Raw genomic sequence first — 59,112 nt, 5'->3', positions numbered from 1 at the left:
CGGATCTCTGGTATGAAATGTCCAACCTCGGGGAGCTTTCTGTTCATTTTTCCTTCTTTAAAATGTGCAAATTCAGCTCCTGGGTAAAACTCAAACTGCTAATTACAAATCATCACTCAACCAATTGAGTTTTATTAAATTCTGTTTTTAAAATATCTGTACAGAAGGTTGTAGTTAGATTAAAATGCAGCAGAAGCTCCAGGACCTGATTCTTGTTGTTTTTCTTAATAAACTGTTGCCCAGAGAAGCAACACAGGTGACAAAAATGAACTTTTTTTGCTTTGCTAAACCGGTGTATCAGTGGAAACATTGGCAGCTGATTTAGGAGTACAAAAAGAGGGACTTAACTCGTATGCCGTTCAGGCAGGACCCAGCGTTGAACACAGTATAAATGTTACAACATTATAGTCTATAAACTTCAGTCCAAACTATATTTCTTGAAAAAAATTTTTTTTTACTTAAGTGGCAGTTTTCTTTCGGCACATTTGAACCATTAATTCCCCTCACTTTTCCATCCAAATCTTTTTAAATCAAGCTTAAAGGAGTTTATTTGGAGCCATAATGACATGTGGTAGTTTTGGAAGGATAAACGACCCCCCCTTCACCCTCACCAACATCCCGCTTCTTATTCTCCACTATATTGAAACTATGTAGTTATGAATTGAGAACCTTGATTTAAGACATGGACACACTCTTAGCTCTTAGCACACACACAGCCACACGTGTCTGTGTGTGTGTCTGTGTGTGTGTGTGTATGGAGGCTAGGCTATAATGTGTTTGGACAAAGTAAGATGCCAGGCAGTGCCTGTTAAAGGCTCTAATGTGGCGGTGGTTTCATGGTGGTTGGCACAGATCAGCAGGAAGAGGGCAAGGAGAGGGATATTAAAAAACTGGGGAGAGAGGAGGGAGGAAGGGAGAGGAGGAGGGGTGTGGGAGTCGGAGAAAAAGAGGCCTGTAGTTACCCACGCACACTACAGGCATAATGCGGTGATGAATATATGTATTCTCTGTCTTTTTCTGGCTACACACTCTGTCTCTTTGTCTCCCCTTTCCTCCCCTTCACCCTCGCTCCATTTCTTTTCTCAGTTGGCTCCATTCACAGTTCAGTCCTGGGGTGATCAGAGCGGACCCTGCCCTCTATAACTCGGTTTTCGTCCTCTTTCATCCCGTCTTTTCTTCTCTTTTTTTTTTTTGGTCGACAAGAAAGAGAAAAAAAACAGGGGGTGCAATCCAAACATTCATACTACTTCCCCTCAACTCATCTTTTATTAATCAAACCTCAGCAGTGTGACAGGGGAAAGCGGTGACGCACACTGGTTTTTTTTTGAAAAGGCAGAAAAAGTTGTGTGAACACGCACGCGCGCACGCACGCACACACACACACAAGAGCAGAGAGACGCAACTGACCACTTACAAATGTCTTGGGGTGTTTCATATTTCCTCCTCTTCAAAAAAAGGCCGTCTCAAAAAATAAAATAAAACACCAAAGCTCGGTTTGTTTCTGAGTATGTGTCCGAGGGAGAGAGAGACTGGGACAGAAGAAGAAGAAGAAAAAGAAAATTTGTAAGACAGATGACATGAAAGCACCACACGACCACCTCCTCCGTGTCATTCATAAAGCCGCACTCGCTCCACTTTTTTCACCCCCTTTCTCTCTCTCTCTCTCACACACACGCACGGACACACACACTCGTGCACGCGCACACATGCGAGCTCGCAGGCGGAGCAGAGCGGATATTCTGGGTGGTGTTATTCCAGGTGTGGAGTCGTTGAGGTCTCCGTGCTGTGACCCTGTTATCCTGGGAAGAGGGAGAGTATTAGACGCATGCAGGGAGAGGAAGAGACTCTATATCAAAAACACATTTCTCCCCAAGGCTGTGTCATTTCAGCAAGATGGCTGCGCGAGGGCCCTGCGCACGCGCGCACATTCACGTACAAGCATGCAGTGTAATGACATTTGCATGAACTATCTGCACAAAGTGCAAAAAGAATATATAAAAAATTAGCGGTGGCCGATGCCAAGAGATCAAGCACTCATTCTTTCTTTCAATTTCTTTTTTCTTTTCTTTCTGATCTTTTGTTGTTGTTGTTGTTGAATGTGGTCGATAGAGAACACCTCTTTTGTTAGAAAATCTGAATTCATTTGAAACCACATCTACCCAAATTGGACTGATGTGAAATTAAAGCACAAACACAATCCTGATGAATCAGATGCTGACAAGATGTGTGATGTGGCAAAATGCGTCATGAAAAACATTCATGCAAATGCAAAAACTAGATTCTTTATGCCTCCAAGACATGAAGGAAAAAAAAACATACATAGTTGTCAAATACTATAAGCGATATGTACGTTGTTTCTCAATATGTCTTCAGTTTGAGTTCTATTTTGAGTTTGATCAGTCTCTCACTGAGTGGTGAAGTGTGTTACGGTATTTTGTGATAATGTCAGGTTTTACAAAAGCTTACAGTAAATTTACAGTAAAAGATGTCACATTTCTCCCAGGAAGTCCCTTCATTGACTTCCTGTCCAATCCAGAGCATAATTTAAGATTCTCCTTCTTACATATAAAGCCCCTAATGATCAAGCTCTGTCAAACACCACAGATCTGATTGTTCCAGATGTTCTTAACAGATCCAGACACACTGTCTACCTTTAATACCTGGCCTCTTTGATAAAGCATTATTTGTGTATTCTGTTTGGTTTTTGCTCTTCGTAGAAGCTACACCTTGTCTGGCGTTCTGTCTGTTCAGTTGCGACACCATCCATGGACTGAGCCGCCGCTGCCGACAGCTTAACATCGCCGATGTACAGATGAAGCTCTTGTACTGTTTAACCGTGTCTCTCTCCCAGACGATGTTACTGGCTGAGCTTTTGAGGCACAACTATATGTGCTCCCTTTCATCCTACAAACTTTTAAAACCGGTTTCTAAAATGTGTTTCTCTCCTACTTTAGACACTGAGCCACGGTCTGGTTCTGCTGGACGTTTCTTCCTGTTAAAGGGAAGTTTTTCCTCTCCGCCGTTGCTGCACACATGCTCTGTTCGCTCTCGTCTGTGCATTTCCTTAGGTAGAAATCTTCTAATTTGAAGAATAAACTACGTATGATTGGACTGGAGCGACTTTTTTTCTTTTTTTTTTTAAATGCCCTGTGTGGCGAATTGACGCCATGTAAACAAACCGAATTGAATCGAAAAGAAACGTTTCTGCTAATTTTTGTCCCTGTTGCTGTCGACGCTTCCCTCCCTCTCGTCAGTCGTCAGCTGCTCGACTTCTTTTACATTTTAAGTTTAATTGAAACAGTCAGGACAAAGTGCAACAGATGCGAGAGAGAGAAAAAAAAACCCTGAACAAAAAACACAAAAACAACCAAACAAGCACTATTTTAATTTCCAGCAAAGAAAGAAAGTGAGTATGTGTGAAACGGTCAACATGGGAAAAACTACAGCTAGTTTTTTGTTGTCGTTTTTAATCAATCTCCACTTTGGAAAGCTTTTTAGAGCTTCATCAAAAACTACAACCTCTGTTTTGCAGAACAACCATGCAAGTGTGTACCGCCTGTAAAGTGAAAAAAGCAAAATATTCTTAGAATGAAAACTTTACGTCCTTCTCTCCATTTGGCCCCTTTTTGATTTGCTTTAGACTTGGTTCAAATGCTGTAACTTTACCCCAAAAGGGTTTACAGTGTACATTTATACAGTTAACAGGTTATTACTTAGTTTGTGTTTCTGTAAAACCATTTTATGTGCTGTTGCAATACGAGTTTCTCCACTGGAGATGTTTGCAGCATGTTCTGCAGTCAGTTGGTCAAGAATGTCATACTTCACTGCCGTTAAATTTTTTTTCATGTTTAATTGTAAAATCAGCAGCATTCAGCCACTTCTTATCTGTTTTTTATCGCCAGGAAGCTGAACGTTTTCCATTATTAGAGCGTGTATACAGATACGTAGATTTGAGGTAAAGTTATTGAATTGTATGATGTCATAAGACAGTACATAATTTACTTATTTTTTTCAAAAAATCTTTAGGGTCAGCAAATTGTTGCCAGTTCGGATCTAATAATCTACGCATGCATGCAGAACTCTGCACATCATAACAAACTTACAGGAAAGAACATTAATGATTTTTATTTATGATACATAACACACACATTTTGAGTGATCACTCTGTGTCATGACAGCCAAATGATTCTTTTTTATTTTTACTCATTTATTTCTAAATTTAAAGGTATAAAAATGTAACCTCTGCACGATAATTTTGTTGGTTTATCAGGGACGCACCGATCCGGATTTCATGGCCGATACCGATTTCGGAGTTTGTCACAAATCTGACCTAATGATTCAAACAAGCAAAAGAAGAAAAAAAAAAGTAGAAACTAATAACGAAGCATTAAAAGAAAGAATCAGGTAGAAAGTGAACAGATCTCGACTTAATGCTAGGGACACGTGTGCTGAAGATGCTCTGATACTTATTAGCAACCGCTGACACTTTAATGCACTTTAAACTCATTTGCAGCATGAGCTGTTTTTGCATTTCCACGTTTTGTGCCGTTTCAGTCTGTTCGCACCAGCAGCTTTGAAGTTTTAATTTAATTCTGAGTTGACAGTTTAAACTGTCATTATGCTCAATTAGAACCTCAAAAAACTTAACTGCCCCTGCCTAAAAAGAAGTGGGGAGAAAAAAAAAAGCAGAAAACTAAAATAAAAGCACTTTATAACGCAGTAATAAAATCTGGTCTATACATGTATCTGTTTTGAGCATGTTTTAACGCAGGCTTTGCTTAAATACAGTAATAAAACTGCATTCCTTACATTTGCACTAAACGCTGGTGAGCGCCGGCCAGGACGCCGAGTGCAGGCAGGACTCACTGGACGCCTTCACCGCCAATTCTCAGTTTTAATGACTTCGTTCTTTGATTAAAAAAAAATGCCTAAACGGTTCCAGTTGAGCCGGGGAGAGAGAGAGAAAAGAAGAAAAAAAAAAGAGAGAAAAACTTGAACATCTAAGAGATGAAAATAACCCGTTGTTCTCCACTTTAAGAGGCACGTGTGCGCGGGGTTGGCCCGAGACGTCAGTTACGAGCTGCAGATGTTTGCATGAATTTTTTTTATTTTTATTTTTTTATGATTGTTGTTACTTTAAAATTGTGGCATTTCTATGATGAGCCTTGGCCCTGTTAAGAGGAGGCCCGTGCTCTTTTCTCTGCGTTTCTGTGGAGCAAAAATAGTCTCGGCGCTTCATTTAGGTCAGTACAATCTTGTATCATTCTTTTTTAAGCTGCTGCTGATCACAAGAAACTATAATGGAGATAGACCGCATACGTACGTATGCACGCTGAAACACACGCACGCGCACACATCTCTGTATTCCTGAACAACAGGGGGCAATAAAAGCATCCGCATACACAATCCTTCCTTCTAATGAGCTCAAACACAAACACACATTGACTCCTCACATGGTTTCCTGGGTTATGAGAGGAGAAAATGTTTTCACCTCTTCTTCGCTGGATGGAGAAAACCATAAAAACAGCACCTGCTGGCTTGTTCTTTCCTCACGCTGACCGCCCCTCCCCTCCCTATTTCTTTGATGGACCGGGGGTGCAGTGGGGGGGAAGTCAGGCTGTGAGGTAATGAGTTGTTTCCTTGCCGCATAAAAGGAGAAAACATTTGCACTTGATCCCATTTACACTGAAAAGTTCTTAAAATGATTTAGAGGGTACAGCTTTGCACCTTGCTCAAGGGTATAGGTTAGAATCTACTCTGCAAGCTATTATCGCACTAGACAGAGGGAGTTTTGAGTACAAGTCATAATTAGTCAGCTTTTAATCAAGCACATTAGTTGGTAAATGCAATGTTCGACAACGGGGAAATTCTAGAAGTGTTAGCTTAGCTATGTTTTCTGGGTGACCAGGGTTAGCTTTTAAATAGATGCTGGTTATAAGGGCTGTACTAAAAATTAATATATATGTGTTAAAGTTAAGAGTTGTTATGAATCCTGTGGTTTAGAACCTATATGTGCTTGTGGAAGAGTTTAACTTCATATCTAGCGACAGAGCTAATGCTAACGTCAAATTTGCTTGCTAGCAGAGCAGCTAGGCTCCGGCGCAGACGCTGCCAACAAACAGCACATCTTAGTCCAGGTTGTCAGGGAAACAGCTTACACTGTAGATTATCTGAATGGGTTTAAAGTATTTATTACTATTTCATCAATCGATTTTTATGTCTTGTTCATTTTTAACGCGCTAGATAAAAACAGATTACTTCATGAAGGAAGTGAAGATGCTTGTTCTTAATTCTGCTGCCATGGAAGCATTTAGAAAATATGTTTGTGATACTTTGGTGATTTTTGCATCAAACTTTAATAATAAAGTTTGTTTTTTCTGTAGATATTGGTCTCTGTTCCTTTTTTTTGTTTGTTTAAGTACTGAATCATGAAGTTATAGTCAACTTGTTTGCATCAAACCTCTTTAAAGTTTCCTTTCCTTTAAAAAAATTCCTGACATGACAGAATAAAAAGCTTTGACAGTTCAACTGCACATTATGAAATAAAATAAATGAGCTTATCTTGAGTTAAGCAAGTAAAGTAGAGAAAAGACCAAATGAAATTCCAGGCTTCACAAATCAAGACTTGTGTATGTCTTTTGTGCAGCCATGGAAACCTGTTGCTCGCAGTGAAATGAATAAATAGCTCATTAAAAGAACACAAACAAGCTAGCACAGATCAGCCGGCGTGGGGCTGGTTTAACGGTGGAGCAGGTGCCCCACATAGGGAGGCTATTAGTCTTTGTTGCAGCTGTCTGGGGTTTGATTCGGACTTTAGGACCTTTGCTTCATGTTCTCCCCCAGCCTCCTTCTGCCCATTTCCTGCCTGAATACTGAGAGTAAAGGTCACTAGTGCCACAAAATCTTAAGATGAAGGTCTAATGTTAATAAATATTTCACCACAATCTCCCATAGAATGTTTTTTTTTTTCATCCAGTCTTTTCTATCCTTTCATAACCTGGGCAAAATCTGAAATACGAGACAACATATCAGTCAAGTAAGCTAGGTATGTTAATCATCATAACTCAAAGCTATCTGTTTGAAGATAACACAAGTGATACGTCTGTAGACATGACGATTAAAACTGGGCTCTGGAAATTGAAAAAAAAGTAAAATAAATAAACGATCATCTCTCTGATATGGACAGAAAGAAAATCATGTTTTATGTGTTATGTGCTCCAGAAGGAATGAAATGTCCATTGGACTGCACGCATGATCTCCGGTCATAATAAGAGCCCTGGTAACTCTTCAAGGTGGAAAATAACAAAAGTATTGCAAAACGCAAAAATAAAAAACAGATTTCCATCCAGCCAGTGTCAACAACTGTGTGTGATCTCTGCTTGGGCAACGACGTGAGGAAGGAGGACCTGGCCACGTTCGCACACTTCTTTCTGTTTGTCTTGCTCCGGCCCCATATCTGCTGGGTCTGTCTGCTGTTCAGAAAATATAACTCCCTCTCTAATAAATATATCACAATACAATAAAACATGTATTTCCTAATTTAAATCCTTGTGCATTTGCCCCCCACCAACCCTCTGCTAGCATCTATTTCCTTTCCCATTCCACCTTTGCTCCAGTTTCAACAGGCCCTTTCCACGTAATCCCGTCTAGACGTGCAGGCTTTGGCCTGCGTTTCAGGAGCTTTATTTACGGTCAGAGACAGAATCATGCTAACTGAACTCTGGTCGGATACTGTAAAACTAATGATGTGACAGCAGCACTGGCTCAGGTCATCAATGAGCTGTAAATAAGAGACCAGCCGTTTCACGCTGGAGCTCACTTGCACCAAGCTCCAGCGAATCGTCCTGCTGTGCGCTGCATCGGCCAGAGCGGAAGTTCAACTCAAACAACGTCTGAGACGCACCGAGGACTGAGCATATGAAGAGCAGAGCTGGCTCATAAAAAAAAAGAAGCCAATAAATGTCGCGTATGCATCGCTTTTTATCAAGCATGTCCGTAAATACAGCAGTTTTAATGTACAGTTCAGTTTAAAAGGGGGGAAAAAAGGCAGGAGTTGCTGCACTTGGAGGATGAGAGACTGTGTGCTAACAGAGAATCTGAAAAGTACCAACAACCTGGAGCTACTTTCACACTTTGCCACATGTCGACCTTTGTTTTGAATGAGATAAATTAAAACAAAGTAGTATGCAAGTATAGAAATAGTATAAAAATAATACTTTTTTCCAAGTAAATATCTACAAAATATAATGTGCAATTGTATTCATCCCCTTTTACAATGACACCAAAATAGATATAGTGCAAACATTTGTTTTTAGTTGTCCCTTAATTAGTTTTGCTGAGCTTGATGAATTGTTATAAACTTAAGTTAAAAAGCAGGGCTGAGTAGTGCCCAGATAATTCAAAGAGGATTTCTGGAGGAAACTAATAACGGACAAACATGTTTTAACCAAAAAAAAAATGTGCAGAAGCATTGTGAGACTTGCACACAAGCTGTTGTTCGAATTCATATTTACTGAGTGTTTTGTGACACTTGGAGGTCAAGTGAACATGTTATTGCTTTTCACTGCGCAAAACTGAGATTTGGAGATGCTTGTTTCTTCTGCCTGAATTTGTTCTTTTCTAATGATGCGATTTATGTTTGTTTTTTTATTTTATTACTTGGAGTACCACAACCTGCAGATAATTTTGTGTTTAGTCTGATTAAATCAGTACTGAGTACTTCAGTAGCCCTTTTTTTGTTGTTGTTTTTTTTTTTTACCAAATATTTTTTTGCTCTTACTTCAGTGAGTTTTTGAATGGCTATTTTTTTTACTTCTGCCTGAGTAAAAATATGTTAAGTAAGTGCTATTTGAGTCCTGGCGATTTTCATTTTTGCATGTCTTAGTAATTAAGAGTCCAAGTTGAACTTAGTGGTGTGAATGTGGCCAAAAAACAATTAGCTCCCCATAACACACAATCCTCACATTCAAAACACGGTGGTGGCTGTATCATGCTGTACCAGTACATTTCTTCAAGAAAGTTGGATGGAGATAAATACAAGGCAGTTTTATACAGCAAAGTCACTAAACGTATAGAGTTACAAAGGACTGGTTTACATCAAAACGTATTCATATGTCAGAATTAGCCAGTCAAAATCCAACTTGAAAATTGATGAGGATTCACTTTGCATCCTGTCTGGCTGAGTTTGAACTTTTCTGGGGGAAAAAAAAGAGCAAGCAGTCAGGTTGTATATTCAAGGCTGTTGGAGACAAACCCTACAGGATTTTTAGCTTAACTTTTGTCTTTAATGATGCAGTCCTCTAGGGAACTTCAGGCCTCTCTGACATGTGCTGTGGGAGACAAAGTGAGCTGGAGATTAATAAAATGTACAGATAACCCTGAATCTGATGTTTCACTCCTTGGCTGCAGCGTTAAACCACCTTGTCCTCCACACATTAAAGCACGATTAGGACAGTTTCACTTAAAAAAAAAAAAAAAAAAAGATTTAAAAACTGTTAAACAGTCGCTATTATAGTGTCCCTCGTTCACACAAACCTACTCCTAATGCCACTTCCGCCATTAAAAGCTCTGGCAGTGCTGCACGTGCCCATTAGCAAGCGCTAAATAACTGTTAATGTATTACTCAGACTCCCCTGTGCAGTCACTTGTAGACTGCGCCGATATTCCCTTCAAAGCTCCCAGCTAATTATGTTAAAGGTTTTAATAACTGGCCTATTGGGTTACGCCTTCCTCCACGGTGACGTTACGTGTGCTGCTCTTTGATTGGCTTAATGGCCCTCGTGGTAAATGTCACGAGGCCACGGCGCACCTGCTTAATGCTACCGCGTTGAAGTAATCAGTATAGGGGCCGTCAAAAATGGATCATTTGGAGGGAAAGCGAGTAAGAATAAATTATTAACCAAGACGTCTACGTCGGAACAATCTGTAGCAGCAGAACTGCTATGAGCGAAGAGGGATTCACAAATATGCGTCACAAATGGCCACTTATTGGAGTTATATGGAATGTAGGAATGGTTGCTTCGATCTTACTCTCTTGGTCTTGGTAGGTTGTCAGTGCAGTCAGTGTTTATAATCTGTGAAAAAGAAACAGGGATCCTTTTACCAAATCTTTACGCCAAATCACTGGAGAGACGCTACGCGGAGAGTTAAATAGCGACAGGACAATATCACCAGTTACTTCGTATTCTTTTAAATGTATATTTTTTGATGAATATATAAACACTGTTAATTATATAAATTAAGGTTTGGTATAATTAACTACACTTTAATTATACTCAAGTGTAACTATTAGTTGCTTATAATAATTTTTTTATTAGCCAAAATGAAAACAGAATTGTGGACTAATTTAGTATACCATTTTATTTTTATTTCAATTTATTTATTTATTTATTTATTTTATTTATTGCTTTAAGTTTCTCCAAATATTCAAGTTTCTCCACAAAAATATTACAAAGTCCTTCGCTTAATATTTGCCAATGAATACACAGGTTTTGCATTTGTTTAATTTGATCAAAAGGTTATAGAGCAGTAAAAATAATAAACCAAATAAACAGTCTAGTTCACCATGTGCGATATATAAAAATATTGGAGAATGTAAAATATAAGTAATTAAAATGAATTGTATTTCGGTTAAGCAGCACATTTAGTAACAAGTCAGTTTGGTTAGGATTTAGCTATGTGGCTTAGCTATTGTTATTCTTGTGTGCTGTGATGTTGTGGTGTATGTGTGTGTGTGTGTGTGTCTGTGTGTGGTTTTTATGACTTGGCATATAAAATTCGTGAAAGTTGAAGCTTTTAATAAGACTCAAAACGTCGCTGTGTTGTAATAATTTCTTTCTGAATTCAGCTTTAGCATAGCAACATGCTAATGCTAATGTCAAACGTCCTGGCTAGCTTACTTTCTACAATGTTACCTTCGGGTGGATCAACCTACTGATACATTAATATGAAATAGAATCATTTGAATACTCAAATATTATTTTGAGTAAAATTCTTAAATTAATTTAGCTCCAAAATGGATTTTAATCGTTTTTTTTATTTAAATGTAATTTGCATCTATTTTTACCCAATCTAACCGTCTATAAACTATTGAAAAATAGATTATTTCTATTAAGAAATATTTATTAGTTTGACCCAAATTAATGGTCATCGCTGCACCAATTGTATCCTTTAAATACTAACAATTTGTTTTCTGAGTGCATTAGAGTTTAATAGAAAACACCGTTCGTTTAAAATCAGTAAAAAAAAACATAAATAAAAAAATAAATCTAATTTTTTTTTCTTCCTGCACAGACCCCAGATATTTCACTTCACTTTTTATTCAAATGAAACAAATTTTTTTTATAGTGTCAGCAATTTGATTTTTGAATCGAAATGTAACTTAATAGGAAACGACTCTCGAAGCACTAATCCTAGGTAATTATAAAGAGCCGGGAGATTTATTTTCAAACGCCCATGGGATGAAAAGCACGATAATCCCCGCGGATTATGAACACGGGTCTTCTCCTTGACGTCCCACTCATTTAGTCTTAATTTATGCCAACAAACGTGGCCGGACGTGCTGTTTATTTAAGCAGGACGTGAGCGGGGCAACGACGGGGGTGGACTTTTGGCTGACCGAACCCAACTGAGCGGAAAGGAAAATAATCTGATCCTGATGTAAATGGTGATATTTCAGATTGTTGAACTCCACCATCTTTGTAGGCTGTGACAAGTTAACAGGTTGGCCAGCGGCCTCGAGAGCTCTGCGGTGTGTTAGGGGTGAGTCTCACCGGGAAGTCCACGCATGTGCACTGACTGCATCCACACCGCGGGCGGTCCTCGCGACGTCTCTGTTTTCTTCACACAGCGCAGCACGCGCACAAACAGGGGGCCTTCATAAAAACAAACAAAAAAACTAAATAAACTAAACCAGGTTCTCTAGAAAAAACGCACTGGGTTTTTTTTTATCAGTTTGACCTTACTTGATGAATTATTCTATCTTATTTTATATTATTATTTATTATTTATTATTATTTTGCTTTCACGCAACGGCCGCAATTAGTTCAACTGATTGCTTAGCTATACCGGAATGAAACATTTAGAGCTAAGCAAGTCACATTTTTAAAAAAAAAATTCATACTGATGAAATGAGTGCTTAAAATTTACCTTGATAAAAATGTTTGTAACAATATTTTATTTCCGTAGACATTTCTAAATCCAACAGCTTACATTACTATTCAATAACCCTTTTTTTTTGTGGCGACTTTAAAATTAAGACGATTCGCTCATCTGATTTGGACTGCTAAAAAATGTTTTACAGTTGAGGTGTAAAATCTTTCCCAATAGTATCAAAGGTTTCCGAGTGTTCGTACGCATTAACTACGTCAGGGTAAGAAACTGAGCTTTCCATCCAGTCTGACTTTATTAACCCTAAAAATCTGGATTCAAACACATTTTTTCCCCGTTTTTTTCCTTTTGCTTCAAAAGATACACTGTCGCCAGTAAAAGTCTTGTGACTCAAATCCATCCATCCATCCATCCATCCATCCATCCATCCATCCATCCATCCATCCATCCATCCATCCATCCATCCATCCATCCATCCATCCATCCATCTGCTGTACACCCTTGTCCCTTAGTGGGGTCGGGAGGTTCACTCAAATCCACTGAAACATATTATATTATCAGCGTGTAAACATTATTTAACATGACATTTATAATTTTAAGATGCTATTTTATATCGCAATAGTGTAACTTTTTGGTTTTATTTTGCTCACACTCATGTTTTTCTTGACGCAGGTATTTCCTTTAGTCAATTTGTTCATTATTATTATTATTATTATTATTATTATTATTATTATTATTATTATTATTATTATTATTATTATTACCCGTCTTTCCGACATCTATACAACATTTTACCTGCAGGTTGCCTGGGGGGCTTGTGCCTTTCTCCAGCTGTAATTGGGGATGGGCGGGATACAAACTAATAATAATAATAATAATAATAATAATAATAATAATAATAATAATAATAATAATAATAATAATAATAATAAATAAAAACTCTTGACATAATTAAAGTAAAAAGCAGCAGTAATCTTTATCCGGATTGATTTCTTTGCACTTGAACGAAACACATTCTGTCATTTTGTTCTTATCGTTGTTCACATCGAGTATATTTGCTTAGTTACACCGCGGTTTGTAAGGCACGGACAATGCACACATTTATCATCTAACTGTTATGTTCTGTTAACAAGGGTCTACTGCGCTTGCGTGCTGATATAACATGGTAAAATGTCATTTTTCCAACATGGAGGAAATGCTGCAGTCAACTGGGAATAACATCCCTAAATATCTTATCTGCATATTATAACAATGTGTCGTTTATTGCAATTGTTTTACTTTCTATTAGCAGGCCTGGTGCATGTACAAAACGAGTTTGGGTTGCGAGAAGCGCTTTTATTCCTGAGGTGAGGTCGGTGCCAATCACAAATAGAGAGCACCGTTCTGGAGGTACTAATGGCCAGATATGCAAAGCATGTCGGGTCGCAGTGTGAAAATGCGCGCAATGCCCCCGGAGGGACGCTCCTGGAGCTCTCTCCTCCGCCTGAGGACATGATTCATTCGCCGGCTCCGCTTTGACCACAAAAGGCGGCACGAGCGGCCCCCACAGCGGGCGGGACGGGAGAAAAGTTCCGGGGGCCCGAAATCGCTCGTGATTGGTTGCCTTGCTCTGGGATTGACAGCTCCCTCTCTCCGGAGCGCCTCTAAGCTCGGCTGTTGACACTTCCCCCCGAAAAAAAAAAAAAAAAAAAAGTCAGCACTTAACCTATACGGATAACAGAGACGCTGTCACAGCTCTGGTCCCTCTCCTGTTTCTCGGTACAAGACCGAGACAAACTGTCCTCCACCGACGGCCGCGGGGTGGAGAGCCTCTGTAGATGTCTGTGCCTGAGTTTGAACTTTTCTCACTTTCCCCCGCAAGTTCGCCACGCCGTTTGTGCCTCGCCCTGCTGCCCACGAGACGGAGAGGAGCATGGCAGAGAAGCGGAGGTCCCCGTGCGCGCTGAGCGTCAAGGCGCACGCCTTCTCGGTGGAGGCGTTGATCGGGGCGGAAAAGCGACGCAGGACGAGCGGGGAGGATGTTGCGGCGTCCCCGGGCGGCTACGAGGGTGGAAACGATGTTTCGGATTTAACCGGGAGTCCAGCGCTGAGAGGCGGCAGAGCGTGCAGCGACCGGGGCAGTGAGGCTGAATGTACAAGCGACGGATCCCGTAAGCTAATAATAATAATAATAATAATAATAATAATAATAATGTGTAAAATAATTATTTAACAGTAGGTTGCAGATTGTATTTTCAGTCCTGGTTTCAACAGAAAACAGGAGCAGAAACGCAAACATATACCACTTGTCACACTTCTAAATATGAGAATGCGATCACTCCACTGGCCTAGTAAACAGAAGTTCAGTGTGTGACTAATGCGAGAGGGTTTATGGGATATGCAGCTATCATAAACACGCCAATTAGCAGCGTATAAAGACGGGACAATGCGATGGAAAGAATAGTGCAGGACTGCAGGAAGCAGAAACCGGCTGACAAATGGGGGATCTGGAGTGTGCAGAGGTTAACGGGGGCTTGGCTGCTTATCGAGCCAATGTCTAAACTGCGTAAATCCGCAGCACTCAGACAGACCTGGGTTAGTTACGTGCAAATAATGCCAGGAGTAAACACAGCAAACACATGCTGCCATATAAAATATAGCAGCATGAAACATATGGAAAGCCATTGGCCCACAATTTGGATACAGTTATCTCCCTTACTGCGACAGCTTGAATTCATATAGCTAATATAATATAATATAATATAATATAATATAATATAATATAATATAATATCAACATTCTTTTGTTATCCTGTGTTTTCAGTCACTTCTGCAACTTTTTGTAATCTACAAGAAAAAAAAGAGCTAGCTTATGGGGTGGCACATAATAACCCTTTCCGGTTGTAAAGTTGTTTTCTTTTTACTGTAATCTTGTAAGTGCGTAATGCCTGACTTTGGGTGAGTGATGCTAACCAACCAAATCGTGTAAAAAAAAAAAAAAATGAAAAGAAAAAGAAAAAAACTCTTGCCCTCGTTCTGGTTGCAGCAGAGAGCGAGGACGCCCTGCTGGAGAGCCCGCAGCCCGCATCCACGCTGTGCGCCGCGGCGCCCGGAGCCGGCAGCGGAGAGGAGACCCGCGTGGAGCTGCAGGGGTCGGACCTGTGGAAGAGGTTCCACGAGATCGGAACGGAAATGATCATCACCAAGGCCGGACGGTGAGGACGGGAGATGTGGTGGGAAAGAACTGAGGCAGGTCAATTAACTCTGAACATTAACAGCTGCATCTGGTGCGCTAATTGACAGAAGACGAAAAATGTAAAAAAAAAAAAAAAAAAAGAACAAAAAGATAATGGTGCGTATTTTACAACAAAACTGTAAGATACGTTACAATCAAATAATTATTTATCCAAATAGTATTGTTTTAAACATAAAAACCTTAATATTTTTTTGTTTTATCATTAAAGAAATGTAATAGTAAATTTCAGCTTTTATTTAGAAAGTCAGAAAAAGTGGCCCAAACAATAGTTACAACGATAAAAAAACATTATTATTATTATTATTATTATTATTATTATTATTATTATTATTATTATTATTATTATAAGAAAGAGAAGAAGAGTTTAACAAAAATAAAAATAAAATGTTTTGCTTTTCCACGCAGGCGGATGTTCCCCGCCATGCGTGTGAAGATTACGGGCCTGGACCCCCATCAGCAGTATTACATTGCCATGGATATAATCCCCGTGGACAACAAGCGATACAGGTAACGAACCGACCCAACACGGGGCCCTCGCGCGCACCAGGGACCCGTGTGATCCCATAATGGCAATTGAGGCTGCAGTACATAGTTTTAATTTAGACTCCTTGTAAAAACGAATCATGGGGACAAATCAAAGATTTTTCAGCTGTGCAGAACAGGTCCATCTCTCTCTCTCTCTCTCTCTCTCTCTCTCTCTCTCTCTCTCTCTCTCTCTCTCTCTCTCTCTCTCTCTCTCTCCCTCTGTCTCTCTCTTCCTGTTCGTGTGTCGCTACAAATGGCGCTTGGCAGCAGGGTTTTGTCACGGCGGTTTTGCCGTCCCGTTTGGAAAGAGGTCCTTTTGGACGCCTCACCTCTCTAACCCGGAGGGTCAAACCAACAAAAGTCCTTATGAAGCGCAGCCGGCGCTGCCAAGGCTTTGCGTGTTACTGGCTCTGCCATTCCAGACTTTCACAAGCCGTTTATGTGTGAATACACTTTTAGCTGCGTGCTGGAGTGATGAGTGAAATCTTGGAAGACGAGTTCCTAACCGAGTCTGAAAAAGAGCGCTGGAGCGCCGGAGAAACGCAGACCTCTCTCTGCTCGGTCACATTTTGTTCTTAATGTAATTGTTCTTAATATTATGAAGAGAGCAGGATGCAGTCTGCAAGTTAGGTTATATATATATTTATAATTTAATTTTAATTTCCATCATGCACGTTTTTTCTTTTATTGATAAAATACTTGTTTAATCTCAATTTCACCAATTTATTCCAGTCATTTATTACAGTTAGTAATATCCACCAGAACACTTTATTGATGCCAGAAGGAAATTATGTCAGATGTACATTTGAAATATTAAAACAGATGGGTAGAATAATAACAGAAGAGGAAAAACCTGGTAATAATAAGTTGATATGAATAAAAAATAAGGTTCTTTGACTGGATCCAATGGCCGTGTTGAGTAAATGTCATATTTTAAGTTAGCAATATTGTACAAAACATGGCAAGTTTTCAAGCAACATTATTAAGTCTAACGTTATACAATTTGAGGCAGAAATAAAGAATCATGTGGCATTCTTTAATGTGACTTGATGGAATGGTTCTTGTCAGCCATATTGCATCAAGCTGTTAACTTTACAGCATTTTATTGTTTGTTTTAGTTTCTCGCAACATTAAAAGTAAAATAAATATTAAATAAGCTGCACAGGCAGTTACATGCCCCAAAATAAATTCTTTCAAAAAATGTGATGTGATTAAATCTGTGCAGCAATTAGTAATGAATGCCAAAGTCTTTGAATTTGGTAACATGTGGTGGGGAGGGGGGAAGAAAATACTGGAAATGGACAGTGTGATTAAAATGTGTGTTTCATGTGTTTGAATTGTGAAGGTACGTGTATCACAGCTCCAAGTGGATGGTAGCGGGAAACGCCGACTCCCCTGTTCCCCCCAGGGTGTACATCCACCCGGACTCTCCGGCCTCAGGAGAAACTTGGATGCGTCAAGTTGTCAGCTTTGACAAGCTCAAGCTGACCAACAATGAGCTGGACGACCAGGGACATGTACGTGTCCACGCCTTATTTTTCAGAGGATCGCAAATTTATGCTACGGTTTGCAATGTCCCTAAACGCAGTTGGAGAGTTTTTTATTTTAAAAAAATATATATATCACCAAACTCTGGATAATTTCATTCTCACCTCATTTTTTATTGTTGTCAGAAAGACAAAGTCTTCCTTTTCTCTGTTTTTACCCAGATTATTCTGCACTCCATGCACAAATACCAACCCCGGGTCCACGTCATCCACAAGGAGTTCGGAGAAGAGTTATCTCCGGTGAGAGCCATCCCCATGGGGGAGGGAACGCGCACCTTCTCCTTCCCTGAGACCGTCTTCACCACCGTCACAGCATATCAGAACCAGCAGGTACGAACCACATCCACACTATCATCAGATCCTACACAGGTTGGCACTCAAGTGACTGATGAAATCTGAAAATGCACTTTGGAGTTTCACACGACAGTGTTCGATGAAAAGCAACAATTTCAGCATCTCATATTGGCTATAATGTAACTTCGGTAACCAGTCTTGTGTTACCCAAGATTCTCATTGAATGGCAACCATCCCTATTTTTGCATATTTCAAGCAAAGAGATAGAAGAAAAACCTGCTAATGTTAGCCATGCTTTTCAGCTAAACATGTCTTGTACAGATTCTTAGGCCATTTGGCTTTCTGCTTTTTATAGAGTAGAAACAAGTTGATATTAATATGAGCTAATGATGATTAGCAAGGTTGCCTGTTCAGGTCGCTATCCGCAGTTGGCTGCTTTAGGAGAGAGTTCAGATTCTTTGAAGTGATGTTTTGTGGTGGTGCTATAGATAACAGTTTCCTTAGCTGACCTGTAGCAGACAGATGCTATATTGCTGTGAGCATATAGAAAAATAAATAAATCCTGAGAACTGTGGAAGGTTAACATCTATTCAGACAGATTTCCTGTCATACTTAATAACTAATGTTTATCAATCTGGCTTATCGGCTGATTGTGAGTCCAGGAGACCTGGGAGAAGCACTGAAGCTCACCATCTCTAATGCTGTTGCACAAATGACAGGCTGGAACAAAACCCCAGGAGTTTACAAGCCAATTGGTGAACTTACAGCAGACTGAAGTGATTCACACAACAGGCAGCCTCAACCACCCTAAATTTAGCATAGCAACAAGAATGTTGTTGGGCTGAGAAACAGCGACAGTGAAAGTGTGGACGGTTAATAGCCGCTAACGGGTATAAACGTTTGCAGTCCGAGATGCTTTATTTATTACACTAAAACCAACTAAAATCTGGATCTGTCTAAATAGCCATTAGAGTACCACCACTCAGAGGACATAGATTTCTGCAAATCCACTGCAACCTGGCTAATAGCGAGGAAACCTTTACTCACAATACAGAACATCACTCTAAAACACCCAAACTCTTACTTTAAAATAGCTGGCTAGATGTGTGTACTGTTAGCTTAAAAAGAGCAGTAGTCTGCACCCTTTCACCCCTTTTTCTTCCTTCACAACTGAAAATATTTCCAAAGAGCCAAACTTGCTTTTATTGCAAAACATAGAAAGATGTAGTAGTAGCCGTCTTCCAGCCAGCTGACTGGCAATGTGCAGCATCAGGTGTAGGAGGGGCATTGCTACAGCTTACTCTGTTGTCCGTAAAGCTTGCAAAAACTAAACTCTGTATTAAAGCAGTAGGAATAAGTGTGATGTAAAAGTTTAGCACTTGTAACAATAAATTCCCTTTTAGGTTGTTGCTTAAAATAAATAAAAATGAGGGAGAGAGATTGCTGTCGTCTAGTCGTTTTATTTTAATTTTTTTTGAGAGTGTGTAACCAGTTGTTGAGAATGGTGTTTTTGCTCTCTACATGCTGTCCAGCACAGAGAAAGTTTTTTAAGCGTGAGGGTTAGCTGAAGTGGGCCAGCTCTGAAGTCAGAACATGTTGGCGACGCCTATAAAAGTCCCTCCTGATCCGGGTCACGGAGTTGGACCTTAAACACCACCCACAGTCTGATCAGGCCCCTTCGTTGCTCCACGCAGATGCATAACTTTAAAAAAAGTATATGTCTTCTCTGCCAGAAAAATTCCCTTAGAAGAATAAATGTATTTATTTTCAGAGCTGACTGAATGATTACAGAGAGAGAAATGATTTTGGTTGTTTAAAAAGAGAGAAAAAAAATAATTCATTACACAGTTTATATTATCGCAGACAGATTTTCAAGGAAATAATTAGAGTCGTGTTTTGTTTTTCAGATTACAAGGCTGAAAATTGACAGAAACCCATTTGCCAAAGGCTTCAGAGACTCTGGCAGAAACCGGTGAGTTTATTTTAACCTCAGAGATTTGCACACTATTTAGTCCATTAGGAGGTGGTTGAGGGTGGGTGGAGGGGTATGACATGCATGACTGCGTTCTGTTCTGGCTTTGTCGGATTCTTCTTGTTCCTTTTTCATTCTGATTCCACAGAAAGAAAAGTTATGCATATCTTTATTTTATTATTATTATTTTGTAACTTTTTTTGTTTCAAACAAAAACCATCCAGGCTCGCACCAGATTTGTCCTAAGCAGCAGCAAAAGCGATGCACCGCCCGACCTTAAGAGCGCGCGCCACATTTTTTCGGGGCTAGCCGTCGCGTTATCCGAAATGAGATGTAATTTTGACAAAGATGGGTGCTTGTTTTCCGACGGGAAAAAGCAAACTTTAGCTGCAAAGTTTAATGGAGCGTCGGATTCCAGCTGACCTCAACGCGGAATAATAAAACTGCAGAGTGTCCCGAGGAAAATCTGTATAAACACATTTTCTAAACATATATAAACACTGCATTAAAACAACACGGCAGTAAAACTCCAGCAGTCTCTCCAAACAGCCACTCCCCGGAGGCCTCGCAGAAATCATTAGAGAGGAGGAGAAGGGAAAAGGAGAGGCAATGTGTGAGACCAAAAATTGGAGCGGGTGGAAAGGTAGAGAACAGCGAGCTGGATAACCCAGAGACCTTGGTGGCTGACCCTATAAAAGTTGAACTCAGGGAGGTTGTGGGAGGGGGGGGGGGGACCCTCCCCTTAAATATTACAGGAAGACTTAAGCAGTTTGCTAAATAAACTTCGGCTCTGATAGGCTGCTTTGGAGCTCACAGAACTGCCTCCGGGCAGCTTGTCTAAATTATCACCGAGGCTACAACCCTGTGTGGGATGGAGTGGGGTTGAGGGGTGGTGGTGGTGGGGGGAGTACTTTTATCCTCTTGCTAACGAGCGGTAACAGAGCACTCGCATTACACCACCACAGCAACCCTCTGCCCCACCTAGAGGGAGGGAGCCTCAGATTGAGGAGTAGAGGAGGGGGTGAAGGGGAGTCCCACCTCATAAATCGCTGCTGCGGCTTCCTGCTCCTTCGTCTTGATTCGCCCATAAAAGCCCGTGTGAAAGCAATTACCTCCAAGCACCCGACAGGCAACAGCCAATCGCAGTGTGGCGTTTATGTTCCTCATTACCTAGCGTCTCCATGGAGATGCCAAGGGAGGCCCCACGGGCGACTAAAGATGGCCGCCAGGTGGTTGGCATGTAGCATGACCTACAGCTAAGACGGTTGCCACAGGGGGCTGGCGGAGGTGTTTCTGTTAAAAGGGGGCGTTTTGTTTGTGTTGCAGGATGGGCTTGGAGGCGTTGGTGGAGTCCTATGCATTCTGGCGTCCTTCTCTGAGAACACTCACGTTTGAGGACATCCCCGGGATGGCCAAGCAAGGTAACGGCAACGAACAGTGTGCTCCACAGCAACGAGAAAAGTTCAGTCTGAATCACCCAGAACAACTCATAAGTATTTGTACAGACAGTTGGGGTTAAACAGCTGTTCACAGCACTTCAGTGTTTGTCACAAACTTCAAGATGTGTAGTAGGGTTATATGCAACCTGCACAAAGTAGCTCACAATTGGGAATTAGAAGGAAAAACAAGGTTTCCCTCAGAATACTTGCTAAGCCCAGTGGTTGGGTGCCAGGGCAGTCATTCATCCAGCGGCGTGTTGTGTTTGTGAGTTAAAAATGTTTAAAGTTCACAGAAAATTGGAAAATATCACTTGATAGTTATGTGTCATTGAGATATTAATACCTGAACACCAACTATAAAGTCTTAAAAAATACAAACATTTTAAAAAGACTTGAATGAGCAATGCTTAGCCTGGTGGGGGCTCAAGTAAAGCCTGGTGGCCCGCCAGGCTTATAATACACTGGAGGAAACCCTGTGGGTCATCATGAATGTATTTGTATGCAGGAACCAGCAGTAAAAACCTTGAGACTGGAAGTCTCTCCTTTAAATTGACTGTTTACCGAAACACCTGAGCTGTAATCGGACTTTGGTTCCTCCTTAGGAATCCCAGGAACTCACGGAGGAGTTGGAACATCATCTCATCTGCTCTCCACATCCCCGTGTTCGTCGCCTTTCCAGGTTTGCCCTCTCAGCCCTCCGGACTACAGCTGTAGTCGGCCCATGCACCCCCTCCACTGCTATGGCAACGCCCCCGAGCCGTTCCCCCCTCCCAGAGGTCCGTCCGGCTACGAAGGTGAAGGATTCCGCTCCCTCGCCCTCCCCGCGGCTCAGCTGGGCTACCTATCTAACCCCGCCCCGCAGGGCTACGCCGGTCTGCGCCTCCACACACCACCCTACAGCCTGTACGGCTACACATTCCCCCCCTCGCCACGTCTCGCTGCCAGCCCTGACAAGATGGCCACTGCCAGCCACCAGAGTCCGTTTCACGGCTCGTCTCCCAGTGGGACTTTAACGGACAGCCTCGGCGTGCTCAGCGGAGGACAGCAGGGCTTCCTGTTCGACTCCCGGACTTTAGGAGTGGCAGGTAGCCAGCCGGGAGGCGGTGCATCGCAGGTCACAGCCCATATGGGATGAATTTAACCAGGAAAAGCTGGTTACACCCTGCTGCGGGTGCAAGTGTCTTTTGGTCCAGAGCATTCTATGAAATGAGTTCCCGTGTACCTGACCTGAGAAGAAGGACAGATCAAATAAACACATGAACGTCTCAAAGTTTTATTTGAGGAATGCTTCCTATCTTGGGAGCGCGGTTCTTGTAAGTTACATGTACGGCGCAAGGAGGAGTGTGTGAGGAAATGACACACGGACGTGGCTAAATCTGGGCAGGTCCAGAGAATCAAAGCGAGCACTTCAATTTCCTGACAGGAAGCCCCCCAACACATTAACCGTAGACCTTTTCACCAGTTACTTTCAAGACGGAGCTTGAAGGGTGCAGGCAGACTGAGATGGGGGGGGTTAACGTTTCATCTGCCACTTGCACATCTATGAACCAGACATGAAATCACTGTGACCAACAGAGGGGGAGGAATCGCTCTGTGTTTATTGGTTGACGGGAATCTGAGAGGGGCTACAGTAGCGTCTTATTTGGTTGACTTCGGTTGAGTTTGTGTGTAAACTTCCTTGACGAGGCGCGGAGCCCCTTCTGGTTTGTGCCACTTGCAAAACAAGAACAATCACTTCATTTGTTAAAATATTTGTTTCTTTCTTTTTTATGTCTTTGTTTTGTTTGCACCAACCACTGTGTAGAAGACCTAATGATGCCCACACAGCTCTCTCTGTTTTTAGACCGAACTGCTAAAACGCCACACGCCTGAGTTTGTACTGAACACACACTACAGGCAGGGCTCTTTCACCACTTGGACTAAAAAACACACCAAAGCCTTTTTTCTTCTTTTTCTTCTTCTTCTTATCCAACATCTGGGGCTTGACAAATGTTAACAAGATGACATCATGCTGATGAGAAACCATCTGAGATCTCGCTGTCTTGAACTAAACTGTTGTAAAAAGACACATAACAAACTAATTTGCTTACTCTACATCTGGTCAGGACAGACGCCCGTTCAGTTCAGCTCTTTGAAAACACAGCTTTCCTGGAGAGAGAGCCACCTCCACGTGGAGGAGGGCGGATGGACGAGCAGAAATGTTTACAAAGAGCCTTCGCACTTAAAAAAAAAAAAACTGAAGAAAAAAATCAACAATGCACCTGTTTTTGCTCTTCAGACTGGGTCAGGTGCACGGACGTCCACCTTTAAACTTGACCCACACACTTTTCTTTGAAGTCAAACCACAGACAGCCTGCGGAGGGCGACACGATTTGTGATCTTTTTCAAGGCAAAATAAAATTATATCTGTTAATATGACGATGTTTGCGGCCTTTCTCGTTCACATAACCGCATGTGGTTTTATTGACACGAATCGGTTAAATCCGTCACAGGCCATATAAGATGAAAACATGTACCTTGGCCCGAAAAGCCGAAAACGGAGCACCAGCATCGACTAAAGCAGATAAGAAACCACGAATGAGCACAAAAAGAGAGAGAGAGAAAAAAATATATCCATATTATTTTTTTACTGTGCTACGGTCATGTAAGCTAATACCTTAAAGTATGCAGAAGTTACTACTCACTCGAGAGAGGGTGTGCGGTAAATGTTGATGTGGGTGGGGAAGTGTGGATACGAGTGTATTTATGTGTGTAGCAACAGGTGGCGGAGTTGTCAGTGAGTGTGTGACCTTATCGTCTCAGAGTTCACGTGGATCCCTGAGAACTGACACCCCGCTTCTGCACATACACGAGCCGACAAAGTCAGACTCGACCATAGAAACCTGCATGGACTGAGGTTACTTCCATTATCTGTGGACATCCGTTTTCAAGCCTGATTTTTCAGTCTATTCATCTGTAGCTCCGGTTGTGTGTTTGGAGTCGCTGTCTCTAACTCAGGGGTGTCAAACTCATTTTCATTCTGGGCCGCATCAAGATCATGAACGTCCTTAAAGAGCCGGCTGTGGCGGAACATATGGATAAAACCCACCAACAAACTGTTAAAACAGTAATAAACAGATGTTTCTGCTTTTGATGAGTAAAATTAAGTAATATTGAACATCTATTTACATTGATGTAATAAAAACTGATTGGATTTGACTGATTTAAAAAAAACATTCTGCAGCCCCATCAACTCTGACCAAATTTCCTGTCACTGAGGAAGAAAAAAAAAACTAGTTTATAACATCATACTGCTACCGCCATGTTTCTGACAAACTGCTGCCCCACTCCCCCCCCTCCTTTTTTTTCTTTAATTTTTAAAAATAATTCTCAACCCAGGTTTGTGGATTACACAAATTTATTCTCCCACTTGAATTACACAGCATGAATGAAGAAAAAGGCAGAAATATAATAGATGCAACGACAGCACGGACATAGATCTTCTGGTTTCATTTCACAGTTTTTACTTTAATTGACATCCGTCAGGGGCAGATCTACAGGTGAGCAACTGGGGGGGCTAAGTCCACAACCCAACCCCCACAGCAGCCCCTTCAAATTTTACGTCCTTAAAATCAAACAAACACTTAACTTTGTTGAAGTCTCTTGTGGCCTTCAAATTAAATATTAATTCACCAAACATTCTTCTCAAGTGAAAAGCAGCACTACCTCGACATATTTTTACTCAAGTAAAAGTAAAAAGAAAGAAATTGTAGATCCAAGAAATTACCCAAATGTGAAAAAGTCAATTTTAGAAAGAAGCCACTCAGGTAACGAGTAACTGTTTGATCACAATACCTGATTTAATATTTAGGAACAATATCAAACGAAGTTAAGTGCAACTTCTGGTACTTTAGTGACTACAATTTGAGGAAAAAATACAAACAAATAACATAATTACAAATTAACTAAATGATTTATACCTAAAACTTGTCTTTGATTTTTCCCAAAGAGACAGAGATACAATAAAAAAAAATTTTTTTGGACTTTTTTATCCAAAACGTGTTTGGATCTAGCAATGCACCCTGCTAAAACCTCTTATAAACATTTCTAAATCATCCGCAATTTCCAGGGGTGCAAATTGTCTCCATTATTCAAGCTTTCTCGACTTCTATCATCCATTTCTTCCCAACTCAGTTGCCTCCTGTCACTCTTCAGAGGGAGAGGTGCTGACGAGAGTGGCACATGTGAGGCGGCGAGACACGGCGGCCGGGACGGAGGGAGGGAGGACGGCTTATTTTAGCATCCAGGAATGATTGGCTTGTTGTTCCTGAGTGACAGAGGACGGAAACCCTGCCTGGTGCATCTGTACAGCACGCTCAGAAAACACACACGTGGCAAACGCACATAGACATATGCGCATGAGAGGTCAAAAGCGTCCTTCTGCTCCCTGCCTTTTAAAAACATCTCCAGGCTCGAGATATGAGAAGTGAAGGTAAAGTTAGTTTAAATCTACTGGAACATCTCATATGCGCACACCAGTATGTTCTAACACACACGCACGCACACACACATGCAGAGACACACTTGTGCATGGTGTCAGTGGTGGAGAGGTTCTCAGCTGAGGCGAGGACATAAACACTTGGGGATGACCAGGTGCCGACGTGACAGATCTGTCACGCTATCTGCCTGGAGGAGGGGGACAGGAGGACGGAGGAGGAGCCCTCTGTGCATGTGTGTTTTTCCAAGGTCTGATGAATCTTTGCTCTCTTTATCAGTAGCTCAGGCCATTTGTAGGAAATATTTTTAGGAAGTAAAATTCTAATCAGAGAGAGAAAAAAAAAAAGAATCAAAAATCTTGTTTGGTTTCTTCCACTTTACGTTTTTATCTGAGCTGGTGAATTTTAACATACGCAAGTGACATGTATGGCAATAGGACCGGGGGGGTCGATAGGTTATCGCAGTAGGTAGGAATCAACCTTTGGTGACGGAGAAGAATGCAAGCAGCAGCGTAGGAGTTTCTACTGAGGAGTCGGGCTGGTGCCTGAGCCGACAGGACGGCTACAGCGTAAAAAAGAAAAAAAATAAAAAATACTGATTTGGAACCCGATCAGAGATTTGATCCCGCAGAGACAATTGATGCAGATGGACGGAGTTTTAAGGTGATATTGTAATTTATATATTTTTAAAATAAAATAAAAATGGAAATTGTGAGGTACAATGAGAAGGATTTGTTTTTCTACTTAATCCTGTTTTCCACTTTCCTTTTTTCCCCAGAATTTTCTCAAAGAAAAAGTGTAAAATCCCCAGATTCTTTTTGGAGACTCTAATACAAGAAAACAAAAAACAATCAACCTAAAAAATTCTAGGAACTATGTGCCTTTCTTTTAGATTTATGTCATTATTCCGACCAAATCAATATAAAACAACAAATGACAAAACAAGCATTTGATTTAAAATAAAAAATAAGAAATTTGTGACCCAAGAGTATTTTCAAGTTAACCCCGGAGCAAAAAATGAATAGCCAATTATTCTTGGTGCTACACTTAAAAACCACAAAATCTCACCAAGTTTAGTTTCCAGTGCAAATATCTGAATACACTTGGACAAAACTAACTGGTAAGTAACTTTTCTGCAAGATATGGGAGTTTGTTTTAAGTTAATTTCTTAATATTGATGAATATTAAGAAAAGTACTTGTTCCACTGGCCGGTTACTTCACCTATAACAATTTTTTTTTTCTATAAGTGAAATAACCTGTCAATGAAACAAGTACTTTTTCATCAATATTAAGGAATTATTTACTCCAAACAAGCTCCTATATCTTGCAGAAATGTTATTTGCAAGTTATTATTGTCTTAATTCAAGTGTACTAAGATATTTGGACCATAAACTAAACCAAAATTCCTTAGTTAGATTTTGTGTTTTTGCAGCGTACGTAGTACACCAAGGCATTTGGACTGAGCCAACGAGAGCTACCTATCAGCTGGTGATGCTAACATTGGTAACACAGTAGATTTAGAGTCAGTAGTTGTTCTAACAGATCAGAGTAAATTTTAAAAGGTCACAAATGAATCGTGAAGCTGTCTGCTGCATGACTGTTCTCAGATATTGCCCTCATGCTGAATATTGAGTGTGCTTGAACCAAGCAGAGTCAAAAAAAAGTAAATAACCTTCTTTGCATGTCTTAAAGTTGAGGTGTGTGAATGATCAATCAATTCAAATCACGGTGTTAAGCAGGCTTGTTCAGAGGATCTGCTTTGACATGCCATAAAAGTCAGATTTCTCCGTCTTCGGCTGCACACTGTTTGACTAAAATTCTAACGATGAGGTGCTGCTTCACCCATAAGTCATTAGAACGTCTGAGAGGAAATCCTGTTCCAGCACAAAATTCAACGTGCACACAGAGGCTAGCTGTAGCTCGCAGCGCTAACAGACGCAGCAACACTTCCAGTTCATTTCCCGTCTACTTAACGCCAACAGCATGTTCAGTACATCACCTTTATGTAGCTGCATAAAACTATTTTTCATGTAATTTCATCAGGACGCTCACACTGTGTGACCAAACGAAGTTCAAACCATCTAATCCGCCTAATTATCAAAGTGTATGCAAATGGAAAACTGAGCTCTGAAGCAAACTGCGTTCCTTCTTTTTAAACACAATCAAATGATTCACATGGATGGAATTCTGGGGGGGGGAATGTAAATCTTTATTCCTACATTTGTAAATTAGAACCAGAAGCTAAATGGCTCCTATTCTCCAGGAGCAGCACTGTTTGCAACACGCACATTGGGTCTCCATGGTCACATGCACATTTTTGACAGAATAAAATGAAAATGTATTTGAAGAAAAAAAAAAAAAGAAGAAAAACACAATGACTGTCTTCCCCGGCTTTTAAGCCAGCTATTGTCTCGACCATTGTGCCAGTTATTAGTCACCCGTTTTCAATGTTTTGTCTATTTTTGAGGTAAGAATAAGATTTTGACTGTGGTTTAAATGTATTTGCACTGGTTTGAAAAAATGAACGAAAAAAACAACACATATATGCAGATTGGTTGCAGAAGTATGGCTGAAGTGAAGCCAAGTCAGTCCAGCGGTACACACAGCAGCACACTATCTTTCTGGGATAAAGATAATGAAAAGTACCAACAGAAAACTGCAAGCAGCAATAAAGAGCGTGTTAGTAATGTTGTAAACGCCCAACCTCATCCTTAAATGTATCCGACGTTTCGTATACAACAATAATGGCGGCTTACGTGTTCGTTTTGCGTTTTATAAGCCTTACAATCCAACGTGACATGGAGAAGAAGATCGACTCCATTGATGCTCCACACTAGAGACTCCAGTCTTGCTTTGTTGTCTTTTTTGCGTTTGTTGCGTTTACCAGTTGATTTCCAGCTTCTGTACAGACAGAACACTGAAATAAGTGCTACAACATCCTCACTACTCTCCTGTCAATTAACTGGCCTCAAAAATGAGCTTCAGAGCTCCCCACTTATTAATTAAAAATAAATAAATACAATTTTAATTTAAATTTCTAAGTCTCACACTCCATGTTTAGCGCCACTTACAGGTCTGGAGGAGTAACAGTAGCCTTTTGGATCATTCTCGATGTTTCCATGTGATTTAAAACAGTTCTGAAAACAGTGGACACTGAAACCAATATACAATGATGTTGTTTTGTTGGATGCTAAAAAAAACAGTGAAATAAAATAGAATCACAATCCTTTCATATATCTCAGGCATGAAAGAAGATTTAAAGTAGGTTTTTGTGTCATCTTGCAACACCATTTTCCGCATATGGTAGGGATGAAAAATTTCCCGACCCAGCATAAAACCTTGGCTGCGTGTTCCTTTTGTTTGTTTGTCAAATTTGTATTTGTGTTGTGCCGAAAACCAGAACTGTTTGGACAAAGAAAATGCTTCTTGTCAAAAATACCTCTTAAACGGAACAGAAACATAAAATGAGCGAGAAACGATGAGAGAAAGACGACGTCAGTATAGATGAATTCTGTAATACAAAGTTCTGCGAGTTCAGCAAGACACGACTAGAACCAGTAGAATCTGTTGCCCTGTGCACTCAACACCGAAGTTATTATTTGCATAGAGGCCAGGTCTGTGGTTTGAGAATGCTGTGACCGAAGTGCGCATTAGCATAGAGGCAGGCGACGGGGCTGAGCATTTGACGCCCAGAATGGAGTTGCGGCTTGCTGGACGTGATCGAGCATATGAAGTGGTGGTCCACAGGTGAGATCATGCTGGACTGTGACCGAGAAGCTCTCTGGAGTAAAACCTACGGTTTGGCGTCCTATTTGTAGCTGAAGAGCAGCAAACTTGAGTCAGACAAAATTCTCTTAAAGCCTTTCCACAGCGATGTTTGGTGTTTGGTGGGCTTGACTTCAGTGACAGGATTTAGATTTGAAGCTTGACATTGTTTTTGCGGGTGAACGGCGGTTAATGAGCCACATATTTATCAACAGGAAATGAGAGGACGAGTGGAAAGGGGGCTTTTCTGCCTTAAGAAGTGCACCTGTGCTCTGGTTCGGCTGGTTGAGGGCAGGGAGTGTCCTAATGGTGCTGCAGGCTCAGCTCAGCTGCGTCTGCGTGACCCGTTAATGGTCTACCGGGTATTTGATGACAGTTGCAAGAATCTGACGCTCCAGGGTGTACATTGCAGCTTTTACATTTTTGTCATCAAATCTGTCCCGACTGAGCTGATTCATCGCTGTCTCTTCGTGTCATGAATCTCAGATTCCCCTATTAGACACCCCATGCACTCGGTCCTGTGAGGTTCCACTACAGAAATAATTAAGACACTGTATTTCCCCCCTGAAATCTTTCCGAGTCAACAACAAGGACGCGGGTACCATCTAGGATTTTCTTCCCGATTCTGCAGTGATGGAACGACGAAGAAAATGCTCATTCACGGGACGCGACGGGCAATCTCTGCAGTTTGTGTCGCTCTGTGTTTTTGTGGGACGGCAAGACAGACTGGGTCTGGGTCCAGAAGATCTGGGTCGAGCCAAAACGAAAGGAGAGGCCCTGTAAACGTCTGTCAGCTCTTTGGCCTGGCGATCTGTTGCTCTGTTCCTCCCGGAGCGTCTGCTCAACACATAACCTAACGCAGGACAGTTATTCACAGCTGCCTTAGAGGACAGATTTAAGGGCTGACTAAACTCAAATTACCACCTGACCTGTGCACTTGTTAAAGAGAGAAAGCTAAACCTCACGAGTACGTCCCTAAAAGATTATGTCGAACACCGCAAAAAAGAAATGATGGTAGAACTCCGAACCAGACCCCGGAGTCAAGGAATCTTACCAAGATGCACAGAGTAAAAGAAAATCACATGTCGCACAGCGCGGCCCACACTTTGAGCTACGCAAAGACATATGAGATGCTGTGACTTTATTATTGGACTGGATTGTACAACATTGGATGACCACAAAAAGTAAATACATCTATTTTTAGTTCCTTTGTTTCCACGTTGCAACAACGCTTCTTGGTATTAAAGCTTAAACAGTTGGGAAGCCTGTTAATTTCCCCGTTAAATGTTTCCACATTTGTAAGGAAAATGCATTTGCAGGGGCACCCAATGCCGAACAGCTTGTTCTGGTATTGATTCTTGCTTGGTGTTATTCATCTGGTGGGATGATTGAAGTTTGGAGAAGCGTAGAATATTGGTAGTTCAACATTTCGACACAGAGAACTCAGTAGCGGGTCAGGGACAGTCACACCCAACAGCTTGGCATTCTCTCTTCGTGCTGGTCAACAGCTTGGTCACACACTATTAATAAGCAAGTGTTGCAACTTATTGGAAAATGTTCAAATAAAATTACAATTAATTTAAAGGTTTTCCGGCCTTTGTCTTGAGAAACGAAGGAAACCTTGGGTCAAGGCTCGGGTTAGAGGTGAGGATATGGCTTCATCTGTTTAAATAGTTGCAAAATGGGAATCTGCTTGAAATTAAAACCAATTAAAACACCCAACAGTGACGTGGGCTTCCATTTATTTAGAAAAATAAAACTATTCCTTAAAAATTAGCATGTTTGCAAAGCACCCATCCATTAAAACAATTAAATATATTCTTCCAAAAAGCCTTTTATTAAAGTCAGGCCCAGTACATTTAGAACATAAACGGACCATTTCTTATTAGGCATTTCTTTAAAATGAAGAACGCCATTTTCTTCATAAAAGCTCATTTAAGTCTCTCACGTAATCATGCGTACCTTGTGTATTTTAGGGTTAAAATTTTGTCGTTGAGCCTACTGATTGCGTACATTTCTCATGACAAATTCCGTCATGTCCCACAATCTGAACGGATAGTAGTGAGTTTGATGAGCCAGTTCTTATCCACCAGGGGAATCACTTTGCACCTCTTCGAGCGGCACAAAGGAGCTGCGTTTCCATTACAAATGTGCGCAAAACTTTGTCGATATTTCGCTCATGTCGAAACAACACAACTACCGTCTAAATGTTTTATTTTTAACAATGAGCTTCACAAATAAAATTGAAACTTACAGACAGGGTCCTGCAAACATAGGAAGGGGTCAGAAGAATCAAAATCAGCCACGTTTGCGCAGACAAGCAAGGAATTTGACTTCGGTTCCACGTTGCTGTCAATGAAGGCAATTTAAATACAAACGCATAAAAAGCGAAAGCGATATTCTCACATGCTCTCTCGGCACCCCTCCGCTCTGGCATCCTGTTGCTAACTGGGATGCTGCGCGCGGGCCCCCATATCTCTACGTATGTGTGCGTGTGCGCGCGTGTGTGTTTTTGCGTGGATGCGTCTGAGTCTTACCGCGTACATTTATAGTCGAGCGGCCCATCAATCTTAATAGAGGAGACGAGCGCAAAGAGCCGATGAAACGCCAAACATGATCACTATTCAGTCCAAGAGGGCAAGGAGAGAAGGAGGAGTGGGAGGGAGAGGAGAAGAAGGATGAGGTGAGAAAGACAAGAGGTCGCAATTTGTTTATCCCTGTCGGTGATAACAATGATCTGATCCATGTCTAGATGACGGCGTGACAACTGGTGAACAGGCCGGCAAACATTTATTGCTTTGTAGATTCCTTCCTCTTGTTATTATTATTATTATTATTATTATTATTATTATTATTATTATTATTATTCATAGCAGAAATGTAGATTTGCTCAAAGTCTATCACCAGAGAGCAGAAGGAGGTCACATGACGGACGTGAGATCGTCCTGGAACGAGCTTGTGTGTGTGTGTGTGTGTGTGTGTGTGTGTGTGTGTGTGTGTGTGTGTGTGCGTGTGTGTGCGTGTGTGTGTGTGTGTGTGTGAGAGAGAGTACTGCTGAGAGGTGGGGAATGGTGAGGGGATATTTGGCAGTGGGCTGCTATGCTATGCTGTGCTGTGCTGACACAGGACACAGGGCCTCCATGCAGGCACTGAGCAGTCACTCTGAGGCCCAACCTGGAGGGGCCATACAGACTCACACTGACAATGTCCATGTTGAAGTGCTTACAGTGTTTTTACAGTTTGCTGATGGAAGAGAAACGCTGCATGCAATTAATTGGCGACATGCTATACACGGCATTATAGAGTTACATAACTCTACCCTGGGATATCATTTAAATACAAGGAATCTATTTTTGCAGCCTGAAAATAATCGGAAATGTGTCCAATTCAACGAAAGGACACAGACTCTATCGGATTTTATTTCTTTAAACTGACTGAACAACTTCCAGTTTCGCCACCATACTGCAGCAAAATTCCATCTCTAAATGAATGGTAAGGAGTTCACATGTGTAATAATATAAATCCAACTATACCGTGAAAGATTCAGATGTTTGTTAGAGAACATTAGTGAACAAGAAGCATCATGAAGATCAAAGACAGCAGACAGGTCAGGGAGAAAGTTGTAAAAACAGATAAAGCATAGTTAAGTCATAAAAATGTACCCAGGTTTAAAGATCTTACAGAAAATTGTTTAGTTCATGATCTGGGAACGGGAAAAGCAAAACCAGCTACAAAGGTGGAATCTGTTGACAAAGACAACTATTAGTCATGCTTTCCACAAAATGTTCCTTAATAAAGAGCAGCAAGAACAAAGCCACTGCTGAAAGCGGTCTGTTCAGATCAGACCGATGTTGAACTTGTTGGCTCATGTCCAAAAATGGAGGCCTTGTTTACAGGACAACGCCAGGACGGTGAAACGCAAATGTCTTTGTTGGGTTTTGGCCGGAAAAAACACGCAAAGGTTGGACAAAAAGCTGTAGAGTGAAACTTTTTTAAAGACGCAAGAATTCCCTTTTGTGTTCAACTCTATATAGGGGAAGGGTTACGAAAACACGCCTCTGCAGAAGACAGTTCACAAAGTTTCACCACCTCCTGCAGGCCTGGCATGCAAACTACACCATTTGCAGTGTCAATTTGACAGAATGTATGAAAAAGTTCAATGGACATAAATGCCTTTGTGCAGAACTGCATGCATTTACACACTTTATTCTTTTCACAAGTTTCCAGTCTTTGTTCTGGCGTCCTGTTGTCAACTCCATAAGTTGATATTCATGCAAATTACACGTGTTTTAGTGATGACACAAATAAAGACAACTTACATGGGATTCATGAATCCCTCTGGCCAAAATGTCCGACTTATCTCATTCTACACTGAGATTTTCAGTCTTCTTGTACTATTTGGCAAGACAGATGAAGCGCACATCAAAGCTGGGCAAATATTTAAGATCCTATTCATGTCTTGTATATTTTGCCTTCAGGTCCGAGAGGCTGGAGCACAGGAGGCGGTGTGTGGCGAAGTGAACCTGGGAATGTCTGCAACAGCTGTGAGAAACCATCTGATCTGCCATTCCTCACACTTCAACAGGCAACAAGAGAGCGATTTATGACGACTGGAGAGGGAGAGGGACAAGGAGACATAAACAGACTGGGCCAGGGACAAAGAATTAAATAAACACGGGGAATAATATGAGGAGTTCAAGGCAGGAATGTGATAAAGGAGGAAAAATTAAAGGAGAGGGAGAGATGGATGGAGTGAAGGGAGCCGAGTGACAGATTAAGTGCTGGTTGAGATGGCTGAGAAAGGAGCTGGAAGGAGCCAAAAGATCGAGATTAAAATCTCTGAGATTTCAGTGTCAAAGTTTCAGATCATATCGTACATTCTTTACAATAAAGTCAGAGTTTAACAGGACACCAAGGCGCATGGAGTGATATGTCACAAACGTGAAATCCGCAGACACAAAAAGACCCATCAGAATCAAGGACGAGCAGCAGAACATTGGAGGTTTTTGTGCCAAAAATCATGGCGGCCCGCCTGATGATAGGATCAGTCGCTTTGAGGTATCCGGAGCTTCCAGTACGGTTTGACTACAACTCTTAAAAATGGACCACTTCCCTATCCATAGGGTCATCTTCTAAAAGCCCCTCGCCTTGAGGATGTGGTTAATATCCAGGTCTTCTGGGTGAGAAACTATCTAAATACGGGTCGTCTGAAGAATTTAAAGATCTTCTCCCGTGTAGCTACCTCCACCCCCTTGTTTCCACGTTACCTCCTGTCGCCTTCTTGTTTTCCGTCTGCCTGTGCTGTCTGCGGTGGGTTAGTGGTGTGAACACTTAGTTTATTTGCTCTTTTAATACAAGCTGACCCCTGCCCCCCTCCCCAGCATCCCCCGATGTGTGTGTGCGTGTGCATACATGTGAGCGCGGGTGCGTGCAAGCCCAGAGAGCACTCTCCCATGACAACTACGTCAGCGACCCGGAGACGGTGTCGAAAGAAGACCACACCGCAACGAGGGAGACAGCTCACGCCAGCCCAGGACACATGCGCACAAATAAACCTCATGCGCATATACACTCATGTCCAACAAAGCAAAGCCGTAGGACGGAGTGTGTATGTGTGTGTATATATATGTACGTGTGTGTGTTTATGTGTGTTTTGGAGCCGAGGAAATCTTCAGCATGTGTTTCAAGAATCCCCGGGGCTCGCGCTCAGCCGGGATTGGCTGAAGGGGCCCGCCGCGTTTGTTTCCATAGTGACAAAGCCGTCGCTGTCAAGCGCCACCCAGGTAGAGCTGTCAATCACGCTGGCTCGCAGCCAACCACACGCAGGCCGTGCCGCGACCAATCACAGCCGGCTCCATCTATCGAGAAAACCAGTGGGTTATGATCACAGACTCTGAGGTCGGTGATGTATCTCTGCCCAAAACTGCATGAACAGGAAGAAGAAATGGTTGGCGATTTGGATTATTTCGCCTCACCGAATAAAGATGGCAACTTCCATCAAAATGTTTATCTATTTCAATCTTTGTGTCAATAAGAACAAAGCTTCTTCAAGGACAGCTTTGAGACCAGTTACCTGATGGGTAACCCAACATGTTTAGAGAAAAACCAGGCAGAACAAAAGCAGAAAGACCGTGGCCGTGATTCAAACTCAGGGGCTTCTTGCTACAGGATAACAATGCTAGCCTTACGCTACCAACGGCGCCGCATTGCAGCTCGCCTGTGGAAACTTGAACGTGTCATTTTCAGCTGCATGTTTGAGACTTCTGTGCTTTTGTTTTCGCCTGACTCTGTAGCGACGTCTCTGACCATGTAGTTTAATGCCGTTAGCTAACATCCTTCCATCAAGATGTCAAAGCAGTGGTTCTGCTGCCGAGGCTGTATCCCTTCTGAGTTGATCCCCATGAGGTGGAGGACATCAGCCAGTACAACAATTGGTTTCCATGGAGACTGAACGCAAGTTAGAGGAAGAAGTAAGTAAGAGCAGCAATAGATGTGACAGGTAAAGCTCACGCTTTCAACTGGTGAATCTCATAATGTCTGACATGAGACTCTAGCTCACTGATATCCTCCAGACAAGGGAAATTTGATTTTGTTTTGTTGTATTCTTTTTTTTTTACACAATATGGCTTTAAAAGATATCAATTGTTACTTATTTTTACCATCTTTTGGTAAGATTTCTTCTTCTACACACCCATTCTATAAATTTGAATATTATTAAACGTCTGTTTATTTCAGAAACTCCATCTCTAAATGAAACACATTATATAGATATACTGTATAAACACAGACTGGTGATTTATTTTTCTTAAATATTATGTTTTTTTGTGTGTGTTTTTTGATTACCATTAACGAAACATGACATTTGAAATTAGAATATTAAATAAGACCAATAAAAAGAATGAAAACATTTTATAATGCAAAAATATGGATTTTCAAAATGTACTTTGAGCCTAACAAACGATAAATTAGAACACGTTCAAATTTATCGTTTGTTAGGCTCTAATTCAACTAATTCGATAAATTAGAATGCGACTGTAAAAGGGTAGCGGCTTTGCAACTCGCAGGTCGTAACGTTCACAAATAATCCTGCCGTTATAAAGTTGGACATGAAACATATCAATTTCAGGTCCTTACAAAAGCCAGGAGCAGCACAGGCCAAAAATATTAGCAAGGGTCATAAAACTGCGTTCTATTTCTGAGCCGAGGCAATAAAACGCAGATGTAACACAATACAGAAGTCAAGGTGTTGCATAGCGATGTCAAATAACCCCCCGGCTGTCATGTGGCTACAAAAATAGACAAGCAAATACATGTCATTCGGAGATGGAAGAGAGAAGAAACAACAGAGGCAAGGGGACAGATGCTGGCGTTTCAACAGGCAGAGGAAATGTTTACAATCCTCCGGGGAGTCTGTGTTTGATATCGGTGGCAAATGATTCCAGTAAATATAATAAAATGTGTTTCAAAAGTGTTAGCATGTAGCTACACAAGTTACAGCCTGCAGGTGACTGACACTGTTTGACACTGTTTGATAGTAAATGACCAAATTTCAGATGATAAACAGTAGAAAAGGATACAAACTGATCACATGAATGTAAGGAAGTACACAATAAGTTGCAAAAGAATGTTATGTGCTTAATGTGTAGATAATGTAAGCAGGTAATGTACATGTTACAAGTTACTTTTGAATGGTAGTAATCTACTAATCTTCTGATTATATTCTCTTTATATGATCATTATTGTTGATAAATCAAATTCCATCCAGCACTGAAAAACTTCAACTTAAAAAATCTGTTAATATGTTGCAAGGAATCAAATTAAATTCATCAAAGTAAATGAATTAGGTTTAAGTTTTTGTGTTAAAGAAACACAAATAAATGAATAAGTTTAATTCAATTACATGTAACGAATAAATTTTTTTTATAGCTCCATTCATTGTTTTCAGTGAGGTCCAGTAATCCCAGCTAAGACACCATTCAAAGAGTCAGTTCTTGTTCTTCACATCAGTGAAAATTGTACCATGTATTTATTTATTTATGTTTTTGTAAATGCGTATTCGCAGCAGCCGCCTGAGAATGGCCTGACGATCCCTGTTACTACCACCGTTTCCTTTCGCGTCCCCGTCCCCAGCAGACTTCATCAGAGCAAATCTTTGTCTCAAACAAGTGAGTTTGAGTCTCCTACAACTGAAATGCTTCAAAATAAGTGAACAATTTCTTGTTTTCTGATCAGATCAATTTCAGACCCTCTTATCTGCTTAAAAGAAAATAGGCAAATCTTATAATCTGTGTATTTTTTTTAACTCTGTATTTCTGGGATATCATGTCGTTGAAATCCAGACTTTAGTAACCAGGTCTGTTTTTATTTTAGCTGTAGTGGAATAAATGAATCACTGAATGCATCTTCAAAGCTTGATACATTTATTTTACTGAATAAACCTAATTACTGTGTTTTCCAGTTGTACGTAAGTGCTGTGACAGGTGTGTGTGTGTGTTCTGCGTTAATCCCTGTCCTTGCTGAGCAGTCACATACCGCACACAAGAAAAAGACTTTTGTTCCCTGCGGGCTACAGTAGTCTGCAGTCTGTGTGCCTGACCGGCTGAATACAGTAAAGCCCTTTTGCACTGTAATCTCAGATCAATAATAGTGATCTGTGGCTAATCATCAATACCGTCCCCCATCTGCCACCACAGTGAGTAAACAGACACTGCAAACTGAAAACCTCTAGCTGCTCAGGGCCGTGCTTTTCTTTTTTAATAAACACTAAAACATATAAACAGTCGACCCCCTCGCAGGCATGACGCCGTCATTAATACACGGAGGCGGATGTTGCTGTGACCTCTCTCCTTTTTAAGGCTGACCCCAGCAGATGACCCCGGAGAGGGATTAGTGTCTGATATGCCTAATTAACCTCGCAGCGCACAGCCCAGATCGGGACAGCAGCCGAAACTATTCACAACTTCTTCCTCTCTTTTTTTCCCCCTCAGGTTAGTTTTGCTTTGGAGTGTTCTTAAATATTCAATTAAAAAAATAAAATAAAACGGAAATGAAAGGACTTTAATAGCAACAACTGTGTCTCCTGGATGAATCATCATTCGCAAAACCTCTATTTTTTTTTCTAAGGATATTTCTAAATTATGCCTTCTTTGTTTTTTTTTTAAAGGTTTTCCAGACCAATCCGCCGGTATTCCTCTGGTTCCCCCTTTCCTCTCCCCTTTGTGATCCCTTTGAAGCCTGAACAAGTGTATTTTGACTGCAGGGTTAGCAGAAAAGGAAGCAGAGGTTGGACTTTCGCAGGATTTTCAAACCGACAAAAACATTCAGAGTGAAACCAGCGGAAATGAGAAAGTTAGCATAACATACAGAGACGTGCGGACCCACACTGAGCCCCGAAACGCAAAGAAAGCACCAGCTAGCTACAAACCACACACATAAAGGAGATTACGAGTTGATATCTCTTGTCAAAGCAAAGAGTAGCTGTGGCAACTAAAGAAAACATTTCTGTTCAGCTGCTTCCGTCAGATGTAAGTCAAAGGACATGTATATGCAGGAGGGTGATTTTAGTTTGAAATTCTGCTGCATCTGTTTGAGACTCTTATTTTGTAGTTAGAAAGGTACTTCCTGCTTTGCTGCCTTGTACAAGGTGTACAGGTCCTTCTCAAAAAATTAGCATATTGTGATAAAGTTCATTATTTTCCATAATGTAATGATAAAAATTAAACTGTCATATATTTTAGATTCATTGCACACCAACTGAAATATTTCAGGTATTTTATTGTTTTAATACTGATGATTTTGGCTTACAGCTCATGAAAACCCCATATCCCTGTCTCAAAAAATTTGCATATCATGAAAAGGTTCTCTGAATGAGCAGTTAACCTGATCATCTGAATCAACAAAGTAACTCTAAACACCTGCAAAAGATTCCTGAGGCTTTTAAAAACTCCCAGCCTGGTTCATTACTCAAAACCGCAATCATGGGTAAGACTGCCGACCTGACTGCTGTCCAGAAGGTCATCACTGACGCCCTCAAGCAAGAGGGTGAGACACAGGAAGAAATTTCTGAACGAATAGGCTGTTCCCAGAGTGCTGTATCAAGGCACCTCAGTGGGAAGGAAAAAGTGTGGCAGGAAACGCTGCACAACGAGAAGAGGTGACCGGACCCTGAGGAAGATGGTGGAGAAGAGCCGATTCCAGACCTTGGGGGACCTGCAGAAGCAGTGGACTGAGTCTGGAGTAGAAACATCCATAGCCACCGTGCACAGGCGTGTGCAGAAAATGGGCTACAGGTGTCGCATTCCCCAGGTCAAGCCACTTTTGAATCAGAAACAGAGTCAGAAGCGTCTGACCTGGGCTACAGAGAAGCAGCAATGGACTGTTGCTCAGTGGTCCAAAGTACTTTTTTCGGATGAAAGCAAATTTTGCATGCCATTCGGAAATCAAGGTGCCAGAGTCTGGAGGAAGACTGGGGAGAAGGAAATGCCAAAAGGCCAGAAGTCCAGTGTCAAGTACCCACAGTCAGTGATGGTCTGGGGAGCCATGTCAGCTGCTGGTGTTGGTCCACTGTGTTTTATCAAGGGCAGGGCCAATGCAGCAGCTATCAGGAGCTTTTGGAGCAGTTCATGCTTCCATCTGCTGAAAAGCTTTATGGAGATGATTTCATTTTTCAGCACAACCTGTCACCTGCTCACAGTGCCAAAACCACTGGTATTACTGACCATGGTGTTACTGTGCTCAATTGGCCTGCCAACTCTCCTGACCATAGAGAATCTGTGGGATATTGTGAAGAGAAAGTTGAGAGACGCAAGACCCAACACTCTGGATGAGCTTAAGGCCATCGAAGCATCCTGGGCCTCCATAACACCTCAGCAGAGCCACAGGCTGATGGCCTCCATGCCACCTTGAAGGCTGCAAAAGGATTTCTGACCAAGTGTTGAGTGCATAACTGAACATAATTATTTGAAGGTTGACTTTTTTGGTATTAAAACACTTTTCTTTTATTGGTCGGATGAAATATGCAAATTTTTTGAGACAGGGATTTGGGGTTTTAATGAGCTGTATGCCAAAATCATCAGTATTAAAACAATAAAAGACCTGAATTATTTCAGTTGGTGTGCAATGAATCTAATGACAGTTTAATTTATATCATTACATTATGGAAAATAACGAACTTTATCACAATGTGCTAATTTTTTGAGAAGGACCTGTATTTTAATTCTCAGGAAGCCTTTAAGGAACCAGGTTAGTTTTCAGAAGTATGAAGCCTGAGCTATAAGGTTGAATGCTTAAAGTTCTTACCGGATTCAGACACACAACATTTTATTTCAGGCATCTCTGAGGACAGCCCAAATTTTTCGCACCTGGGGTAAGCAACAGATTAAAAAAAAAATTGGCAAGTTGAAAGCACACAGGGGTCACAAATTAATTTTTATTTACTTCCATTAAAAATAAAAAAGCTAATTTTATTGTGATGGGGTTTTTTTTGTCTTTTTTTAGTCGACTTAGCAACAAATTAATTTTTTAGCTAAAAAGTGTTCCAAAAAAGGGTCTCAAAGCTGTACAGTTTTCAAACTTGATCAAAAATATAATTTTAATCATTTCAGTTTATTCCCAGAAACAAAAACTGTCTTTGAACACACTTAGTTTATTTATTGGGTTTGGTTGAGTCTGTTTTTGAGTTCACTGGAGATTTGTGGCCTTATTTACTGACATTAAAATGAAAGTGAGCAATAAAAACACAGCTAATAAACGAAAAGCACTTGTTTGGTACTTAAAATTCTCAATATAGGATATACACTTGTTATTTAAGATCTCATGCAGAGAAAAGCACAAATAGCCTCCATCTGCATCAGCTGTTTAAACTGCATCCAGGGGCCACACAGACCGACTCCAGGGGCCGCGAATGGCTCCCGGGTCGTCCTCTACTTCTTGTTCTTTCAACTTTTAATTTCACAAATTAATTTCACTTAAACCCGGACAGAGTTTGCGTTCTGATCCATTGATAAAATTGTCCAACATTGTCCTTTAAAGTCCTCTCATCTGGTTTGTGCTCACGTTGTTTTTTTTGTTTTTTTTTACTTTAACGCTTTTTCATATTTTTAACGACTTTGAGGATGAAAAACGAATAGAAGTATCACGAGCCTCACATCTGAAAAGTTGTAAAAATTCTGATTAAAAACATATTTTGGTTTTGACTGTTCAACAAACCGGATCAAGCAAATATTCAATTTAATGACAAAACCATTAGATCCATGGATTAAGATATATAAACTTAAAAAAGAAGAACAAAAATAAAGTTTTCAGGCTTTTAATAGAAGCCAGACTTCCATCGTCTGAACATGTCCGTCTTGGACGTTCGACTTCCTTCCAGCTGGAAACTTTCTAAAAATAAAAAATAAAAAAAATGTATAATTTTAATTACAAAGTCGTGAAGGCTGCTCTGCACATCATACAGAAAAGCACACGCATGTGTTTGCCGACCACCGGGGCAAAGGTCAGTGTTGAAAGTGTGAAGGGTGAGGAATAAGGTGTGCGACCTCGCTTGCTGCCATACGGAGGACTGCGGTCTGTCTCACGTGAACGTCAAATCCCTGTTTCGATCGGATTTTCCGCTTGCCAAAAACATCCTCGCAAAATTTCAAAGCTGGATTTGAAGTTTTTATCAGGACGTGATGTTAAGAGAGAGAGAGAAAGAGAAAAGTTCAATAAGAGGGCAGGGAAGGGTGACCAGTTATTACAGGCGACCAGAGAGAAGGACAGATGGTTAGACACTGGTCAGGGTTACACAGCAAAAGGCTGTAAAACAGATATGAGGAAACCATGTGTGAGGAGCCTCGGAATGCATACGCTCCCCACAAACGCACACATATTACACTCACTCGCTCATTGCACATTTGCTGTGTGATAGCAGGGGAACGCTGGCAGGTAATAAGAAAAGCAGACATTTGCAGAACCACATGTTCTGTCAGGGCTGATGGGAAATCTTTTCAACACAAGATGAGCGTTTGGATGAAAATCACACAGGGAAAATGTGAACGTGAAGTTGAAATACAGTCGATGTGATATTTATGTTGCGTTTCTGACACGCAAAAGGGGAAAATGAGTTGCTCTAAATTAGGTTTTTGTTTTTGATCCAACAGAAATGTTAGTGTATTTGCAGTTTTGTGTGATCCGTTTCACTGCACTATATTGACTCATCATCACATCATGAGGAAAGGTTGAGGCTTAAAGTACACATTTTAAAAAGATATGGACAAACAAACAGACGTAAATAAATAAACTAATACGGATGTCTTTTTGCAGATCAGAAGTCTATCCAGCTACCTAAAAAATTTAATTTCTGTCTCTGCAACAAAATTTTAATTAAACATTCATATGGAGCTAAATTGGGGTCTTGGAAGTTCAGAAAAAAAACATTCTAAACTGAAATATTAATTTAAAACTGACAAATAGTTTGAAAAAAAAACTTAAATCTGAAAAGTATTTCTGAACTTTCCTGCCATTTTTTCCCATTTCAAATCTTTATTTTCAGTGTCATTTTTTTCTATCTTAAACTTCATCTCAGTTTCAACATATTTTTTTTAATGTTTTTTTTTGTTTCAAATTATTTTTTGCTTTCCTTTAAAAAAAACTTTATGGCTCCATACATTTGCTTCTGACTGCTGTTTTGGCATTGAGATAACTTCTAGTTTCAAAATTGATTCAATGAAAAGGATCCACATCCAAATCGTGTTGTTTTTTCGTCTTTATCTGGAGCAGGAAAGCGAACCGAAATCAAACTGAGAATCTGAATTCAGGAAGGAGATCAGAAAACGAAAAGAGGATCAAGTGGAGCTGAAACCAGATAGCCTCTACAAAATCAGAAATGTAGCAAAAACAGGAGAAAAAAGTTGAAATTCAAGGAGCAAAACAACCTGACAGACAGTAGAATCAAACAAAATCTGAAATGAAAAACCAGTTACACTTTATTGCTAACAATACAAGCATCCATGCTTTGTAAATATACTCCGACGGGATCACTTTTGTCCTTCCTTTGTCCAGTTTCAGAATAAAAAACAGACAAAACAAAAAGAAAAGGAAAATAGGTTGAAGTACAATCAACACCCTCTTTTCCTGCGCTCTGCTGTCAGCACCCTGAGGATCCGGGTGACACATCAGTTCCCTGGAACCACAGACAGGCGCCAAGGCCCGGCGTAATCTGCCCAAACATCTCTTCTTCTTTTCCCTCCGCTTTGATCTGCTCATCTTAGATCTTCTTCTCAGACTTTTTTTCTTTTGCCCCCAGATTGTCTTTAGTCACTCTAAAGCTTACACTTACACCTTCGGCAAGGCGAGACGATCCGAGCAGGGATCTTCACAGACGAGCAGATGAGGCGGGCTGCTGGAGGAAGCTCCATCTCTTTCATCTGTAACCAGTTCCTCTGTGACGATCGCTGCTGGGATACTGGCTTAGACACGCTCAGGGATTGTGTTTGCTTGTGTTTGCTTGTTTACAGATGTGATTTTGTTTTACTTTTCCCCCAGTGGTGCCAGTTGTGTCAGCATCAGGGCATCGCAAGCTGCACCGAGTAACGCTGAAAGATTTCTTGCTCAGAATGAATAAGAGTTTAATCTGTAATCTGGTCAGCAGAGCAACACGTTCTTTCTTTTACGTCGTGGAAAAATTCAGAGTTGCAAAATGGAAAGAAGAGTAAAAGCATCCATACCCTTTGAGGTTTTTCTACATTTCCGCACCGGCCATTTTTGATCCATTGTTCATTGCTAATCCGCTGGATGGATGGAAAGCGTTTGTGACTGTCAATTTTCAAGTCCAATTTAATCCTGGACTTTGACTGGAACAGTTCAACACATGAGTTGATCCAGCTCTGTTGTAGCTTTCGCTGAACCTCTGACCCCAGTTACAAATCTTTAAAAAAAAAAATCCTACTGCATGGTGCTACCACTTCCATGTTTCAACATGGAGATTTTTCGTTTTCGGACACAATTAGCATTTAATTTGTTAGCCAAGAAGCTCAATTGAGGAGACATCTGACTTATCTTTTTGTCTCTTACATTATGACTCATGGTACGCTTTAAATCGGACAGTTTAGTTTAATTCCAACAATGGCCGTCCACATTGCTACTCCTCCGTTAAGCCTGCATGCGTGGGTGAATGACTAATGGTTGTGTTTGTCTTCTTCCCTGATGAATGCTCTCCTTTGCTGATTTGGTCACGTCTTGGTAGGTTTGGAGTTGTTCCGCGCTCTCGCCACTTTTCAGATGACGGATTGAAAATATTCAAAGCTTTGGGTATTGTTTCATAACTTAATACTGCTTAGAACTTCCCCCACAATGTTATCGTCTGGGCATGTTTGGGGCGTTCCTCGGTCTATGTGACCACTATTGTTCTGGTTTTATGGTGGTGGTCCCTAACCACCATAAAAAGCGGGAGTCCAAAGCGGATAACATATTTAGAAATGTCTTAGAAACGTCACAACTATGCAGCCGCTTTTGTGTTGGTCTACCGCAGGAAACCTCGACGAAAATTGAAGTTTGTGGTCCTAATGGGATGAAATGCGAAAAGATTCAAGGGGTATCGATACTAGCACTTTGATATCTTAAATTTTTCCAACTCCTTTCAGTAGTTAGGCAGCATGAAAGTGGACAAAATGTCTCCTTTTAACACTTCCCTGTTAGCTGCCTCATTCCCATGACCAGCCCACTGCAGGAGACTCTGCTGGGAAGAAGGACACGGCGTTCGGACACCAATGTAGCATGAGCCCGACCCCCGGTAAGAACATACTTTTGACACACACACGAGGGTGTATATTTAAAATATCATTTCCCTGTGCCGCTGTTACCCACACCTTTCCATCCGGTTTAGACCCATGACCAAATAAACACCATTCACACTCCATCTGAGCCTACACACCAACCCCAACACACACACACACACACACACACATGCGCACGCACAGACATTCACTCAGTTTGGTGTCTGTAATTGAAATAAAATGGAAAGAAAGTAAAAGGTTATGACCTGCTGGTTCTGGTGATGTGCTATTAACTGCTTACCCAAAAGAAATATGGTTTTTCTCAGTCTCACTTTCTCACATTCCCACCATCTTTTCATGCATGAGGTCATATCCGTGGATTTTCTTAAGTTCAGACGTTACATCCAATGAAAATATCTCGGTGCGTTGCACGGCTTCTTGTGAACCCTAAAAGTTTCCGTTTCCTCCCTGTGCTTTGTTTTGGATTTCTTTTTTTCTTTTTTTTTAAGTGCTAAAGGTTTTTTTTCATTCTTTGCGATGTTATTTGGGGTTGTCCTAATCAATCAATCAATCAATCAATCAATATGCAATCCAATTTACATAATGTCTACAGTCCCAACTCTGTTTTCTTGACATCAACATTATTTGAGTTTGTGTGGCCTTTTGTTTCTAAATATATCTTTGTCAACACATACAGCTAGGCTAAAGCTAGCATGTATTCAATATTTATTATGGCTTGTTAATGATTTGGCTACTCACAGCCAAATATATCAACAGTAAAATGAGTTATAAAAATGTTTCTTTTTTTATTAACATTCATGTAACTTTTCTATAAATAAATTATTGTTATAAACATATTTATTAAAACTATATGTAGTGACAGTATGGTATGAGACAGATATTTTAAGAGCTCCTCTGCTAACTAGAAACAAATTTTAGTCTTAGAGCTGTCAATCACAATCTGATGTGGCGCTGCTCATCCTCGCTTCCCCTCCCCGCTGCTGCAGCTAGCCTAGCCTGTTATGAATGCTCAGGCCTGTTAGCATGGCCGCCGATGACGGCAGATAAATTAGCACATATAGCAGCAAGCACACGAGGATGACTGACAGCACTAAGACCCTCCTCCTGGCTCTGATTGGCTGTTTTTGGTTGGGAATGGGGCGTTTCGTCAGACAGCAATAGTAGCTTAGAGAAGAAGCGGAGGAGATTGATTCTTTCACAGATTATCTGTCACAACACGCTGACAGTTTTAACAAATATGCAAAAATTAAATAAATAAAACATAGTCTTTATAAAAGTTACAGCTTGAATGGTTGCTGGAGAAAGTCGGTCGGATGCCTCCTAAACTTGGAAATTAGTTTTGAACATCATACAGTTTAATGACTTACATTTCAGCTGCTCTCTGGTTAGGTGAGTTTAGCCATTTAAAATCCAGTGATTTAGACTCTGAGATTATATTAGTGTAGTTCTAATAGTTCAATAATGTAGCTTTGCTAATATCTAGGACTCATACTGCCATGGGGGATTGTAGTGTTGACAGGGGTCAGGATGCAGAGCACGTTTCAACTTCTTTATTCAATTTTAATTCTCTAGTGTAGATTGGAAGGGTATTAAAAAAAACTACATCAACAAATATTGCATGTAGATGTTTATAATTCAAAAGGAATTCACTGAGGAATCCTTATTTTTATACTTTCGTGTGGATTTTTAATGTATTTTCAGTTTTATTCCAGAAGAAATGCCTACAAATAGTAAATTGTGTCATTGGGGCCGTGCACAACTTTGCCAGCAGATGTAATTACCCTAATTTAGCACACAAACAATTAAGAATCCACTTGTTATCTCCTCTGTCTCGGTTTCTCATCATGACGACCCGTTTCCTTGAACTGGAGTTTGTGAATCAAGAGGTGATGTCCCCTGGCTGTCTGGCACGCTCCCCTCCTCGCTCTTCCTCCCTCCCTCCATTTGTTTTCTCTAAGTACTAATCAAAATTCCTCGTGAACACCTTCCATCACAGCGCTGATGATCCGTGTAACGCACCCTCCCTGACGAGACCGCTTCATCATCCGGGCCGCACGATGCGCACTAGATTACGTTGCTCGCCTTGACCTCTGACCCCGTCCCCCATAATTCCGCTTGTGTTTTGATCTCCCGCGAACTGGCCTCCCGAGTGATAACAGATAAATCCGACGGACTTTCACCGACATCGGCAGCAGTAGGCCGCACGTGAACGAGCACAGCGTCTGCTCCTGCTTTCAGCGTGTCCCACACAGAAAGCGGAGCGTCTTATTGTGGTAGGACAAAATGTGAGTGTGTTTGCGTGTGGCCAGGAACCCTCTTCCCTGGGAGGGTTGTATTTAATTTAGGGCCACGGCTACGACTCCCTTGGCTGTCGTAGGTTTCGCGCTCCGCTGCGCCACCGGGGTTCACAGAGGGAAGGAGGCGAGAAAAGAACCTGCAGACATTTGTTAGGGTCTGGCGCAAAATAACCTAGCTTTTCTTTTTTTGTTGTTGTTGTTTTTTGTTTTTTTTGTGAGAGCTGGTAAGAAAATGACCTCGATCGTTTACATATTTAATATCAAAATTGAAAACAATCATTTAAACTTCAGCATCCAACAGTCTTTTCATGTCATTTGAAGTTGGTTCAAGTTGGTTTCACTAAAAGTGATCCCGGCAAAATTAAGCTAAAAAGATAAAGTATGATGCGAAAAGATGTTAATAAAGGCGTTCAAATAGATCTAAATGTGGTTGGAAACAACATTTTATCCCAGGGGCTCAACAAGCCGCTTTGGTCTTCCTGATAAATGTAAGCTGGAAGGAGATAACCTTAATAAAGATGTAAAAAACTCCTTTAGTGCTTTTCATGCTGACCTGTCAAGGTGTTACGCTCACTCAATTACTAGAATGCGGATCAGTAAGAAATATGGGACGTTGATTGCCTTTTTTAAGGGCAATCAACAACTGGCAGGGAATGAAACTGGTGTTGAACCAACAACTTTCTGACAGCAAGACGACTTCTGTTCCCATAACTCTACAGCATCGTTTGTCTGGCATTTCCAATTGGCCTTCAGTTTTAGGTCAGTTACAGACTTTTCTAGTTTTTTAAGCAAAGCTGCAAATCGGCCAATCTCCATATTTTTCAGTTCTTATTCATATCTGAAACCAGAAAATCTTTTTTCTTCTTATATTTAACACATTTTCTGTGTCATTCCATGAAAGTATTGGTGGGATTTTTTTTACCCATAGCTTTGTTTGTGAACTAAAGTGTTTTCAATTATTTGTATGTGTGACGTTTTGGATTTTATACCAATACATGGTGAAAATAAGTCCCATTACTACAAATTAATACTTCAACCTTTTCCAGTTATGCTCTGGGTGTGTGAACATGCTAACGTGTACCAAAGCTACGACAGGGTGTAACGAGTGCTTGCAGGGTGTGTGTGTGTGTGTGTGTGTGTGTGTGGATGCATACTCTATAAATTGAATAAATTTGCGTGTGCATGCATCTGTTTCGCCTTTGCCTATACGAGCATGGGATGTCTAAAGAGGGCCGTGTTTAAGCCTTGTAAACACTAAACATAGTGGGCTGGTACCAGCACTCCGCCATGCTGCAAGTGATTAGCAGGTTAGAGGGGGCGATCAGAGAGCGCCAGGCGAGCGGAAACCAGAGAACGTGTTTTATGTACTCCTTATTTTAGCTTATACTTCCCAGAATTAGCTCAACCACAGCCAGACTAATTTCAGATGAAGGGATGTACAGGCTAAATATAACGCGGAGCAAACATCAGACGGATGCCAAAACAGAAACTAATAAAATGTAAAGCCTCCTCTGCTAAGTTAGTACACAAAATGTGCATTGATGTGGAGTGGCGTCCGCACACTCAAACGAGGCAAACTAGTGGAGCGGTTGCATTTTTAGCCGTGCTATATGCGTTTCCTGTAATGTTCGGAAACTTTTAACGAGGCGGCCCAAAAATACCAAAGAGAAAACGTGCTCTTTTCTCTTTTTGTTGCGTCTCTGCAGGAGCCAAGGTCTAAAAAAAAAAAAAAAAAAAAAAAAAAATGGAGGTCCGAGGTGTCTCATTATCAAGTTCAGAGAGCAGATTTTTCGTTCCGTAACACTTCCAACCATGCAGAGGTGCTAACTGAGGTGGCGCGAGAAGATCAAAAGAAGCGTAGTCAGAGCAACACCATTACTCCTGTAAACAATCCCACGTTACACGGCGCGCGCGCGCTCCCTCACGCATCCTCGACCCGGTCGGCCCCGCTTCGTGCTGCCCGGCTGTCCGTGTCTGTCAACAGCCGCGCCGACAAAACACGGCAGCGCCGCTGGAGTAGTAGGGGCGCAGAGTCATAATAAAGTCGTTCATGGGGTAAACACTGACATGTCTCTTATCGCCGATAAGACACGTGGAAGTGGAGGGGTGTGTGCGGGGCTGGGAGAAAAATAAAAAAATTTTAAAAAATAACGGCCTTATCTGTGTTCATCATCAGGTGTTGACAGGAGAAAGCGCCAAATCCCAAACATATGTAGGCTATACCTGAAAGAGCAGGAAACCGCTCGTTGACACCATGTAACCGCTGGGTGAATTAAGACTCCAAATATCACTTCGGGTAATAATCAGCAAGTTGGGGCAGACGCCGCGAGGCTGTTGTATGGAGGCGCAGAGGTGACAAAGCAGACGTGATAAGAGGCGTGAAAACATTCAGGCGTGCCGTCTTGCATTCCTGGGCCAATCAGAAGTGACGTTGCTAGGCTGACGGGGGATGGAAAAAGGGGGGTGGGGGGGGAGAGATCCGCAATCTACAGTGCTTTACACAAGAAAGAGGTCAAAAGGTTTCAAATGTCTTTAAAAAAAATAGCATGGTTTATATTTACATTCAGTCCCTGTTACTTTGATACCCCTAAATAAAATCCAGTGAAGCAAACAGCAGAAAGCCTGAAACAGGGTGAGGTCAAACAAACTTGTCATGTTGACGAAAATCTTCAAGTTGAAAGTGCTTGTGAGAAACGTCAATCAACATTTTGATGTGCAACAACGGCAATTGGCAATTGTTGACTGTGTATTCTATAACTTCGTATGTGTGTGTGTGTGTTTTTATGATGTAAAACTTTTTTGAACTGCCTCGTGGCTGAAATGGGCTAAATAAATAAACTTTTACTGATTGTTTGGTTGTGAACCATAAAACCTGCTTTAACTTTTGTGTATTGATACAAATGCTAAACTAATTTTATGATTAAGAATAAACTACACATTAAATATTTTAAAGAAAGCAGTCATGATTTCTGTGGAAAATTGACTCATTTGCCTTCATAAAAGAACAATTTTCTGACTATTTTCTGATTAACATACTTTTTATTTTTTGATCTGGAATGGATTAGATTTTTCCATCTTTTCAGTAAAACCAATTAGACATGAGTTATTATTTATTTGAAAATAATTACTGTGTTTAGTGGAGTTTAAGTCACTGTGTGATTGCGGTCCCGTTTGATATTAAACTGAAACGGCAGAAAATAAAACTGATTAATAAATCCATTTTCGAGTCATACAAAAGAATCATACAAAATATCAGCTCCTTACCAGAAAACAAAAAAACTCAATGATTTTGAAAAGAACAAGAAGAGAAACATAAAAAGAAATCAATATATTGGAACTGGCTGCAATATGGGCAAAACATTCAGAATGATTACCTTTCCATTAGCAAGTACATCTGTGTGTGTGTGTGTGCATGTGTGTGTGTGTGTGTGTGTGTGTGTGTGTGTGTGTGTGTGTGTGTGTGTGTGTGTGCGTGTGTATGCGTGTGTGCGTGTGTAAGCCCTGAAATGCGAGGTTATGAGGTTGTGAGAAAGAGAAGAAGGGGGAGGATTTATGCGTGTAAAACGGGGGTCATTATTCTTTTAGGAAGGTCTAAAAACATTCCTGGTTCTGCATCGGAGCTTCTAGAAAATGTCTTCGATGAAGAGAAAATTTAACTTTTTAAGAGATAATCAGATCAGAAGACTTATCCACAATGGAGATATATGAGCTGAATTAGTTCCACAAAGTTAGAACCGGCTGATGTTCCTAACAGATCATTGGCTTTTATGCTGTAAATGTCCTAATTAAATACCTGGAGTTTGGTTAAAGGTGGGAGAGTCTTTAATTTGACATGTCCTCATCTCACAGACTTGTGGTTTTTTTGTTTGTTTGTTTGTTTTTAAAGGTTGAGGTACCTTGACTGTGAATATGAATCAGAAATCTGCAGCTGGATGGTTGGAAATTACTCGCTTTTACAATTAGGTTTACCGTTTTCAACAAGAGAAAGGAGTTCCAACTAACAAAAAAAATTGTGTTAATTTGTTACATGTGATCAAATTAAGTTTATCCAAGAAAATATATTAAGTTTATGAAGTTGTTAAACAAACATAAATAAAGTAAACTATATTCCATTATACTGCATTCTCCTTTTTCAGGGAGAAATGCTGGTTTGGATCGATTAAATTAACCTCACAACATGCAAAACACATTACAGCCGTTGGTCAAAATGGAGGTCAAAATAATTGTTGCCTTCATCACCACATTTGGGCATCATTTTATGTATTCCTCTGAAACTTGCTAAGATTTCCTTGTTTATCCATGATATAGTTGTGGGGATTGATTGATTGATCCTCTTTTGTTGTGCAACTCTAGTTTAATTACCCTTCCCATCAGCACTGAGCACACATACGGCTAAATCGTGATAAAACGTGAATCTCCCTCTTCTCATAATAAACACATCGCACCTTCTGAGAACCTGCACCAGCATATCAAGTTTATAATGTTAAGGTTTTTCTCAAGAAACTGCCGCCAGCTATGCCAAATTGTTCGGTTCTTTTGTTTTCGTTCAGTCAATTTTCAGCTTATCCAAACAGCCCACAAGCTACGTCGACACTTTGGTTCATTCACAACACGCATGATGTTATACCATTGAGCGCCGGCTTTATGGTGCGCGTTAACAAAAACACAGGAACTGTACTTAATTTAATAAAACCCAATGGTACATAGGCGCACACAACAGGGGCTTTGGCAAACTTTATGGGGCACAACGCCTCTGAGCCGAGCAGGAAGTTGGAGATGGACCATAAGCTCACCTTCCTCTCCAAGACTTCCTGTGCTGGTGGAGCGGATCAACACCCTGCCCATGTGGATTTGTACCCTGCAGTATCCAGCCTTTTGTTTCCCCAAGCAGAGTCAGAGTCACAGAGCACCTCAAATGGAGGAAAACGTACAACAGGACCTTCACGTGGTTTCTGAAAACAGTCTACAGGTTGGGATCTCAGATCTTAGACCCCCTGCCACTTCCTCTCACCCTGAGAGTAATTTGCTACAGCAACTCATCAGTTCCCTCTCTACCACTCTCTCTCTCTATCCTCCCTCTCCCTATCTCGATCTCTTCCACTCCAGCTCCCTCTTACCTCTTTCTCATCCTCCCTCTCCAACGAGAGCTGTGAACTACTTCAAACTTCATACGCAGGAAAGATAAGCGATAAGGAAGCTCGTCTGTTTACGTGAGTAATTAATGAACTAGCCGGGGTGAGGACATTCGGTCAGACGGCCCGTCTCCGGCGGCAATCAGTCATTACCTCAGAAACGGAGAAAAGAACCAGACACAGAGCTGCCACCCTCCTTAGTCTAACATTTATCCTATCTATGACCTTTTAATTACGCCAAATTACAAAGACAAATACACACATTAATCTTCCTCAGAGCTGCCCTCCGATATCAAATAAGGCATTCCAAGTCCAGGAATACGCTAAGTTACCAGCTCCAACTCTTGCGATTGCGTTTCATCCCAGACTCTGTGCGACGAGTGAGGCTGTGGTTATTTATCGGCTAATGGCAAAACAAAGGCCTTTTGCCAGAGGCCTGGCCCTTATTAGAGAGATTTACAGTGTGCAGGAAGCGCTCTCTGAGGGAGGAACTTTGATATAACCACCTTCAGCTGGTCATCAGGTAACACCCACACCAGCAGAAGGTTAAGACCCAGGTGCCCCAATACACAACCTTAAAACGTACAGGAAATGCAGCTTCTTTTTCAACACTCTTACTGTACTGAAATATTACTGAAACAAAAAAAAAAATTCTATTTTACCTTAATGCAATATTTTACTTTAAAAGAACTCCTTTATGGCATTTTAAAGATATTCTCTACATACAGTGTACACCCTGGTATAGGGTTGGGGACTACAGCTACCCATGGCTAGCTAAAATACCTGAATACTTCAGACCCATTCCTTAAACACTCATCACTGCCTGTTTCAATAGTTCAGATACATAAAATACCTTAATATGTACTAGTACACATTGTGGAAACCATTTTAGCATTAGTGCAGAAGCTAACATTTACGGTCTTGCTTGTCTTTGCTCTTGTGGGTATAAGTAAGGAAAATAAATAACATGCTAAGTAGGGCTGCCAAGCAGCTTCCCAAGCAGAAATTTCTTTCAAAATATCTTAGATACGCACTACGAAAAAATCTGTACTTAGAGTCACGTTCTACAAAAGATTCCACTACTAGGTGAGTCTGTGAATACTAAACTGCAAATAGGTGGGGCTCCACATTTTTGTGGAAATTACATTCAGATCATGACTTCATAACATTCATGCCAGTGTGCACTGATTCTTTAAAGCAGACCACAGCTCAAACAAGCATGGAGACAGAGTTGAGCGCATGTGACACACACGACTATACCTACCTCTCACTCCGCAAGCATTTGAATGCGTCTCAGTGTCAAAGGGCGTCGTGGTCCTGCTACATCCCAGGTACCGTCCAGGTAGGTGCTGCCACTGTGGTTACTGTGTCCGAACTAGGATTTTTCCTGAACCTTCATGCAATTTGCAGAACTTTTCGATCCGTATGAGAGGCTTTGCCTTTCACTTGTCAATGTCAGGAATTATCAGCCCTGTGACACACTTGCTCCTCATCACCCATAGGGTTAATAGCAATGATGAAGCTTTATTTTTAGCCATCTCAGAGGTGTGTGATACATTCAAAATGCTACCTAAAAAGATCAGAGCTACTTTCAGTCTCCCAGTAAGCAGCACAACCAAGTCTGGGTGCAATTTGGAGGTGTGCTCGCATGGTGCAATCTATATTGAATTGGAAAATGTGTACTGAATGAAAACAGCACTAAACATGTTAGCATGATGTATTGAAACATAAAAGACAAATTAAAAGACTGATCTTCTAGATCTCCCATAACTACGGAGTTTTGTTAATATCAACATAGTAATAATTTTGTTTAGCAAATGCTAGCAGACAATCAGTGTAAACTGTATATTTTTTATGTAAGTTAAAGTACTTTGGGGTTCATCTACTTGTCTCAGCTTTTTATGAATGAAAATACAGAATACCATTATATTCATCTGTATACTATATACCACACGAAGTCTATTTTTCATTCTTACTGAAGGTATTTTTCACAAGCCTTTTCCTCCAAATAATGTTCTTGCAGTGGTAATATTTGTTGAGTGTCAGACCTAATAGCCTCATCTACTGCACAAGTGTCAAAGTTAAACGCCTGCATGTCATATCTTGTGTTTCCAAACAGGAGGCCTGCAGGCTCTTATCGGGACTCAGGGTGTCAGAGTGGGTGAGAAGAGACCAGCGGCGTCTCTGTCTCGTATCTCTGTCACAAGCTCTGGGCTCAGAATCTGCTCCGACTGCAGCCAAGAGCATCAATTATCACTCACAACATGTTACTGTCGTCCCACGCTGAGATAGAGTTGTATATTTATGGACACGCGTTTCAATTTTCATGCAGAAACATAAGACAGAAGCTTTTCTGATAAAACGTAGAAATGCAAACCAAAGTAGATGCTGGTTTTGTTGCATTTACTGGTTGATCAAACTCTCACCAAACAAAACCAACTTTGGACTGAAGAAGCACCAAAGTCAAGGTGCAAATAGTGAGGGGATCAATTTGTTTGCCATTGCTACTCCCAAGATGTAAAACGAGCCTCCCTCCGATTTACACTCTATTTTAACGCTGCATGTAATAAAGAATACGTTCTTCAAACTCTGTGATGATCTGGCAAGCATTTTATTTACTCTTTATGTCTCTTTTTTATGTCTCTTTTTTGACATATAAGAAAAGATTTTAGAGGCCTTTTGTTCCGTCTTATTATTTATGTTTTCATTCTGGTCTAAAACACTTTGGTAATCTTTTTGATGTTGTAAATCACTCCATAAATGATTTTGATTTATTGATTTTATTTTTACGTTTTTGACCTCCTCAGAGCTGATCAGTGCAAAATTGGCCAATTTGGACCATTGGGTCAGTTCTGAAAACAATTCTGGCCACCTTCAAATTAAAACCCGGTAAGTTTCAGGAAAGTTATTTAAAAGTTGCAGGAAAGTACTGGGTACTTCCAGGAATTGGCCTATAAAATGTCAAGAAGTACCTGGAAGCCTGCAAGAGCACTTCAGATTGGTGATTTAAGTCATTTCCACAAAATCAACATAAATCTAATCCCTGTCAGTGAATGTATCAGACTGAGCAATTTCGTTGATGTCAGACCAACTTTACGGGTACAAAACCCGTTTTCAGCCAACTTCAAACCTCTAAACAGGTCAGTGTCCCTTATACAGGGCTGCAATGTTATCTTTAGCCATTGTTTTATCTTTTCTTTAAAAAGCATAAAAGTGTTCTTGAGCAAATCAAATGTTGCTTGAATGTCTTTAAATCGCAGGTAGGCGTTACGATTGGTTGTTTTTGAGGGAAACCCGAAAGTCTGAGAAGGAGAGGAAAAGCAAAAGGGTACAGTGTGTGTTTGAATGCCCACGGGCGTGTAAATAGGAGCATGGCAAGAGTTCACATGTAGCCTTTGAAGCAGGGAGTATCAGTGTCTTAAGAAAACACGGCGAGGAAAGGGCAAACGGGCCGCGTCGGCGAGAGAGAGGAAGAAGGAAGAGGAAAAACAAAGCGAGGGCAGGAAGACAAAATCATTAATAATGTCTTTATCACAGAGGTCCCTGTTTCCTTCATCCTCTCCTCATCCTCCCTTCATCCATCCCCTGCCTCTCTCCATCTCGCTGTCAGCGTTTCTTTCACTGCTTGTCTCATAGCAGCAGAAAGATGGGGCCTGGCAGCTCCAGTTTCCATAAATTTGATAACGAGTCACCGGGCGCCTCCACCTCCGTCCACTTCACAAGCACAAAAAACTAAAAAAATACAATATATATATATATATATATATATATATATATATATATATATATATATATATATATATATATATATATATATATATATATATATATATATATATTCTCAACATAACAGACATCATATTGATTTACGTCTGTGTAGTTTCTATTTTTAGTTGAAACTAACCAAGAGGATCCAGTCTGGTTTTCTGTTTTGTTGATTTTTTTTTTTTTTTTTGTCATCAACTGGGTTGCAAGAGGAAATATGAGTTGAGTTTATGGCTTTAGCCTACATAACGTATTAACATTTTAAGATCAAAATTTGACATTTTGCCTCACTTTTCAGCGCCGGGCCCAGTTATGGGCTTTATATATATATATATATATATATAAAACGAATCAGCCAAAAAGCTCTCGCCGTATCAACATTTATTTGAATTCTCTTCTTTTTTTGGAATTTTCACCCAATATTATCTCCCCATGTGGACACGGCTCCTCTCACCCCTGATCCCGCAATCTTGACGTCATTTCAAAAGATCGTCCGTAGGAACGTTGATGCAAAGCATGCGAGTCCGCCGATCACGATAGCGTAGGACCGCATGTTGCTCCCAGAGTCGGCTAACAGACACACATCTGTACGCCAACACGTGCTGCCCATGTGTGCCTGGGTTTTACTGACCAATAGATGTCTTGTAATGTCCTTTTTTTATATATAGAAAGCGAGAGGAAGACGGAGGAAGACGGAGGAAGACGGCATCCTGGGAGGTTTTTGGGAGACGGCCCTCTTGGAGACAGACATTTGGAGGTCACACTAGGCGTTGGTGTCTCCTGATAAAATAATCTGGTTGTTCTCAGCAACACCAGGAGGAGACATGCCTTCTGTGTTGTTGTTGCTCATGACTGCATGTGCGTGAATTACATCCACAGAGAGAAGATTATAGGGGGGAGAAAACAACACTAATGCGATACTTTAAATCACATCATCTTCCTTTTTCTCAAAATATCTCCTTGTCTCTTATTGAACTCTCATTTTGTCACATCGTAACCAGTACCTTCAATGTGTTTTAAGGAGGATTTTAAATGAAAGTTCAACATACATTTGTAGAGTTGAAGAAAAAGTTTTTTTGTTTTTTTTTTAAATAAATTAACATTTGCAAAGTGTGAAGTGCAGCCAAAGTGTGTGAGCAGGATGCACAACCACCTTCTTTTTTATGCATCAATTCAGATAATTCAGATGTCCCAATGGGAAATTCATTTTACAGCAGGTCACAACAAAAATAACAATACATCAACAATTAATATTTAGCTTGAATCAGTGGCACTAAATCCCCCTTCTTCAACCAAAGGAGGTTAAATACATATAACTTCAAAAAAGGACTATAAAGGTGAGCAATAAATAAACGAACAAATGCACAATACTTCAAAAAATAAACTTAAATCTCCTCATAAGAGACAACAACTGGGTGATGTAATAGTGAGATTGTAGATGCTAAAAAAAAGGAGGTGGATTAGCAGAGCTTCCAGACCATGTTACTGTGGAATATCATTTCTGCTTCCCTGAAGTTGAGCTGTTAGCATCTCATTCCAGTCTGTCGTACAGCGACAGTGTTCAGTCAGAGGGCTTTTCAGGTGCGTTGGAAGACTGACTGCTACCGAAGATCCTTCCAGTCCACAGCATTACCATCCGCAACAACTCTTTGAAGACGGTTGGATATGAGCTGCAACAACGTTTAATTTCCCTTTGGGATGTATAAAATATTTTTCCAACTGAACTGAAACGAATGATGCTGCCAGCACCGTTTCATTATAGCAATGATATACAAAATCTTTACCGTATGAACCAAGTAGTTCCACTAACTCGTGTCCCGCGTCTGGCCGACACTTTTACTGACAATAAAGAAAAACGGTTGGTTCCTCCGCTTTCTTCTGCATGTATGAATGAATATTCCTTTGAGTCTTAACTCGGAGAGTCTCTTGTCTGAATGAGCAGATGACATACAGTCCAAACGCTGACTACATGGAGGGAAAGCAACGCATAAAAACGGTTTATGGCTAACCCAACCAGCATGTTGGTCAGCATTCAAACTGTGTATCTCAGTCTTCGCTGCCCTATTTTCAGCTGCAGAGTTGTGGCCAGGAAAATAGTCATAAGCTAAAGACGCATCCAAACGTTTTAGAGTGCAGAACTTTTAATGACGGGTCAAGCTATTTAATATGCTACTTCTACTTTTTACTGTTTCAGTAAAACATTTCAGGATAAAGGATGTTCAAAGCAGGGCCTGCGAGCCGTTCGCATCCCCTGTAGTAACATTTTGCGGCCACAATCCAAGAATAAATTAGGACAAAATTACAACTTTTAAGTCAAAATTTACTCACAAAAATGTTAGATGTGACACAAAATGATCATCTTTTCCAAGCTTTCCTCCTGTCTTCATGATAAATAAGAGAACCACATCTGCTGACTGACTTTAAACCTCTAGGTCCGAAATGTAGCGCCGACAATCCAGACAAATTTGCAGTACTGTAATTCAACCACACTTTGCTCTACCTGAAAAAATTTAATGGTTTCTGAAAGGGGAGACGTTGCGCTTTCCAGCCAATATTGGGTTATTACGGTAATTTCACCGCTGCTGTTACAGGGAGTGAAATTAATCTTATAGGGACACGTTTTTAATAGATAGTAAATTGCAAAAATAACTTGCTAAATATTGAAAGTTCCAGTTGATATAGATAAATGGCCTTAAATTCTATCATTATCATTATCATTTTTATTTTTTATTTTTTTGGCTGAGAAAACACAAATATTTTTTTTCAGTTTTCTTCAGTGAAGCC

At 40.8% G+C, this 59,112-nt stretch overlaps 1 protein-coding gene and 2 long non-coding RNA genes across 4 annotated transcripts; 2 read left to right on the top strand and 1 right to left on the bottom strand.

Moving 5' to 3' along the window:
• Positions 1-13,055: 13,055 nt before the first annotated feature.
• Positions 13,056-23,538, top strand: tbx18 (T-box transcription factor 18). 2 transcript variants are annotated; one of them, XM_008398259.2, is made up of 8 exons: positions 13,056-14,258; positions 15,137-15,302; positions 15,749-15,850; positions 17,214-17,385; positions 17,578-17,745; positions 19,617-19,681; positions 21,008-21,102; positions 21,723-23,538. In XM_008398259.2, exons 1-8 carry the CDS (start codon positions 14,021-14,023, stop codon positions 22,253-22,255), a joined length of 1,539 nt encoding a protein of 512 aa, XP_008396481.2. In that variant the 5' UTR covers positions 13,056-14,020; the 3' UTR covers positions 22,256-23,538. The 2 variants fall into 2 exon arrangements, with proteins under 2 accessions (XP_008396481.2, XP_008396480.2); XM_008398258.2 differs by having other exon boundaries at positions 15,134-15,302.
• Positions 23,539-24,499: 961 nt separating this feature from the next.
• On the bottom strand, positions 24,500-31,879 carry LOC145549714 (uncharacterized). Its single transcript, XR_014085562.1, has 3 exons — positions 31,616-31,879; positions 28,353-28,497; positions 24,500-25,426 (listed from the first exon to the last, which is right to left on the bottom strand). It is a non-coding gene; the product is annotated as an uncharacterized LOC145549714 (long non-coding RNA).
• Positions 31,880-31,889: 10 nt separating this feature from the next.
• LOC103457837 (uncharacterized) lies at positions 31,890-37,762 on the top strand. Its single transcript, XR_532484.3, has 3 exons — positions 31,890-32,044; positions 33,840-35,831; positions 37,424-37,762. It is a non-coding gene; the product is annotated as an uncharacterized LOC103457837 (long non-coding RNA).
• The last annotated feature ends 21,350 nt before the right edge of the window (positions 37,763-59,112 follow it).

This window comes from Poecilia reticulata, chromosome 21 (genome assembly GCF_904066995.2).
Source record: "Poecilia reticulata chromosome 21, P_reticulata-male-v2, whole genome shotgun sequence".
NCBI classification, from domain to species: Eukaryota; Metazoa; Chordata; class Actinopteri; order Cyprinodontiformes; family Poeciliidae; genus Poecilia; species Poecilia reticulata.
Note: the sequence above shows the minus strand (reverse complement) of the source record. Positions and strands in the feature narration are given on the sequence as shown.

What these genes read in the sequence shown, in the direction of transcription:
- tbx18 (XM_008398258.2), top strand. Translation starts at nt 14,021, where the DNA reads ATGGCAGAGAAGCGGAGGTCCCCGTGCGCGCTGAGCGTCAAGGCGCAC. An exon ending in ATGTACAAGCGACGGATCCC is followed by an intron (nt 14,259 to 15,133) that starts GTAAGCTAATAA and finishes TTCTGGTTGCAG; the next exon opens with CAGAGAGCGAGGACGCCCTG. An exon ending in CCCCGGGATGGCCAAGCAAG is followed by an intron (nt 21,103 to 21,722) that starts GTAACGGCAACG and finishes GTTCCTCCTTAG; the next exon opens with GAATCCCAGGAACTCACGGA.